The 72089-nt window shown below is 41.4% G+C and overlaps 1 protein-coding gene across 1 annotated transcript; it reads left to right on the plus strand.

Moving 5' to 3' along the window:
• Positions 1 to 36214: 36214 nt before the first annotated feature.
• Positions 36215 to 38919, plus strand: LOC139074734 (large ribosomal subunit protein eL15-like). The gene has a single exon (XM_070566479.1). The coding sequence runs from the start codon at positions 38254 to 38256 to the stop codon at positions 38866 to 38868; it is 615 nt and encodes a 204-aa protein (XP_070422580.1). The 5' UTR covers positions 36215 to 38253; the 3' UTR covers positions 38869 to 38919.
• Positions 38920 to 72089: the final 33170 nt, after the last annotated feature.

Raw genomic sequence — 72089 nt, forward strand, 5'->3', positions numbered from 1 at the left:
TCACCAGGGAAGCTGTCTGGTCCTGGATTTTTTTGGGGGGGGGCAGGTTTTTGATTACTGTTTCAATCACCTTACTGGTGATTGGTCTATTCAAATTCTCTACTTCTTCTTGACTCAGTTTTGGAAGGTTGTGTGATTCTAAGGATTTATCTATTTCTTCTAGATTATCCAATTTTTTGGCATATAGCTTTTTGTAGTATTCTCTTATTATCTTTTGTATTTCTAATGTGTCAGTTATAATTTCTCCTCTTTTGTTTCTTATTTGAATTTTGAATTTTGTATTTATTTGAGCCTTCTCTCTTTTTTTCTTGGTGATTCTAGCTAACGATTTGTCAATTTTGTTTATCTTTTCAAAGAACCAACTCTTACTCTCATTGATTTTTTTCTGTTGTTTTTTGTCTCTATTTCATTTATTTCTGCTCTGATTTTTTATTATTTCCCTCCTTCTACTGATTTTGGGCTTTATTTATCTTTTTCTAGTTCCATTAGGTATACTGTTAGATTGTTTATTTGAGATTTTTCTTGTTTGTTGAGATAGGCCTGTATTGCTATAAACTTCCCTCTTAGAACTGCTTTTGCTATATCCCATAAATTTTGGCATATTTTCATTTTTATTTGTCTCCAGGTATTTTTTTTTTACTTCTCCTTTGATTTCTAGGTTGACTCAATAGTTGCTCAGTAGCATTTTGTTTAATCTCCACATTTTTGTGGCTTTTCCAATTTCCTTCCTGTAGTTGATTGCTAGTTTCATACCATTGTGGTCAGAAAAGAGGCTTGGTATTACTTCAGTCTTCTTAAATTTATTGAGACTTGTTTTGTGGCCTGAGAGGCGATCTATCCTGGAGAATGTTCCATGTGCATTGGAAAAGAATGTATATTCAGTTTTTGGACAGACTGTTCTGTACATATCTACTAAGTTCACCTGGTCTAATGTGTCATTTGAGGCCAATGTTTTCTTATTGATCTTCTGCTTGGATGGTCTATCCATTGATAGATTTCCTACTATTATATTACTGTCAATTTATCCTTTTATGTCTGCTAATAATTGCTTTATATATTTAGGTGTTCCTATGTTGGGTGCATAGATATTTACAAGTGTTATGTCCTCTTGTTGAATTGTCCCTTTTATCATTATGCAATGCTCTTCTTTGTCTCTTGTTACAGTTTTTGCTTTAAAGTCTATTTTGCCTGATATAAATGTTGCTACCCCAGCTTTCTTTTCATTTCCATTTGCATGGAGGATCTTTTTCCATCACTTCACTTTCAGTTTGTGAGTGTTGTTAAGTCTGAAATGTGTCTCTTGTATGCAGCATATATATGGGTCTTGTTTTTTTATCCAGTTGGCCACCCTATGCCTTTTGATTTGACCGTTTAGTCCACTGACATTTAAAGTAGGTATTATAAGTATGTACGTATTATCATTTGCTTACTTTTTTTCTGGTGTTTTAGTAGGTCTCCTCTGTTCCTTTCTTCTTCTCTTGCTCTCTCCTCTTGTGGTTTAATGGATTTCTTTAGTATTTGAATTCCTTTCTCTTTATTTTTTGTGTATTTATTATAGGTTTCTGGTTTGTGATTACCATGAGGTTCATATACAATAACCGACGTAAATAGCAATCTATATTAAGTTGATGGTCTCTTAAGTTTGACTTCTTGCTAAAAGCTCTACTCTTCTACTCCCCTCCTCCCACATTTTGTGTTTTTGATATCTAACCTCTTTTTGTGTGTGAGTGTGTGTATCCCTTAACTGCTTATCATGGAGAAAGATAATTTTAGTAATTTTGTCTTCTGTCCTTCACATTAGCTTCATAAGTGGTTGATCTGCTACCTTTACTATTTATTTGTCTTTGCCAGTGATTTTATTGTTTTGTTTTTGTTTGGTAATTTTCTTATTCCTAGTTGTGATCTTTTCTTTTCCACTTAAATTGGTCCCTTTAGCACTTCTTGTAAGGCTGGTTTATTGGTGATAAGCTCCTTTGGTTTTTGCTTGTCTGGAAAACTCTTTATCTCTCCTTCCATTCTGAATGATAACCTTGCTGGGTAGGGTATTCTTGGCTGTAGGTTTTTTCCTTTCCGTGCTTTAAATATATTGTGCCACTCTCTTCTAGCCTGTAAGGTTTCTGCTGAGAAGTCTGTTGATAGCTTTATGGGGGTCTCCTTTGTATGGAACTTCTTGCTTTTCTCTTGGGCTTTTAGGATTCTCTCTTTGTCTTTAATTATTGACATTTGAATTATAATGTGTCTTGGTGTGGGCCTCTTTGGGTTTATTTTGTTTGGTGCTCTCAGTGCTTCCTCTACCTGGTTGTCTGTTTCCTTCTTTAGATTAGGAAAGTTTCCAGCTATTATCTTTTTGAATAGATTCTCTGCCCCTTTGTCTTTCTCTTCTCCATCTGGGACACCTGTAATATGAATGTTAGTGTGCTTGATATTGTCCCAGAGGGCCCTTATACTGTCCTCATTCTTTTTAATTCTTTTTTGTCTTTTCTGTTCAGCTTGGGTTATATCTTCTAGTCTTTCATACAGCTCACTGATCCATTCTTCCATATCATCTACTCTGCTATTGATTCCCTCTAGTGAATTTTTCATTGCCATTACTGTATTCCTCAGTTCTGATTGGTTCTTTTTTTATATTTTTCCACTTCTTTGTTGAATTTATTACTGTATTCATCTATTTTTCTCCCAAGGTCAGTGAGCATCCTTATGACTATTAGTTTGTACACTTAATGAGGTTGATTATTTATCTCTGTTTTGTTTAGTTCTTTTTCTGAGGATTTGTCTTGTTCCCTTATTTGGAACATATTCCTTTGTCTCCTCGTTTTGTCTATTTCTCTGTACTTATATCTATGTATTAGGTAGATCAGTTACATCTCCCAATCTTGAAGAAGTGGCCTTACATAAGAGAGGCTTTATCAGGCTCAGCAATGTGCCTCCCTCTTGTCAGCAGTTACAAACGTTCCAGGAGTGTCCCCTGTGTGGGCTATGTGTGTCCTTCTGTTGTGGTGGGCTTGCCCTTGCTGCAGGTGCACAGGGAGGCTAGGCTGTCACCCTGGCCAGCTGATTGTAATGTTCAGCTGCATGCAGCTGCTACCCTTCCTTTAATCACTTTATTGGGTGAGGCGAGCCTCAGCACAGTTGCCTGTTGCAGTTTTTCTGTTAAGTGAGCAGGCCCCCAGTGTGACTGGTTGCTAGGCTCATGGGCTCACAGTTGCTGTAGGCCTCTGGCCTGAAAGGCTGTTTTCAGCTCTCTCAGTAGTGCAGCTGGGTGGAACTGGCCCCAGGTGTGGCAGCACACAATTGTTTCAGGCACTGGAAGGTGAGGCAGATCCCTTATGTGGCTTAAGATTGCTCCTAGCCATGAAGTGCCTCAGTGAGAATGTGGCTTTTTTCTCTCCAGAAAGGTATTTCTGCCTCTTCCACTTCAGTCAGCACTGTCCCTTGTTGTGGGGGTTCTTTTTTATCCACTTTCTGGTTCTCTGTCAGGGGTAATTATTCCAAGGGTAGTTTTAAAATTGTGTCCGTGGGAGGAGGTGAGTTTAGAGTCCTCCTACACCACCATCTTCCCAGCATACCCCACAAAGCTACATTAATCAAAACAATGTGGTACTGGCATAAAGACAGACATATAGACCGATGGAACAGAATAGAGAGCCCAGAAATAAACCCTAATGCATATGGTCAGGTGATTTTTGACAAGAGTGCCAAGACCATTCAATGGGAAAAGGATAGTCTTTTCAACAAATGGTGTTGGGGAAACTGAACATACACATATAAAGAATGAAGTTGGATTCTTACCTTACACTATATTTAGAATAAACTCAAAGTGAATCACAGACCTAAACATAAGAGCTAAAACTATAAAACTGTTAAACTCTTAGAAGAAAGCATAGGTGAAAATCTTCATGACATTGGATTTGACATTGATTTCTTGAATATGACACCAAAGGCACAGGCAACAAAAGTAAAAATAGATTAAATTTGACTGCATCAAAATAAAAAATCTTCTGCACATCAATGTATACAATCAACTGAGGCCTTGAAATTCTTCAAAGAAGATATACAAATGGCCAACAAATGCATAAAAAGATGCTCAACATCACTAGTAATCAGGGAAATGACACTGAAAACTCCACACCCGATAGGATGACCACTATCAAGAAAACAGAAAATATTAAGCGTTGGTGATGATGTGGAGAAATTGGAACCCTGTGCACTGTTGGTGAGAATGTAAAATGGTGCAGCCATTACGGAAAAAGTATGGTGGCTCCTCAAAAAATTAAAAACAGAATTAGAGGGGCTGGCCCCGTGGCCGAGTGGTTAGGTTCGCGCGCTCCGCTGCGGGCGGCCCAGTGTTTCATTGATTCAAATCCTGGGCGCGGACATGGCACTGCTCATCAAACCACGCTGACGCAGCATCCCACATGCCACAACTAGAAGGACCCACAATGAAGAATATACAACTATATACTGGGGGGCTTTGGGGAGAAAAAGGAAAAAATAAAATGAAATCTTTAAAAATAGAATTAGCATATGTCTAGCAATTCCACTTCTGGGTATATACCAAAAGAATTGAAAGCAGGGTCTTGAAAAGATATTTGCACATCCGTGTTAATAGCAGACTATTCACAATAGCTAAAAGATAAAAGCAATCTAAATGCCCATCAATAGAAGAATGGATAAACAAAATGTGACATATACATACAATGGAATATTATTCAGCCTTAAAAAGGACCGAAATTCTGACACATGCTATAACATGGATGAACCTATAGGACATTATACTAAGTGGAATAAGCCAGTCTCAAAAAGACAAATATTGTATGATTCCACTTATATGCGGTACCTAGAGTGGTCAAAATCATACAGACGGAACACAGAATTTTGACTGCCAGGGGCTGGGGGAGGGAAGAATGGGGAATTATTTGATGGGTATAGAATTTCAGTTTTGCAAGATGAAAAGAATTCTGGAGATTAGTTGCACAACAATGTGAATACACAACACTACTAATCTGCACACTTAAAAGCGGTTACGAAGGTAAATTTTATGTTACGTATATGTTACCACAATTTAGGAAAAAAACACTCATGGCATACAACTGCAGCAGTGTCCCAGGTTGCGTTCTCTGGAAGGTGGTGATGAAACTGAGTTTGGGAGCAAGATGTTTATTAGAGATTAGCCCCTGTGGAAGGCAAGACACAAAAGCAGGATTGGGCAGAGGGAGACGTGAACTGTGATGCAAACCCAGTAAAACCTTGGTCATCCCTATGGGGACCTCCGGCATATATGGCCTATCAGAATTATCCTGTGTTGATCTAAGATGGCCTTTATACCTCTGCCTTGAGCAGGCATCAAACACAGACTGCACCGAGAAGAGTGAAGCTTTCTATGCAGCTGAGGAAAACCCTGAAGAAACTCATAGCTGGGCCAGATTGCTGACAATGGGGACAGTAAACCCTTCCTTGAAGAAGGATCTGAGAACAGCATGCCCATGTCCACTGCAGACCACCCATTGTGCTGTTTGGATCCAAATGATACTCATTGTCTCTCTTCTCCTTTCCCATTCTAGATGCTTCATCCTCAGCTACCACCTCTGTGGGGCTCATGATGAAATGATCAGACCATAATCCTCTGGTAACCATGCCCCTCTCAGGTCAGGGTTGCTTCACTTGTCCATTTACTGTCACAATTGAGCCAGAGAGCACCAGAAGGTACCCAGGTGAATTTCCTGGGTGCCCTACATGCTGTTTTTGCCTGCTGGGGACTACCTGGTGGAGCTTGTGGTAATCTACTGTCATTCTTCACAACCCTCTGGTTTCTACAGGGACCATCTTGGTGAATTAAATGGAGATAAAATGAAGTCCACCCCTGCATCCTTACCTGTGTTACGAATTTCTGTCATTCCTGTCAGATGCTATTTTATGGTTTGTTTTGTTTTGTTTACTATTTTGGCTGGGGTAGAGTGGGTATCATCAGAGGCTTCCACCACTTGGTCTTCTTTATGTGGGGATTACACCAAACAGAAAGTATGTCAATCCCAATGACACATTTGAGACTTGGAGAAGACCATCAGGTGGGTCCATGGACCAGTGGACCCACTGTAAGCTGAGGCTTGGCCAGAACACCATTTATTCTCTGACCACCATATATCTCAACTCTAACAAGAAGCCATGATGATGTTTCCGGACTCTGGGTATCAATGTCAACTCAGACCCTCTGTCCAGTCGTCCTTTAAACATTTGAGTAGTTTCCTTAACCCAGAGCACAGTTACCTAAGTAAATGGCCGTAAGTCCCTTTGGGGAAGGACTGGGGAATCATTACCAGGTATACTTGCCATGATGTTACAGGGTCCTTCCTACTAGGGACTTGGGATCCTCCTCAGTCAATGGGTTCCAGCTCTGAAAACTAACTCATCTCTGGAAATTTGGCAAGGGATCATGGTTTTTTGCTAAGGTGACTGCCCTCAGCTTCCTGATCCTCTGTCCTTGCTTTCTTCTCATGGTAGAAGCTGCGGTATACCGTTGCTAGCTCTAGCTGCCCACCTATTTTGCCCCGCAGGGGTGCCATATTCTATTAACCATCTCCAAAACTCTCTGTGGGTCAGGACTCTTTAGCTGCCACTTCAGCCCTGCTGCTTATTCTAATTGTTCTCATCTGGGTTCTGGCAGTTAAGCGTTGCCCCCTGACCGCCATTGTCTCAGAGTCCTATCATCCCCATTACTATCAGTAGGCTTCATTCCATAACGGCCTCCTTTTCTGCCAGCCTTGGCCCCTGCTTTCTAGGAGATCCATCACTGACCTTTACAATGATAATGGTTCCCATCTCACCAGCACATTCCTTATGGCTTGGATTGTGTGGATTCTTGTGGAACACAATCATTTGGTAGATGTTCTGGCTGTACATAGTATATCCACTTGAGCTTCCCATTACCCTGAGTGTCTTAATCCCTCCCTCTACCAATCTGCAGCAGCAATTCTGGCATTTCATTCTAGCTTTGGGGTCACCATTTCCTGGGGTCCTTGCCAGGGTGTTAAATCCTGTCTCTCAGAAGAGTGATCCCAATTCAATAAGCTATCCACTATGCAACCTTATGTCTGGCTTCCCTGGTAAAGTGTCCTTAGTCTCCAGTCCCATGTGTCCATGCCTCCTGCCTGTATCTGCTGGCTATGTCTTGCAGCAGCTTTGAGGTACAGTCTCTTTCCTCCATTATTAGGGCCAACATGTCCTTGACAGGGTTATACTAAAACTAGCTATAGGCCTAGTTGACAAGAGGTGCTTGTGGGGGCAGATCCTGATGGGGGCACATGTTGTCTTGTCTGAGCGGGACTGGTCTTTGCATCATCTCCAAACAAGGAAAGAATGATTTTTCTTAATTAGAAGGGGTGGGCACTTCTGCAGGTTCAGAATGTTTAGCAAAATCTGCTGTTCTAAATATTTGGGCATCTATGTGTCAGGGTCCTATGTTTTCCCTTTGAGGACCCTGACCTTGACATAACAGACCTGGGATGTTAACCACCTCTAGAGCCTTGACACTAAGTCCTGAGCCTGGTCCTCAGCCTTCTGTGCCCTCTTGCTGCAGGACAGGAGAACTTCTTTGTTAGTTACTAAGGAGGTCCCTGTGGCTTTTAGATATAGCTTCTATTTGTCTAGTAATCACTCACAGCTTTTTGGTATTCTTTCTGAGGATATCAGTGGCACTTAGCAACAATTATCTAATATTTTTTCTCTTCCCTTCCACAGATAAGAACTATAAATTCTTGGGCACTGGAGAATGAACTAAAGAATGGAGTCAAACTTGGAAGAGGGCAGAGTGGGTTTCTTGTTTTATGGCTTTTAGCCTGAGGGCAGTTGTAGTTGTTAAAAACTCCAGTAGAAAACCACAGCATTTCTGTTCCTAAGAACCAGAGGACAGAGCTTGGCTCACTGGCTTAGGGAGAATCAAAAGGAAGGGACTTGACAGTGTACAGGAGAGGAGGTGGCCTCAGGAAGTCACCATTTCTGGGGTAGAAAGGTGAAACTAGAGAGAGGAAGGGAGGTATCCCTTGGAGACTTGGTGGTAAAGGAAAAAATGAAGCAAGAGGTGAAATGAAGGATCACAAAATTAGAGCCCAGAAAAATCCTTCCCAGCTCCTGCAAAATAAATAAATAAATAAGAGCACTTATTGATTTTAAAAACTGATTTTACTAAACTAATAAAAATGGGCATTTTTGAACCAAGAAACACAGTAAGCTGTTCCTTCACCTCTGATAGCACACAACTGTTATCGCACTAAGTTACAAATAAAATAGCAGATGACATCTGTACAAATGGCTACAAAAAGTAAACAAAAACAAAAATTAAAACACTTCTACTGACGAAAAATTTTCCCCAAAAAATAGTCTAGAAGAAGAAACACACTGATCTAAATTAAATGGCCTTAAACAATTATTCACAGATATGAAAAACTTATCAAATCAGAAATTTAAAGTCTCTGAGCAGAAAGGTAAAAAAAATCAAGAAGATGTAAAATGAGGGTTGATTCAACACAGGAAAAATTGGAGGAAAAGACGAAATTATCTTAGAAATGAAGACTAAATTACAAAGTACTCAAGAGAGAATAGATTGGGCTGAAAACACAATAAGAGCCCTGACATGAAAATTGCCAAGGAGTGGAAGAACAAAGAGTAAAAAGCATCAGCGGGAAAGTGACTGATACAGAAGACAAAGAATATCCAACAAACGTATAAATAGAGCCCCAGAGGAAAAGAAACAAAACAAGGAACAGAACTAATCTTAGAACTGTGATTCAGGAAGCCTTTCTGGAATAAAATAAGACATACATTTATATTTAGGTCCCACCATGTCCCTGGGAAAACTGACCAGGAATGGTCAACCCTGCAGCAAAGCCTCATAAAATTATTATATTTTTAAAGATGAAGAAAAAAATTCATGGGGTCTCCACAAAAATACCTAACTTGCTTGACAACAGTGGAAAAGCATTTTCAAGAAACTCAGGGCAAGAAAGTGTGAGCCCAGGATTTTAAATCCAACCAAGCTATCCTCCAGATCTCAAGGTTATAGAAAAACAGTTTAAAAGTGCAGGGGCTCAGGTAAACCTGTACTCAGGAGCTTTTCCCGTTTTGTCTTCCTGCAGACTCCTCCAACCAAGAGATGACCAGGATGTTGGCAAAAAGACTAATAGTGAGCATTGAATGTATTTATAGATCTCAGACTGAAACAAAAAAGGGACAAAGGAGAAAGAATAATTTATTTATACTTTATGTTCAGATAAATAATGCAGCTAAGACATGAGAGAAGGAAGACAGGAAGTAAAAAAGCAGAATAAGCTTATTGATTCTTACATAAATAATCGGTGGGAGTCAAAAAGATATAATTTAAGGTCACCAAACCAAATGGTAGAGGTCTAAGCCACCAAAGAGGGGGCTAAGTACATTATAAAAGGTATTAGTATAAATATAACCCTTATAACAAAAATATAAACATTCCTAAGTACCAACCCCCCACCCCAAACCATTAAAAAACAAAATAGAACGTTAAAAAGAGGAACATAAACAGACCATTCAGTAAAGTATAAAGGTCATAGGTTGGGTTCTCCAGAAGCAGATGCTAATTGTAAGTTTGGGGTATAAGATGTTTTCTAGGGATCCTCACCTGTGGGAGGAGAGGGGGAAAGTGAGGTTGGGTAGAGGAAGAAGTCAAACAACAGTGCAGGTGGAAAGCTGCAGCCGCCACAGTGAGGCGCTCTGGAATGAGCAATGGCCGTCAGAGCTGTCCCGTGGCGGGTCAAAAGTGCTGGTCTTTATGCCCCTCCCCCTCACTCAGTCACCAGGTGTGGGCTGCCTTGGGAAGGGTGTGACTTCAGGTGAGGTGACTCAGCATTACAGGAAGACTCTGGAAGGAGCTGGCAGCTGGGCAGCAAGTCCTTCTTGCAGGGGAAACTGGGCACACACTTCCCCACTGATTACAGTACATGTAAGACGAAATGGTATGAGAAAGTTGAGACCAAACGTATCAGCACATGACTAAATGTAAATATGCTTAACTTACCTTTAAAAGAAAATAGTTTCACATTGGCTCAAGAAAAAAAATGCAGGTCTATGTTGTCTATTAGAAGCATGTCTCAAAGAAAGTGATTCAGAGACACCAAATACGAAGGGAAAGGCAAAGACACACCAGACACGTGGAAACACTAGGAAAATAGGAGTGATGTTCCTGATTTCAGAAAAAGCAGAACTTTTTCCAAAAAGCTTTAAATTTGACAAAGAAGGATGCTTAATAATGTTTAAGGCAACAATTCAAAATAAAGACACAATAGTTATGGATATCCATGTACTAAACAACACAGCAACCATCTTTATAAAGCAGAAACTGTATTTGATGCAGGCAGAAATAGAGAAAAAACAGGAGACTCTACATTACTCTCAGTCCAAGATAGCTCAAGGGCACCTGCAGTTTGTGTTTGTTTTAATATTTGAGAATATTTAAATCTACTTCAGATAACAAGAAAAAGTTGGATGATGCAACTACTGTAAGATGTATTAAGTATAGATAGTGAGTGGGAAATAGCTTGCGATAAATATAGATAGGAAGTTATAAACTTTAAAACACGTATTGCTATAAAAAGGATGGGACAAAGATACTATAAGAATTTATAGTTAGAAAGAGATGTAAAGACAAAGTCATAAGCTATGGAAAATTATGCCTGTAGAATGACAGCTATTTGATCTCTAAATTAGGCACTCACTGGTAACCCCATTATGGTCCCATTCTAGCCCTACATGTACTCAGCCCCTGAAATGCAGATTGAAAAATCCCATGTTTAGTAGGTTAATTTGTGAGCTATAGCTGTGCCCAAGCATACATGCCCCTGCGTCTTTCACATGTTAGACTAAGTGTATGTTTTGGCCCAGACACGTTCTGTTTATTGGTCTTCCTTGCTGAACTCTTCACTCTGGTCCATATAACCACACCACCAATTGGGAGGGCTGGTGACGCAGGGAGAGGGACAAGACCCATGAGCATGACATAACTCCGTATTCAGTCATATGGCCTTTCCACCTGGCTTGCAGCCTATCTGACTCCATCGCTTTCCCCTTGCTTCTTGCTGTGTGTTTCAAGCATCTTATTTTCGTCTGTGAGCCTTTCTGCTCCATGGTGTCTGGAATAGCCTTGCAGGTAGTGCACTTGGAGATTACCATTGCATCAAGATAATTTATCACACCACAGGATGAAAATAAATAAGCACATAGAAGACCTAAATAATAAAATTAATAAACTAAATCTTCAAGGCTTATTTTGGACTTTATGTGGTAATAATAGAGAAAATATCTTATTCTCAAGTGCATATGGAGCTGTTGCAAAACTGATCATTTACTAGATCATGAGGAAAATATCAATGTTTTATAAAGTATAAGTAATGTAAACAACACTCTTTGATCACAATGCAATAAATCCAGAAATTAGTAACAAAATAAAAAATAAAAACTCTATCAAACAGTTCTTGGAATAAAATGGAAATCCAAATCCAAATTATGTGATTTCCCCCAAATAATAACAAACAAAAAAATACTATATGTCAGAATTTATGGGTTACATTTAAAGAGTAGTCAAAGAAAATTTGTAGTCTAATGTTTATATCAATCTAAATAAAAGAATGAAAGTAAGTGAATTAAATCCCCAGCTCAAAAGAACACAAAATAAACAAACAAAAAGCAAAAGGAAAGAAATGATAAAGAAAAAAACAGAAATTAATCAGAGAGAAAACAGAAAAACAATAGAACTATTAAATAAACAAAAATTCTAATTATTTTTAAAAATTCACAGTTTATCTAATCAAGAAAGGCAGGAGAGACAAGGATTCTGGGAAGATGGCAGTGTAGGAGGACTCTGAACTCACTTCCTCCCATGGACACAACAAATCTACAACTACCTGTGGAACAATCTCCTCTGAGAGAGAGCTGGAAGCTGGATGAAGAGAACTCCCACAACAAGGGACAACACTGATGGGGGTGGAAGAGGCAGAAATACACCTGTGCTGAGGAAAAAACCACATCCTAGTCACAGCACTTCATGGCTGGGAGCAATCTTAGAGGTAAGAAGCTTTTCTTGGAGAAGTGGGGGAATCTCAGTGGGGGATCTATACCATAATAGGCATCCCAGCCTTTGGATTCAGCAAAACTGAGACAAGATCCCATAATACTTGGCTTGGCTGGCTTTGAAAACCAATAGGGAATATCTCCAGAAAAAACTATCCATCGTCAGAGAAAGAAAAACCTGCACTTAAAGGCCCCACACGCAGATTCACCCATTCCAGAAACCACAAAAACACAAGAAAAGTGCGTAGTCTGTTGGTAAAAGAGATTCACTTACTATGCTCTGACACATCTCAGAGAGGCAGGAGGTGGCTGGGCCCAACCCCCAGGGACCGAGACACGGGTGGGAAGCCATTATTGTGACGTAGTTCAGTCGTGCTGACACAGATGCTGGCAGACACCATTGGATTACTTCCTTCACCTGTTAGGGCAAGGGTTTGCCCTCCCTACTAGAGCATCAATTCAATCTAGAGCAGCCAGGGCAAGCAGGTCAGCCGCGGAGCTAGCCCCGCCCACCAGCAAGCCCACAGTGAAACTGTGGGGCTGCATAAGTGGGGTGTGTAGGACCTCTGAAGTGGGGCAAGTGGGTCTGCTTCAACAGGTCATGTGTGAGGAGTGGGCCTGCATCAGTGGGGTGTGTGGGCATGTGGACAGTGGGGTGTGTTGGCTGCAGCAGATTTGTGCTGCTGACCATTTCAAACAGCCACACAGGGGATCTTCCCTGCCTTCCAACACCTGAAATGATTGTGTGCTGCCACACCTGGGGCCATTCCACCCATCTGTCTTCCTGAGAGAGTTGACAATAGCTGCATGCTGCAGAAAGCTGCATGGGAGGCCTGAGCAATTGTGAGCCCCTGAGCCTAGCAACCACACACACTTGGGGCCTGACTTGCTTAACAGCAAAACAGCAATAGTTGCGTTCTATTAGACCTCCAGCAGCCATGCTGGGGCTTGCCTTGCCCAAGAAAGTGACCATAGCAGCAGCATATGGCTGAGTCTTACAACCAGCTGGCCTGGGGGCCAGCCTAGCCCACCCCTGCACCTGCAGCAAAAGCAACCTCACCACAACAGATGTAGCCAAACAAAGGGACACTCCTGGAACACTTGGGACAGATAACAAGAGGGAAGCACATTGCTGGGCCTCATAAAGCATCTCTTACATAAGGCCACATTTCCAAGATAAGGAGACATAGCTGATCTACCTAATGCATAGATATAAGCACAGAAAAGTAAGCAAAATGAGGCGACAAAGGAATATGTTACAAATAATAGAACAGGACAATCCTCATTAAAAGAACTAAACAAAACAGAGATGAAAAAATCTACCTGATAAAGACTACCAACTAATAGTCATAAGGATGCTCAATGTTCTGGGGAGAAGAATAGATGAACACACTGAGAACTTCAACAAAGAATTTGTAAATATAAAAAAGAACCAATCATAACTAAAGAATACAACAATGGAAATGAAAAATTCACTAGAGGGAGTCAAAAGAGTAGATGACACAGAAGAAAGGATCAGTGATGTAGATGAAAGAGTAGAGGAACATGACCAAAGCTGAACAGAAAAAAAGAAAGAATTAAAAAGAATGAGGACAAAGCCAGCCCTCATGGCCTAGTGTTTAAAGTTCAGAGCACTCTGCTTTGGTGGCCCAGGTTCAGTTCCTGGGTGGGAAACCACACCACTCGTCTGTCAGTAGCCATGCTTTGGTGGCAGCTCACACAGAAGAACTAAAAGGACTTACAACTAGAACATACAACTATGTACTGGGGCTTTGAGGAGTTGAAAAAAAGGAAGATTGGCAACAGATGTTAGCTCAGGGTGAATCTTTCCTAGCATTAAAAAATAAAACATTGAAAAAGACTTAATAATAATAATAAAAGAATGAGGACAGTCTAAGGGACCTCTGAGACAACATTAAGTATTATAACATTCGTATTTTAGGTGTCCCAGAAGGAGAAGAGAGAGACAAAGGGGGCAGAAAACCTATTTGAAGAAATAATAGCTGAAAACTTTCCAAACCAGAGGAAGGAAACAGACATACAGGTACAGGAAGCACAGAGAGCACCAATGAGATGAACCCAAAGAGGTCCACACCAATACATATTATGATGAAATTGTCAAGAATTAAAGAGAGAATCCTAAAAGCTGCAAGAGAGAGGCAGAAAGTTACACACAAAGGAAACCCTATAAAGCTATCAGCTGACTTCTCAGCATAAACCTTACAGGCTAGAAGGGAGTGGCACAATATATTTAAAGTACAGAAAGGAAAAAACCTACAGCCAAGAATACTCTATCCAGCAAGGTTATCATTCAGAATGGAAGGAGAGATAAAGAGTTTTCCAGACAAGCAAAAACTGAAGGAGTTTAGCACAACTAACCCAGTCTTACAAGAAATGTTAAAGGGACTTATTTAAGTGGAAAAGAAAAGACCACAAATATGAATAAGAAAAGTATCAAAGAAAAAAATCACTGGTAAAGGTAAACATACAGTAAAGGTGTTGGATCAACCACCCATAAAGCTAATATGAAGATCAAAAGACAAAAGTTACTAAAAATATCTTTCTCCATGATAAGAGGTTAAGCGATACACACACACACACACACAAAACAGGTTAACTATGATATCAAAAACATAAGATGTGGGGGGGGGGGAGTAAAAGTGTAGGCCTTTTAATAAAAGGTCAAACTTAAGAGACCATCAACTTAATGTAGATTTCTATTTACATAGGTTATTATATATGAACCTCATGTTAATCAAAAGCCAGAAATCTATAATAAACACAAAAAATAGAGAGAAAGGAACCCAAACATAATACTAAAGAAAGTCCTCAAATCATAAGGTAAGACAGCAACAGAAGAAAGCAACAGAGAAGAACTACTAAAACATCCAGAAAAAAAGCAACAAAATGGCAATAAGTACATACTTATCAATAGCTACTTTAAATGGACATTTAGTCAATGGATGAAACCCTCCAATCAAAAGACATAGGGTGGCTGAATGGATTAAAAAAAAAAGATCTCTATATATGCTGCATACGAGAGACACACTTCAGACCTAAAGACACACAAACTGAAAGTGAAGGGATGGAAAAAGATACTCCATGCAAATGGAAATGAAAAGAAAGCTGGGGTAGCAATACTTATATCAAACAAAATAGACTTTAAAACAAAAACTGTAACAAGAGACGAAGAAGGGCATAATGCAGTGATAAAGTGAACAATTCAACAAGAAGACATAACACTTGTAAATATCTATGCACCCAACATAGAAGTACCTAAATATACAAAGCAATTGTTAACAGACATAAAAGGATAAATTGACAGTAACACAATAATAGTAGGGGACTTTAACACTCCATTTACATCAATGAATAGACCATCCAAACAGAAGATCAATAAGAAAACATTGGCCTTAAATGACACATTAGACCAGATGGACTTAGTAGTTATATACAGAACATTCCACCCGAAAACTTCATAATATATATTCTTTTTGAATGCACATGGAACATTCTTCAGGATTGATCACATATTAGGCCACAAAACTAGTCTCAATAACTTTAAGAAGATTGAAATAATACTGAGCCTCTTTTCTGATCACAATGGTATGAAACTAGCAATCAACTACAGGTAGAAAACTGGAAAAGCCACAAAAATGTGTAGATTAAACAAAATGCTACTGAACAACTATTGAGTCAATGAAGAAATCAAAGGGGAAATTAAAAAAATATGTGGAGATGGGGCCAGTCCACTGGTATGGTGGTTAAGTTCACACATTCTGCTTCAGCAGCATGGGGTTTGTGAATTCAGATCCCAGCTGTGTACCTACACACCACTGACCCAGTCATGCTGTGGCAATGTCCCACATACAAAGTGGAGGAATATTGGCACAGTTGTTAGCTGAGGGACAATCTTCCTCAAGCAAAAAGAGGAAGATTGGCAATAGATATTAGTTCAGGGCCTATCTTCCTTACCAACCTTGCCCCCTCCCCCCCCACAAAAAACATAGAGACAAATGAAAATTAAAATACGACATACCAAAATTTATAGGATATAGCAAAAGTGGCACTAAAAGAGAAGCTTATAGTAATACAAGCCTATCTTAAGATATAAGAAAAATCTTAAATAAACAATCTAACAATACACCTCAAGGAACAAGAAAAAGAAGAACAAACAAAGCCCATAATTAGTAGAAGGAAAGACATAATTAAAATCAGAGTAGAAATAGATTAAATAGAGATTTAAAACAACAGAAAAAAATCAATGAAAGTAAGAGTTGGTTCTTTGAACAGGTAAACAAAATTGACAAATCTTTAGCTAGACTCACCAAGAAAATATAGAGAAGGCTCAAATAGATAAATCGGTAATGAAAGAAGATAAATTACAACAGAAACTACAGAAATAAAAGGATTATAAAAGAATGCTATGAGGGCCTGGCCCCAATGCTTAAAATTCCAAGTGCTCTTCTTCAGCGGCCCAGATTCATGGGTTTGGATCCCAGGCATGGACTTACTCCACTTATCAGCCATTCTGTGGAGGCATCACACATACAAAAAAAGAGGAAGATCTATAGTGGATGTTAGCTCAGGGTGAATCTTCCTCACCAAAAAAAAAAAAAAGAATATGAAAAGTTATACACCAACAAATTGGATAATCTAGAAAAAATGGATAATTCTTAGGCTTATATAATCTTCCAAAACTCAATCAAGAATAATTAGAGAATCTGAATAGATTGATCACTAGTAAGGAGACTGAAATGGTAATCAAAAACTTCCCCAAAAAACAAAAGTCTAGGGACAGATGGCTTCCCTGGTGAATTCTACCAAACATTCAAAGAAGACATAATACCTATCCTTCTCAAACTCTTCCAAAAAAATGAAGAGAAGGGGACCCTTCCCAACTCATTCTATGAGGCCAACACCATGCTGATACAAAAACCAGACAAGGGCAACACAAAAAAGGAAAATTACAGGCCACTGTTGCTGATGAGTATAAATACAAATATCTTCAACAAAATACTAGTAAATCGAATACAACAATACATTAAAAAGACCATACACCATGATCAAGTTGGATTTATTCCACGGATGCAGGGATTGTTCAACATTCACAAATCACTCAATGTGATACACCACATTAACAAAATGAAGAATGAAAATCAATGATCATCTTAATAGCTCCAGAGAAAGCATTCAACAAGATACAGCATCCATTTATGATAAAAACTCTGAATAAAATAGATATACAAGGAAAGTACCTCAATATAATAAAGGCCATATATAACAAACTTACCACTAACATCATACTCAATGGTAAGAAACTGAAAGATATCCCTTTAAGAACAGGAACAAAACAAGGATGTCCACTTTCACCACTCTCATTTAACATAGTATTGGAAGTCCTAGCCAGAGCAATCAGGCAAGAAAAAGAAATAAAAGGGATCCAAAATTGAAAGGAAGAAGTAAAACCATTCGCAGATGGTATGATTTTATATATAGAAAAATATAAATAATCCACCAAAAAGCTATTAGAAATAATCAATGAATACAGTGAAGTGGCAGGGTTCAAAATCAACATACAAAAATCAGTTGTGCTTCCATACTCCAGCAACAAAATAGCAGAAAGAGAAATTAAGAATACAATCTCATTTACAATTGCTACAAAAAGAATCAAATACCTAGGAATAAATTTAACCAAAGAGGTAAAAGACCTATACACTGAAAACTATAAAACATTGTTGAAAGAAATTGAAGGGGCCGGCTCCATGGCTGAGTGGTTAAGTTCACATGCTCCACTGCGGCAGCCCAGGGTTCGGATCCTGGGTGCGGACATGGCACCGCTCGTCAGGCCACGTTGAGGTGGCGTTCCACATCCCACAACTAGAAGGACCTGCAACTAAGATATACAACTGTGTACTGGGGGCGGTTTGGGGAGGTAAAGCAGAAAAAAAAAAAAAAAAAAGGAAATTGAAGAAGACACAAATAAATGGAAAGATAGTCCATTCTCATGGATTGGAAGAATTAACATAGCTAAAATGTCTATACTTCCCAAAGCAATCTACAGATTCAACACAATCCCTATCAAATTCCCAATGACATTTTTCATGGAAATAGAACAAAGAATCCTAAAAGTTACATGGAACAACAAAAGATTGAATAGCCAAAGCAATCTTGAGAAAAAAGAACAAAGCTGAAAGTATCACACTCCCTGATTTCAAAATTAAAAAGCTATAGTAATCAAAACAGCATGGTACTGGCAGAAAAACAGACACAGAGATCAATGGAGCAGAATCAAGAGCCCAGAAATAACCCCCCACATCTTTGGACAGCTAATTTTTGACGAGACAGCCAAGAATATACAATGGAGAAAGGAAAGTCTCTTCAATGAAAAGAATGAAAGGAGACCATTATCTAACACCAAGCACAAAAAATTAACTCAAAATGGATTAAAGACTTGAATATGAGATCTGAACCCAGAAAACTCCTAGAAGAAAACATAGGCAGCATGCTCTTTGACACTGATCTTAGCAGTATCTTTTTGAATACCATGTCTGACTGGGAAAGGGAAACAAAAGAAAAAATAAACAAATGGGACAACATCAAACTAAAGAGCTTCTGCAAGGCAAAGGAAACCATCAATAAAACAAAAAGACAACCCAATAATTGGGAGAAGATATTTCCTAATCTCATATCTGATAAGGGGTTAATATCCAAAATATAGAAAGAACTCGTGCATCTCAACAACAAAAACCCAAACAACCCAAATAAAGGAATGGGCATAGAATATGAATGGACATTTTCCCAAGGAAGATACAGATGGCCAACAGGCACAACCATGAGGTATCACCTTATACAGGTCAGAGTGGCTATAATTAACAAAACAAGAAATAACAAGTGTTGGAGTGGATGTGCTGAAAAGGGAACTCTCATACACCTCTGGTGGGAATGTAACCTGGTGCAGCCACTATGGAAAACAGCATGGATATTCCTCAGAAAATTATGATCCAGCTATTCCACTTCTTGGTATTTATGCAAAGAACATGAAAACACTAAGTCAAAAGGATATTTACACCGCTATGTTCATTGCAACATTATTCACAATAGCCAAAACTTGGAAACAACCTAAGTGCCCATCAGTGGATGAATGGATAAAGAAGGTGTGGTATATATACATGGTGGAATACTACTCAGCCATAAAAAAGATGAAATCTTGCTGTTTGCAACAACATGGATGGACCTTGAGGGTATTATGCTAAGTGAAATAAGTCAGGCGGAGAAAGTCTAATACTGTGTGATTTCAATGATAAGTGGAACATAAGAACAAAAGCAACAACAACAAAAAACCACACTGATACAGAGATGAGATTGGTGGTTGCCAGAGGGGAAGGAGGGAGGGAAAAGTGTGAGATAGGTAATAAGGCATATGTGTATGGTGATGGGTGGTAACTAGTGTTTGGGTGGTCAACATGATGTAGTCTACACAGAAATTGAAATATAGTGATGTACACCTGAAGTTTATGTAAAGTTATAAACCAATGTTACTTCAGCAAAAAAAAAAAGAACACAAAGGAGGTGAGTGGAAGTTGTATTAAGCTAAAGACATGATTCCAGATTTTGTCAAATCCATGGGAACAAATGAAGAAAACCCAAAATGAGAAATAAAAAAGTTAATATAACAAAGCTATAAATATATACTTGTTCTCTTTTCTTCTTTCAACTTCCTTAAAATACATAAAATTATATAAAGTAATAAATAAAAAATGGGAAAGCACAAATATATGAAGTGAGAAATGACAAAAAGGGAATAAACAATGAGAGAGAGGAAATTTTTTTAAAATCATGACACTACTTTGTACAATTCTACGAAAATAAATTTGAAAACCTGGATGAAAAAGTTACCTCAGTTAACATATAAAGCTTAAACTGATCCATTTCTGTTAAAGAAATAGAAAATGTTGTCAAGGAATTACACCATAATAAAGCAACTGTGAAAATAAAGAAACTGTGAAAGCCTGATTTCACAGGGGAATTTTAACAAATTTTTGAAGACCAGATAGTTCCATTGCTATGTAAATTATTCTAATGACTAGAAAAAGAAGAAAAATTTCCAAATTCTTTTTATGAACAAGTATGACATTGTTACACAAACAGCTATTAAGGTTATTAATGAACCAAGCGGAGAAATTTGAATATGAACTGTATGTTCCATAATGATATTGTCTCAATGTTGTATTTCTTTAAGATCATAATTGTGTTGTGTAAAAGAATTTCCTTACTATTAGGTGAATCATGCTGAACTTTTAAGGGGTGAATTATCATGGTGTCTGAAGCTTTTTCTCAAATGATAAAGCAAAAACAGTGTCTATATGAGCACACACACAAACACAAAGAAAGAGAGAAAGCCAACGTTGCAAAATCATAATGATTGGCAAATCTAGATAAAGGATATACTGGTGTATAATGTACTATTCTTTCAAATTTATGGAAAGAAATTTCTGTATTAAAATTCTTTCAAAAGAATACAAGCATACAATGGAAAGGATAAACACAGTCAACAATTTGTTCTTTGTCAACACTAATAGGATTGAGAGCCCTCTGTAGAGAGATTAATTGGGAAAGAGGCAGAGAGAAAAAAATATCAATATCAGAAATGAAAAAAGGTACTCCAACGCAGATTATAAGAAGATATATTTACTTTCTGCAAATTTGAAAATTTAGATGAAATGGAAAAATTTGAGACTCACCTTGTCAAATTCCATTAATAAAGAAAACAGCCTATTGAGCTTTAGATTGGAATTTTATTGAATCTATAAATCTATTTAGGGTGAACTGACATCTTTACAATGTTGAGCTTTTTAATTCATGAACAAGGTGTGCATTTATTTAGGTTTTTTATAATGTTTCTCAATAAAAATGTTAAATTAGAGGAGTAACATCAGCAAGATTGTGGGATAGGAATTTCTAGTGCTTGTCCCCTCCCAGAAACATCAATTTGAAGAACCAACTGCACATAAAAACACCTTCAAGAGCTAAGCATTCCTTGAGGTAGCTACACTGAGACAAAATTGACTTTAAGCCAAAAATGATCATAAGAGACAAAGAAGGTCATTATGTATAATGTATAAAGCAAATACTAATAGAAGTAAAAGGAGAAATAAATAGCAATACAATAATAGTTGGGGACTTTAATACCCTGCTCTCAACAATGGATAGATCGTCCAGAGAATCAATAAGTAAACAGTGGATTTGAACAACACTATAGGCCAAATGGACGTAAGAGACATATACAGAACATTCTGTCCAACAAGAGTAGTATACATATTCTTCTCAAGCACACATGGAACACTCTCTGGGATAAACCATATGTTAGGCCACAAAACAAGTATTAGCAAATTTAAGAAGATTAAAATCATACCAAGTATCTTTTCTGACCACAGTGGTATAAAATCAGAAATAAAAAACAGGAGGAAAACTGGAAAATTCATGAATACATGGAACTTAACCAACACACTCCTGAATAATCAGTTGATCAAAGAAGAAATTCAAATGGAAATAAAGTATCTTGAGACAAATGAAAATGGGAAACAACATACCAAACTTACGGGATGCAGCAAAAGCAGTCCTTAGAGGAAAATTTATAGCTGTAAGAAAATAGAAAGGTGTCAAATAAACAACCTAATTTTATACCTAAAGGAGATAGAAAAAGAAGGACAAACCAAGCCCAAAGTTAGCAGAAGGAGGGAAATAATAAGGCTTAGAGCAGAAATAAATGAAATAGAGAACATAAAAGCAATGGACAAGATTAACAAAACTAGGAGTTAGTTCTTTGAAAAGATAAACAAAATTGACAAACCTTTAGCTAGATTAGCAAGACAAAAAGAGAGAGGACCCAAATCAACAAAATTATAAATGACGGAGGAAGCATTACAACTGGGATCACTGAAAAGGATTATAAGAGACTACTATAAACAACTATATGCCAACAAAATGGACAACCTAGAAGAAATGGATAAATCCCTAGAAATTGGTAAATCTCTAGAAACATACAACTTACCAAGACTGAATCAGGAAGAAATAGAAAATCTGAACAGATCAATTACTAGTAAGGAGATTGAATCAGTAATCAAAACCTCCCAATAAGAAAAGCTCAGGACTGGATGACATCACTGGTTGATTTTACCATATGTTTAAAGAATTGATGCCAATTCTTCTAAAACTCTTCCAAAGAATCAAAGAGGAGGGAATACTTCCAAACTTGTTTTATGAGGCCAGCATTACCTTCTCACGAACACCAGACAAAAACACTACAAGGAAAGAAAACTATAGGCCCATATCCCTGATGAATATAGATGCAAAAATCCTCAACAAAATACTAGCAAACCAAACTCAGCACCACATTAAAAGGATCATACACCATGATCAAGTGGTGAATTCCGGAGATGCAAGGGTGGTTTTAATACATACAAATCAATGTGTGATACATCACATTACGAGAATGAAAAGTAAAAAGCATATGATCATCTCAATAGATGCAGAAAAAACATTTGACAAAATTCAACACCCATTCATGATAAAAACTCGCAACAAATTAGGTATAGAAGAAATGTACCCCAACATAATAAAGCCCATATGACAAGCCCATAGCTCATATCATACTCAATGGTGAGAGGTTGAAAGCTTTCCTCCAAGATCGGGAACAGGACAAGGGTGCCCACTCTCACCACTCCTATTCAATTTGTGCTGGAAATCCTAGCCACGGCAGTCAGGAACTAAAAAGAAATAAACGGCATCAGAATCGGAAAGGAAGAACAAAATTGTCTCTACTTGCAGATGACATGATTTTATATATAGAAAATCCTAAAGACTCCAGCAAAAACTGGAGGTCTATTCAACAAATTCAGTAAGGTTGCAAGAGACAAAATCAACATGACAAAAATAAGTAGCATTTCTATACACTAATGACAAACTATCTGTAAAAGAAATAAAGAAAACAGGGGCCGGCCCAGTGGCGCAGCAGTTAAGTTCGCTGGTTCCGCTTGGGGGGCTCTGGGTTCACCAGTTAAGATGCCAGGTGCAGACCTATGTACCACTTATCAAGCCATGCTGTGGCAGGCGTCCCACATATAAAGTAGAGGAAGATGGGAACGGATGTTAGCTCAGGGCCAATCTTCCCCAGCAAAAAGAGCAGGATTGGTGGCAAATGTTAGCTCAGGGCTAATCTTCCTCAAAAAATAAAAAAAAAAAAAAGAAAGAAAGAAAACAATCCCATTTACATTACCATCAAAAACAATAAAATACTTAGGAATAAATTTAACCAAGGAGATGAAAGATCTTTACACTGAAAACTATAAGACATTTATGAAAGAAATGGAAGAAGACACAAATAAATAGAAAGATATCCCATGTTCACGGATCAGAAGAATTAATATTGTTAAAATGTCTATACTACCCAAAACCCTCTATAGATTTAATGCAATTCCTTTCAAGAGTTCGAAGGCATTTTTCACAGAAATAGAAAAAACAATCCTAAAATTTCCATAATTTAAAAAAGACCCCAAATAGCCAAATCGATCTTGAGAAAGAATAACAAAGCCTGAGGCATCACACTTCCTGGTTTCAGACTGTATTACAAAGCTATAGTACTCAAAATAGTACGGTACTGGCATAAAACAGACACATAGGCCGGTGGAACAGAATGCGGAGCAAAGAAATAAACCCAGGCATATATAGTCAACTAATGTTTGACAAGGAAGCCAAGAATTCTCAGTGGAAAAAAGACAGTTTCTTCAACAAATGGTGTTGGGTAAATTGGATATTCACATGCGAAAGAATGAAACATGATCCCTATCTTACATCAGTCACAAAAGTTAACTCAAAATGGATTAAAGATTTAAATGTAAGACCTGAAACCAGAAAATTCTTACATAGAGGAAAAAGTTCCTTGACATTGGTCTTAAGATAACCCCAGCAGCACAAGCAAGAAAAGGAAAATTGGACAAGTGGGACTACATCAGACTAAAAGGCTTCTGCACCGTAAGAGAAACCACCAACAAAATGAAAATTCAACCTATGGAATGGGAGAAAATATTTGCAGAACATAAATCTGATAAGGGTTAATATCCCAAATTTATAAGGAACTCATACTATGCAATACCAAACCCCCCACCGAGTAATCTGATTTTAAAATGAGCAAAGAAACTGAATAGATATTTTCCCAAAGAAGACATACAAACAGCCAACACATACAGGAAAAGATGCTCAACATCACTAATCATCAGGGAAATGTAAATCAAAACCACAATGAGATACCACCTCACACCTATTAGAATGGCTATCATCAAAAAGACAAGAGATAACAAGTGTTGGCGAGGACGTGGAGAAAGGGGAGCATGCGCATTGTTGGTTGGAAAGTAAATTGGTACAGTCACTATGGAACAGAGCATGGAGTTTCCTCAAAAAAATTAGAAATAGAACTACTATATGACCTAGCAATCCTCCTTCTGGGCATAGATCCTCAGGAAATGCAGCCATGGTCTGGAAGAGGGATTGGCACTCCCATTTTCAGTGCAGCATTATTCACAATAGCCAAAGTACGGAAGGAATCTAAGTGTCCATCAACAGATGAATGGATAAAGAAAATATGATATATGTACACTATCCTTCTATCTACACACACACACACACACACAATGGAATATTATTCAGCCACGAGAAAGAAGGAAATCCTGCCATTTGTGATAACATGGATGGACCTTGAGGGCACTATGCTAAGTGAGGTAAGTCAGACAAAGAAAGACAAATACTGCATTATCTCGCTTATATGTGGAGTCTAAAAAAGTTGCACTCGTACAAATAGAGAGTAGAATGGTGGTTTTCAGCAGCTAGGGGGTAGGGGAAATGTGGAAATGCAAATCAAAGGGTACAAATTTCCAGTTACAAGATGAACGAGTTCTGGGGATCTAATGTACAGCCTGGTGACTGTAGTTAACAACACTGTATTATATACTTGAAAGTTGCTAGAAGAGTAGATCTTAAATATTCTCACTACAAAAAGAAGTAGTAATTTTATGAGGGGATGGAGATGTTAACTAACCTTATTGTAGCAATAATTTCACAATATATACGTGTATCAAAGCATCATGTTGTATATGTTAAACTTACACAATGTTATGTGCCAATCATATCTCAATAAAGCTGGAAAAAAACAGAATTGTTCCACTAGAGGTCTTCACATATTTGTTAGATGTATTTCTGAGGACCAGAGTGAGTTTAGCAAGGTCACAGGACACAAGGTCAATATACAAGAATCAATTATAGTTCTATATACTAGCAATAAACAGTTAGAAACTGAAATTTTTTAAAAAGCACTATTTGCAATAGCACCTACAATTTTTAAAAGCGCAAAATCTGTATGCTGAAAATTATAAAACACTGAGGAAAGAAATCACAGAAGACCTAAATGGCGTGCTAACTTGTGCTAATGGATTTAAAGATTCAGTATTATTAAGATGTTGATTCTCCCCAAGCAGACCTATACCCTGAATTTAATTCCCAGAAATCAAAGAAACTAATTCCACAATTTATAGGGAAGGCAAAGAATCTAGAATAGCCAAAACAATTTAAAAAGAAAAAACAAATTAGGAAGATTCGTGACACCTGATTTCAAGGCTTACTATAAAGTTATAGAAATTAAGAAAGTATGGTATTCATGAAAGGATCGATACACAGACCAATGGAACAGAACAGAGTCCAGAAATAGACCCATGTCCGGATGGTTAATGGATTTTTGACAAGGATGTGAAGGCAATTCAATGGAGAAAGGAGTCTTTCCAACAAAATGTGCTGGAACAACTGGACATCTAAAAAAAAGAACTGCAATCCCTATCTCACGTCTTCCACAAAAATAAAACAAAAATGGATGATGGGCCTACATATAAAACCTAAAGAGAAAAAATTTGTAGAAGAAACCGTAGAAGGAAATCTTTGTAACTTTGGGTTAGGCAACGATTTCTTAGATTCAACAACAAAAGTATGATCTAATAACAAATTGATAAGTTGGACTTTATCAAAATAAATATTTCTTCCCTTTGAAAGACACTCTTAAGAGTATAAAAAGACAAACTATACACCAGGACAAAATATTTGCAAACTGTGTATCTGAGAAAGGGTGTATCCAGAACTCTCAAAACTCAATAATAATAATAATAATAATAATAATAATGATAATGATAATGATAATAAACCCAATTAAAAAGTGGGCAAAGATTTAAACAAACATTTCACCAAATAAGATATACATGTGGCAAAGAAGGGCATTAGTCATTAGGGAAATGCAAATTAAAATTACAATTATAAAACACTATACATACCAAGTGTTGGTGAGGACACGGAGTAACTGGATCTCTCATACACTGCTGGTGGGAAGGCCAAATGGTGCAGCCACTCTGGAAAACAGTTTGGCAGTTTCTCATAAAGTTAAGCAGACATTCACCATATGATCCACTGTATGACTCACTCCTCAGTATGGGATGGAGATAAATGAAAACTAAAGGTCACACAAAAGCCTTTAAACAAGTGTTTATAGCAGTTTTATTCATAATTGCCAAGAAACTGGAAAACAACCCAAATGCTCTTCAACAGGTGAATAGATAAACTAGGTACATTGAAAGAATGGAATACTATTCAGCAATAAAAAAGGAATGACTATCGATACACATAACATTGATGAATCTCAAATGCATTATGCTCAGTGAAGAAAGCCAGACTCTAAAGGCTACAAACTCTCTGTACCCATTTATACAGCATCTGGGAAAAGGCAAAAGTGTAAGGGAAGAAAAACAGATCAGTGGCTGCCAGGGGCTGGCAGTGGGAGAGTGGTTGACTGTCAAGGGGCATGTGGAGGGAATGTGGGAGGGTAGAACTAATCTGTATTTTGACTATGGGATGGTTGCATGACTACAGGCATTTGTCCAAATTCACAGAATTGTTCACTAGAAAGGGTGAAATTTACCAGAAAAATTAAAAAGCAAGTTCTGCTCATTAAAAGGCACCAGAAAATAATGACAAAAGCTACAGAGTGGGAGAAGATATTTGCCAACATATAACCAATAAAGGACAAATATCTAGAACATATTAAAAGTTTAAAAGCAACGACTGAATAGTAAAAGGGGCAAAAACTTACAAACACTCTTCAAAGAGGAAACACAAGGATCCATTAAATATGAAACAGTGCAAGCCTCATTGATCAGGAGGAAATGCAAATTCAGGCTTTGATGGGGTCCGACCTACGCACGCACCCAACTGACAAACTCAAAACATCTGATGGTATCGACTGTGGGTGGGGATGGGAACCACTGCTGGGGATGCCAATAGTTATGACCACTCTGGAAATCCGTTTGGCCTTATCTGGGATGAAGATCTGTACACCGGATCAGCCAGCAATTTCACCCCTGGGTTCAGACCCTGGGCAGTGGCATGCAGGTCACCTGACCACGAATGTTCACAGCAGCATTTTCAGTCACAGCCCATACTGGAAACAATCCATGCATCCGTCAGCAGTAGAATTTGGGGTGATTTCCAAGAGTGATGGAATATTATACAGCAGCCAAAATGAACTAACGTTACTATGTGAAAAAACATGGATTCATCTTAGAAAAATAATGTGTATTGGAAGAAACCAGGCATAAAATGTTCAAATAGTATGATTCCATTTATAGAGAATTCAAAAGTAGGCCACACAAAACCATACTTTTTTTAGGAGTGAGTGCATAGGTGGAAAATGACAAAGGGAAGCGAGTGCTGTAAAAAGCATGGATGTGCGGACTTCTAGGGGGTGAGGAGTTTATGATTAGGAAGATGGCATGTGGGGGGGCTGCTGGAGGCCAACCATGGTCTATTTATTGACTTTGGAGGTGGTTGCACAGTGTCTTCTTGATAGTTACTGATTATGTTCTATATGTGTTTTATGCACATGATAAAATAAAGTCAGGTCACGTCATTCTTTTGCTCAAAACCTTCCAGAATTCCCATCTCAGTCAGAATGAAAAGCCATTAAGGCTTGGTGATCTGTACTCCCCCCACCCCACCACTTTTCGCACTCACACCCATCCAGACACATGGGCCTCCAGTCATGCTCCTGCCTCAGGGCCTTTGCACCTGCTGTTCTCTCTGCCTGGACCACTCTCCCTCAGATATTTTCGTGGCTCTCTCTGTCTTCCTCCTTCAGATCTTTACTAAGAATGTGTCTTCCTTAGTGGGGACTTCCTTAGTCTGCTTCCCACCCCCAATATATCCCCACTCCTTCCCCTTCCGTGCTCGAGCCCTTCCCTTAGCACTCGTTACCACTTAGTACACGACATCATTTGTCTGACCGCATCTTGTTCATTGTCTGACTTCCCCCTCTGAACGTAACCTACACAAGGATAGAGGTTCCCCCCCCCACCCCGACCATTGCTTGGTCCTCAACACCTACAACAGTGCCTGGTACATAGAAAAATCTGTCAAATTAATAATCTTCAGATAGATTGCGAAACTCCTGAAAATTCTGAACAGACAGTGAAACCCGTTCTTTTACTCTTTTTTAAACAAGAATTTTTTTAATGAGATGAAATTCACATAACACAGATTAACCATTTTAAAGTGTACAATTCAGTGGAACTTAGTACATTCACAACGTTATGAAGCCACCACCTCTACATATTTACAAAACGTTTTCATTTCCCCAAAAGCAGATCCTGTGCCACGTCACTCCAATTCCCCCTCTCCCCCCAGCCCCCAGCTCTACTCAGTTGCTTTCTGTCTCTGTGGATTTGCCTGTTCTGGATATTTCCTAGAAATGCTTCACACAATGTGTAGTCCTTTTGTGTCTGGCTTACTTCATTAGCACAACGTTTTTGAGGATCATCCACACTGTAGCATGTTTCAATACTCCACTCCTTTTTATGACGGAATACTATTCCATTGTACAGGTATCTATAAAGCACGTTTTGTCTATCCGTTCCTTAGTTGATGGACATTTGGGTTGTCTCTACCTTTTGGCTATTGTGTGTAACATTGCTATGAACATTCGTGCACAAGTATTTCTTTGAATACCTGTTTTTAACTCTTGTGGGAAACTCCTTGTTAATACTGATGGTATGAACCCACTCTGGCTGTTTAACAAATGTTTTATGAGGAGTTAGCATCTTGTGGTTGAGGAACCTGAGAGGAAGCCAGGATGGGGCTCAGATTCCAGCTCTGCCACTTAGAACCCGCCCTCTGAGCTTTTGCCTCCTCATGTGTGCAATGGAAATGTGAAAACTGTAAGGATTAAGGCTTCTGTATATAAAGTGTCTGTATCACTTACCTTAACTGGGTTTCTCATTCGGGGATTATGATTTGAAGGATGATGATCTGGTAAAAATATCCCCTGACCTGGTGGTTAACTAGCGATGTGCCCCTGGAAAAAACGCCCTACCTAGACTCAGACAGGAAACCTCAGCCCTACACTCTCATCTCACGGTAATGGGGAGCTGAGCAAGCTCTGAGGAAGGCAGCGGGCCTGTTCGCAAGGGTCAGCGTGGCTGAGGCATCACCAGGGTGGAGGTGATGGGGGTTCCGCCCATCAGCCGAGCTCGTTTCCAGAGGAACCGCCCAGGCATTCTGTTATTGCACGGTCTGGACACCAGAGGGCGCCAGAAGAACACAGATTTTAGCAGAGCCCCCCCTGCGCGTACTCCAGCCAAAGCCGGTTTGGATGGGAACTGGGTTTCCGGAAACTGGGAAAACCGCTGCCTCTGTTCCGGGTGCACCCCTCTGGAAATGGCGTAGCTCCGGAGGTGACGATGCTTCTGGGGCTAACTTGCAAGAAATCAGGCTGACTTGATATAAATTCCCCATTCACTCAAGCCCTCCCAGTGGTCCTCCCTCCCTCCCCCGGCTTCCGCTCTTCTTTTCTTACTTTTTCCCTTCCTTCTTTCCTCCCTTAACTCGAAGAGGTGCCGTTCTAATTTATTTGTTTTCTACAAGTTTGAATGGTCAGCACACACATTTTTCCTAAAGTAGCGTCGTTCTGAAATTGCCTTAAAACATGGCGGGTTAATTTTCTGTTAACATCCACATAAAAACCAAGTTGCTGCATCAGTTTGTGCTCAGATGACGTATTTCAGGCGGTTGAGATGTTCCTAGCGGGAGGCAGGGGAGCTTCGGGGGGTCTCTCATTAAAGTGATCCGGGATTGGGGTGCTCACTTGCTCAATTGTCCAGAAACGCATGCGCTGCAGCCCTGTCTGTTCAAGCTGGCAGGTGTGGGCGCTGATCATCCGGTTTTTCCTCCTGCGTGTTGCCCTGATCAAGGGTTGGCCCCTGGTCTCAGTGTCTATACCTGAGCCCAGCTCTAACAGCCTGAAACTCGAGATGGTGCCACCCAACCACAAACCATCCAGTTTATCCTGTCTGACCCAGCCTGGCACTGAGAATCCCTGGCCATGTACTTCTTCAGCTCTTACTGATTCTCTGGCCATTCCCCATGGCAGCTATTCCCGGCAGCAGAATTCCCAAATTTTACACTCCCTCCACTGTCTACTTGGCAGAGAAGGTCAAGGCCACAAAGCCTTTATCTTTTTTTCCCTCCACTTCTGAGTCCTGCTCTCTGGACTTTGGGAAGTGGGGCGAACTGTGGGCAGAAATTCTTTGCCCAGGTTATGTGGAAGATGAATTTTAGGAAACACACCCAAGGGATTCAGGCTAGGCCTCAGAATCAGAAGTGTATTTCAATTTAACTGTGGGTGGAGCCAGAGAAGAATCTAGGTCCTTTTCAGAAATATTTGTGCAGGAGCCACCTGGAGCCAAAAGTTGCGTTAGAACTTGTTGTTGGACGGGGCCAAGGATTTTATTTGGTGGGGATTATTTTGTTCTGTAGGGATTAATTCTAGAATATTATGGCTAGTGGGTTATTAGGTTCAAATCCCTGTATTTTCTAGATGAGAAACGGAAGCTCAGAGGGGGAGGGACTGGCTTTGTCACATCATTAAGAGGTGGTGGACTGGGGGATGGGACTCCTGCATCCAGCAACAGAGTCCTCAGTGCCACTGCTCCCGGCCTTCCCCTACCCTCGATCTGTGCTGATGGTGAGGCGCGAATGGAGACAAAGCTGGGCTGGACCTGGGCCCCTGGAGGCCATCGTTTATGGGTAGGGACGGCTGGACTTTCAGGGGACTGCCCCAGAAGCAAGTGGTCATTCTGATGCTTTTGCAAGAGACAGCTTGGCAAAGAAATGTACAAGGAAAGGTGCATAACATTAAATGGACATTAAATGGCACTTTCTGTCTCAGCTTTGGCTGATGGCATAAGACAACAGCTGGCAAGTACCACCATGTTCTAGAGTGAAGTGCTGCCCTCTTTCATGGGCTGAATTGTATCCCCCACCAAATGCATATGTTGGAGTCCTAACCCCCAGGACCTCAGAAGGTGACTGTATTTGGAGATTTGGTCTTTAGAGAGGTAATTAAATGAAAATGAGGTCATTAGGGTGGGTCCTAACCCAATACGACAGGTGTCCTTATAAGAGGAGGAAATTAGGACACAGAGGGATGACCCTGTGAGCACACAAGAGAAGACAGCTGTCTGCAAACCAAGGAGAGAGGTCTCAGAGGAACCAACCTGCTGGCCCCTTGATCTCGGACTTCTAGCTCCCAGGACTGTGAGAAAATGAATTCTGTTGTTTATGCCACCCCGTCTGTGCTCCTTCGTTACAGCAGCCCCAGCTGACTAGTACATCCTGCTGAGGGAGACTGGCACAGGGGGTGATCAGGAGGGATTGACAGCCCTCCAGTGGCACCCACCTGCAGCCTGTAGAATAGGCTGACGGAGCAGCTGGAAGTAGGGGGCGGCTGCCATTTGAGCAAGTCCTTGGGGTGTATGAGACGCCCTTGGGCCCCTGTGGGGAGATGGAGGCATGTGCCTTCTTCCCTCAAGCCTACTGGGGAGGGGACACCTCAAGACCATGTGAAGATGCGTCCCTGGAACAGGGGATCCAGTGTACTGTTGTCTGACTATTGTTTTCACTATTTGATTCAATGTTATTATTTTTCTAATTATTTAATTGTAAGTACTAGAGCAACATTGTTTTATTTTTTCAATTGTGATGGAATTCACATACTATAACATTTGAAAGTGTGCAATTCAGTGGTTTTTAGTATATTCACAAAGATATGCAACCATCCCCATTACCGAATTTCAGCACAGTCCCGTCGTCTCAGGAAGGTGGAGCTCCCTTCTCCCCTCAGCCTCTGCTAAGCACTCATCTACTGTTGTCTCTAGGAACTTGCCTATTTTGGATATTTCATATAAATGTAATCATATAATATTTGCCCTTTTGTCTCTGGCTTATTTTACTCCGTGTGTTTTGAGGTTCGTCTGTGTCATAGCATATATTAATGCTTCATTCCTTTTGATGGCTGAATAATATTCTTTTGAGTGCATTTGCCACGTTTTGTTGATCCATTCATCCATTGGTGGACCTTTGGCTCTGGTGAATATGCTGCTATGAATATTTGGGTACAAGTATTTGTCTGAGTCTCCATTTTCCACTCTTTTGGGTCCCTACCTGAGAGTGCAATCCTGGGTCATATGGTAATGCTAGGTTTAACTTTTTGAGGAACTACTAAACCCAGCAATTTGTTTTAATGGGCCCCCCACGGTCTATCAACTCTGAATGATTCCCATTTTACAAATGAGGCACAGCTGAGGTTCAGAAACTTGCCTGAGGCCAAATAGCTCACAAAAGACCAGCCAGGACACGGACGGGGTCTGCCTTAGGCCAAAGCCTGTGCCTATAGTGCGACCCCCTGGCCCCACCGTTGCCATTGGGAACCTCTTTCTCTAGGGCTGGACTGGGCCTCCCCTGGTGCTGTGAACTCTGGGCTCCAGGGATCGCTCTGTGCACAGCCTGGACCTCTCTCTCCACATGACCCCTCCCTAAAGGACAGGGCAGGGTCCTTAGCTCTGGTCTCCCCCTCCCCATGGCAGAGCTTGGAGAAGCCCAGGGATTGTCCCATGGGAGCCCGTGTCCTGGCTGACTTGGGGTCCAGGAAGGGTGCTCGTGGTGTCTCACCGACAGCTGCTCTGCCCTGAGGCCACTGTCAGGCCCACTGCCCAGGAAAAAGCCTTGGCCCGTTCCCAGCCTGTCCGGAGTGCCCCACACACAGCTGCAGCCTTCCTACCTCCCAGCTCCCTTTGTGAGGGCACCAGCCACCCACCTGGCCCTTCAAGATCCATGGCCACAGGGCCCAAAGCCTGGAGCTGTTGAAAGCCCTGTGGAAATGAGATGAAAGGAAACTGCACTGCCCTGCAATGTCCAATAAAGGTAGTATTAATAAAAGTACCACTTCATTAACTGCTCAGTGTTCTCTTTGTAAACAGCTCATTCCTGTCGGACAACAATATTTAGATTTAATTTCTCTTGCTTTGCAAAAATTCGTGAACATGCATGGTGGTATTGAGAAGAAATCCTGACTTTCAAATATGTCCAGTAAGAATGATCTTTGGTGTTGGACATGGGTGCCTTTGAATGTGTTCAGTACATGGGGTGATGGGACCACCAGGAGTCTGAGTGCCCAGGGCCCTGGAAGGTCTAGACACATTCTGCCCGAGTCGGGGACACACCAGGGCCTGAGCGGCCCCATGACAGAGCTGCAGGGGACTCCGTTTCTCCGAGAGGGGGGAACAGGAGGCCTGGAAACCAGGGCGCCCATCAGCTCCAGACCGTCTCCAGAGCCTTGGCTGTTGGCAGAGGGCGGTTTTGGGGGGCCCTGACTCTGTCTGTTAGCATCTCTGCTTGCCTGCCCAAAGACTGAGGCTCAGGCCACGTACTTTTCAAATTTCGAGGTCAGGTCCACAAAGTTTCACAGAGTACCTGCTGGGTGCCTGGTTTTATGGTAGGCACTAGGGAATCGGAGCTCAAAGAGGGGGCACTTCAGGCATGATTTAGAGAGAGGGCCAAATGCAGCAGCAGAAGGTGCATGTCCACTGGCTGATTTCCATGGGGTGGGCAGAAGCCAGACTGCCTGGTGTGAGCAAGGGAACGACGGTGCATGGCTGCCGAGTCTGTGCTATTACAGAGAGAATACTGTGGCTGGAAGAACACAAGAGGTCACCAAGGGAAAGAAGAGATTCTCTGAAAGCATCCTGGAGGGAATTAGAAAGAACCTGGAGAGGAGAGCTCATCTCCTGCCACCAGGGGGCGATCTGCACCAGCCCATCCGAAAAATTTCAAAGGAGGTAGGTGGAGAAGCTTGATCAATGAAGGGAAGTTTTTCTATGTAGCTTTCCTTAAGCAGCAGAAGCCTATGTACAATGAATAAATCTGTGGGGTGGAGTCACCGGCTCAAATGTATAATACAGAGGGTTTATTATAGAAAAACTCTGCTCAGCTCTTGTCTCTTTTCAGAGATCCAGTGATCTCAAGATTAGGACCCTTAAAGTAGGTTTGTGGTGAAGCTGGGAAAAGGAAAGAAATTTAGGCTAACCCAGGAAGAGACCCTTAGGGCAGCAGACACGCAGACAGAACACCGCTTGCCTTCTCTGGTGAAATGTAAGGATCGAGATGCATTTTTTTGATTCCTAACAAAGTGGTGAACTGACATAGGCAGCTGCCTTCCTCCAACCCTTAGAGAAGTTGCAGAAGGAAGAAGGAAGTTTATAGATCCCAGAATCTAACATAAAAACAACAAGAGACACTCCGGGAGTCAAAGGGCGGTAGGGTCCTATGCGGGGGACAGCAGCCACTGAAACTAGATTGAGGCAGAGCTTTTTGCTTGTGTCCTTTCTCTCTCCCATGTTGCTGGGGCCTGTCACTCACCTCCCAGTAGCCACTGCAGGGCAGAAAAACAGCAGGACCAGCCATCCCATTATGACAACTGGAATGGCAACTCCTAAGATGGAGCGGGCAGGGCCACCATCAGTCTGTGGCCCTGAATGAACTTTTGGAGCAGAAACTCTCAAACTTATCTTCCATTGCTGACTTAGAACTCCTGAACAGTTTCGTGAGAGAGAAAGAAAATTCTATTGTGTTGTCTTCTATTACATGTTGGAGTCTATTTGTCACACAGCCAAGCCAACCCTGATAATATGACTCCAAGTCATTAATCACAATGAAGAATTCCTGTTTAACGAAGGGCTCATAGAGTTAACAGATGGGTGACAGATTGGAAAAAGATGTTTGTAGCATCCAAAACTGATGAGAGATTAACAGCTATTCTAGATAAGAATTTTGTATAAAGTGACCACCACTACCACCTCCCTTCAACTAGAAAGCCATTTGAGAAGTGGGAAGGATAAGAATTCACTGAGGTAGAAACCCAACTGGCTAATATGAAGATGAAGAGATGCTCAACATCGCTGGGTAATCAGAGAAATTCAAATTATAACGTGGATACAAGACACCCCTTATCCCAATCAGATTTGGCAAATTCAGAAGTGAAGATGAGGCAAGCGTTGTGAGGATGGATGAAGCGGACCTGCTGTGCATCCGTTGCTGGTGGCAGTCCGTCCTGGCGAAGCCCTTCGGGGAGCAACTGGCAGGATTTCATGGAATCAAGAAAGTGTAGACTCGTTGACCAGCAATACTGTTGTAACTGGACATGGGACTCTGACAAAGGAGACATATCGGCATTGTGAGCGGCGGCAGGGAGCTGGAGAGGACCGCCTGCCCCCGCCGGGGGATTCGGCCTGCGGTACGGAAGCTCTGCACTGAACTGAAAGCAGCATCGAGCTAAACATGACAAGAAACAGTGAGACACAACACCATGCCACTTACAGGAACTGAATACAACGACACGCGCGCGTGCATGGACACACATGGGCACACACACATGCACACACACATACCCAAGGATATATTAAACCCATCGGAATGGGCGTTTCTGGTGTGGGGCTGGAGGATGGGGGGAATAGGTGGGATAGGGTGGGAGGGCCCTGCGTGCGCATCACAGTGATTGAATACCATGAGTTAAGATTGGCTCAACTTTCTGCACCCAACAACCAACGGGGAAAAAAACCTGTTTTAGGGGAGTACTATCTGCAAGTCCTGACCCCCGTCACCTGGTCCTTTACTCCACGCTGACGAGTGAGCAGAGAGATCATTTCATCCTTCCAAGTTAGTGATTCAGTAGCGATTTCAACAATCAAGGCTTAATTAACTCCTATTTGGTTGAAGCCATCTTGGCGGTCGTGGCGTCTGCACACAGGACAATTCTGCTTGGCCTCCGGTGCTTCATTACAATTGTCAGTTTCCGACTCAACTGTTAACAGCCCCGAGTCAGAGTAGTCAGAGAAATCTTCAGGCCGCAGGGGGTTTATGGCTGGAATCAGTGTCCCTTGACCTCCAGAAAGACAGACACTTGGGGAGCAAGGATGTTTAAAGATGGCACAGAGAAGGGGATCCCACAGAGCAGGCAGTATTTGGAGGCAGTGAATAGCACTCATTTTAGGGGTGAATGTGACAAGCGTAGTCATCAGGTAGCCTCACAGCCAACTGTCTGCCTTTCCTGAGCAGATAATTGTCACTTGATGGGAAGTGGTTCTTTTCTCTTCTTGTCTTCCAAAGCTAAGCTAGGCCACTTGGCAAACTTTGCTTTCAGCCCGATACTGATTTCAAAAGGAGAATAACCCCAGTTGAAGAATTAGCCCAGGGGAAGGCAAGGAAGTGTTTACAGTTCAGGACAAGCTCAAGGACAGCAGGTCATCTGATATGAGTACAACACAGGGAGGTACTTGGAGACGAGCTTGTCAAATAGACTGGGGCCAGACTAGGCAGGATCTTGGGTTTTTTACTAGAGGTGGAGAGCCAAGCTATGGCCTCTCTTTGAGAGAACATCAACTTTAGCCAATAGATGTTTTGGCTTAACATCTGGAAGGACAACTGACCGCTCCAATCCTGGCTTCACTCTGCTCTCAGAGATTGCAAACAAGAATTCCAAGAAGGAAGCATGGCAGCTGTGTTTTCCCAAAATGGCTGCCACAGCATTTTCATCCCATACACTTTTCTTACAGCGTGACTTTGACATCTCTCCTATCAAAGCTTGAGGTCTATGTTTCCTCCTCTTGAATCCAGGTACTCTTGTGACTATGGCATAAGCGACACAATATAACTTCTGAGGAGAGGTCATAAAAGGTGGTACAATTTCTGCCTGGAACACTTGGGATGCTTGGTCCTAGCACCCAGCTGCCATGCTGTGAGGAAGCCCAAGCAAAGACAGGGAGAGGACACACATAGTTGTTTTGCCTGATAGCCCAACTGAGGTCCCAGCTGACAGCCAGCATCAAATGCTAGACCTGAGAGTGAACACTCTCTCGGGTGATCCCAGGCTTTCACCACCGGGTCACCCCCAGTCTTTGAGTCTTCCAGCTGAGACTCTACATCATGGAGCAGAGACAAGCCAGTCCTACTGTGCCCTGTCCGAGTTACCGACCCACAAAGTCTGGGAGCCTAATAAAATGGTTCTTATTTAATGTGAATAAATATGGAATTGATTGTTATGCAGGAAAAGATAACCAGAAGAGGAGGCTATGGGAATAGCATAGGAGAGACATAAAGAAGACAGAGATGCTCAAAGATTGTAAGGGCAGATCTGACTAATTGGAGATGGGGCTTGAAGATGAATGAATGACTGGCAAGATGATGTGCCATTGATTGAAATAAGAAACTTAGACTGAAGAGCAGAAGAGGTGATCCTTTTGGCTTTGAATATGTTGATTGGGAAGTGGTGGTGAGATAGTTCCATGGGCAGACTGGCAGGTTTGGGAAATGACATAGTCTGGAGCGTCTTCAGCCTATAGGTATCTTTAGAGCCCTGGGAGGGAGTAACTCACATGGGAGAGGGACATGAATGTTTGGAAGAAGAAAAGGGAATTCAGAACAGGTTTTTGGGGGGAGCACTAAAACCAAGGGAGCAGGGAGAAGAGACGGGGGATGGAAACCAAGAGAGGAGTCAACAGCGTCTGGGGTGCAGAGACAGGTGCGAGGGCGGGAGCAACAGGGAGAAGCAGGCCTTGGACCTGACAACAGGGAGCATCAATGTGGTTTCAAGTGATTTACCATCACCTCGAATTTAAATCATAAAAATGAATTTCTTGGGGAGAAAGGCTCTTTCCTTTCCGTCTGGCGGCAGCCATCAGGTAAGCCAAGATGGGCGCTTACAAGTACAACCAGGAGCTATGGAGGAAGAAGCAGTCGGATGTGATGCGATTTCTTCTCAGGGTGCGCTGCTGGCAGTACCGCCAGCTCTCGGCGCTGCACAGGGCGCCCCGCCCCACCCGGCCCGATAAGGCGCGCAGACTGGGATACAAGGCCAAGCAAGGTTATGTCATATATCGCATTCGTGTGCGCCGTGGTGACCGCAAACGCCCCGTTCCTGAGGGCGCGACCTACGGCAAGCCTGTGCATCATGGTGTTAACCAGCTCAAGTTTGCTCGAAGCCTTCAGTCTGTTGCCGAGGAACGAGCTGGACGCCACTGTGGGGCTCTGAGAGTTCTGAATTCTTACTGGGTTGGCAAAGATTCCACATACAAATTCTTTGAGGTGATCCTCATTGATCCATTCCATAAAGCTATTAGAAGAAATCCTGATACCCAGTGGATCACCAAACCAGTCCACAAGCACAGGGAAATGAGAGGACTGACATCTGCAGACCGCAAGAGCCATGGCCTTGGAAAGGGCCACAAGTTCCACCACACTATTGGTGGTTCCCGCAGTGCAGCTTGGAGAAGGCGCAATACTCTCCAGCTTCACCGTTACCGCTAATATAAGTAATGTTTGTAAAATTCTTACCTAATAAACAATTTAGGACAGTCATGTCTGCTTAAAAGTGTTCTTTAATTTGTCTGTTAAAACTAGTTGTCTGCAGTTTGTTTCATGAATGCATTGTCAAATTATGAAAGTTAAAGTGCAATAATGTTTGAAAACGATAAGTGACAGTGCATCTTGTTTCTAATAAGATAAATGCTTTCATCTTTGCTTTATCTTATTAGGGAGTTTATACGTCAGTGTTTAAAATGCTGTTTGGTATAATAAGTGTAAAATAAATTCTGTAACAGGGGTGCAGAAACTAGCCATGTAAATTTGTTGGTGCATGTGATGAAACCTACAGCTTTATTGGGGTGATGCAATGCTCTCCTGGATTACTCTCAACTGGCTGTTTTTGGAGTTTGGCAAAGACACATTTTTTTAAATGGATTTTGCTTGGAAATGTGAAGGATATCCTAATTATCATATGCAGAAAAATAAACTTGTCAAGGGTCCACAAAAAAAAAAAAAAAGAAAAAAAATGAATTTCTTGTGTTTACCATTGTTTACTACCAGCTAAATGCCAGAGACTGGACTAGATGTACTACGTGTGTTATTTTGCACTTTTGATTTTTCTAACATATTTTATTTTATTCTCATAACAGTCTTATGAAGCTGCGTGTTCTCACTGGTGAGGAATCAAAGGCCCTGAGTGACGCACATGTCAGTGGTGGAGCCAGGATTTGAATCCAGCTCTCCCTGCCACCAAAGCTCTCCTATTTCTCCCTTCTACTTGTGTCTCTCCTCTCCTTTCCCACACTTGCAGTCTCTGGCACACACGTATCACCCAGAATGCTGGGTACAAATGAGAATAAATGGATTTTGCCGTGTCATACAGTCCAAGAAAAGAGAAGCTCCTGCTTCACAACGTCCATGAGAGCAGTGATGGACTTTGGTTTTGGACGGTGGGTCTTGAGGTCCAGCCTATTGGCTTGTGGTCTTGCTTATGCTTAATGACTGGAGGGGAGGGAGCAGTAATCTGAGTGGTCCAGCTCATGGTTGTGCCAGGAAGGAGATGCAGATGGTGTGTCCCAGACTGTAACGTACAAAACCCTGAGGAGCAAGAACCCAGGAGCGGCTCACAGTCTGCCCTTCCCGCAGGGGCAGCAGAGAGGAGGCTGAGTAGCCAGCAGCCGAGCGAGAATCCTTTTTATTGTCTCTGCCGAGACTGGATGGGGCATGGCGTCTCGGGCAGTGATACCTATGCAGACTAGAATCAGGAACATGGACTAAAGAATGATCACATGTTCTGTACTTTACATGTATTAACATTTCTTTTAACAAAACAGTTTTAGTGTGACATAATTCACACGTCCAGTTAGAGTATACAGTTCAATGGTTTTCAGTACATGCACAGAGCTGTGCAGCCATCACCACTATCGAGTTCCAGAACATTTTCATCACTCCTAAAAGGATCTCATTACCCACTGGTAGTCATTTTCTTTCCCCCAAGCCTCTAGCAATGACTAGTCTACTTCTGTCCATATAGATTTGCATGTCTGGACATTTCATATAAATAGGATCATTCAGCATGTAGTACTTTGTGAATGGCTTCTTTCACTCAGCATCATGTTTTTGAGGTCCATCCACGTTGTAGCGTGCATCTGTACTCTAGTCTTTTTTATGTCTGAATAATAGTTGATGGATATGGCACATTTTGTTTATCCATTCATCCATTGATAGGCATTTGGGCTATTTCCACTTTTTGGCTATTACCCAAATAATGCTGCTATGAACATTTGTTTACAAGTTTTTGTGTGAACACTTGTTTTCGATTTTCTCAGGTATCTGCCTAGGAGTGAGATTTCTGGGTGATGTTATAACTCTATGGTTAACCGTGTGAGGAGCTGCTGGACTATTTTCCAGAGCAACTGACCGTTTAACATCCCCTCTAACGACGCGTGAGGGTTCTAGTTTCCCCATGTCTTCGCCAACACTTGCTATCGTTTGTCTTTTTATTAGAACCATCCTAGTGGATGTGAAGTGGTATCTCGTGGTTTTGATTTGCATTTCTCTAACGACTAATGAGGTTCAGCATCTTTTCATGTCATTATTGTCCATTTGCATATCTTCTTTCGAGAAACGTCTATTCAGAACTTTTGTCCATTTTTAAATTAGGTTAATTGTCTTTGTTATTGTTGAGTTGTAAAGGTTTTTTAAATCTATACTGGATGCGAGTCCCTTATCCGATATCTGACTTGCAATTATTTCCTCCCATCCTGAGGGTTGTCTTTACACTTTACACTAGACGGTATTTTAAAAAATTTCTAAAGAACAAATAATTTTAATTTTCCTGAAGTCTAATTTCTCTATTTTTTCTCTTGTCACTGTGCTTTTGGTGTTACATCTCAGAAGGCTTTGCCTAATGCAAGGTAATGAAGATGTCTTCCACAGGCTTCTAAGAGTTTTATAGTTTTCACTCTGAAGTCAGCTCTTGCTTGTGGAGATCTAGTTGTCTCAGTTGCATTAACGCTTTTAATCCTCACATCCCCGTATGATAGAGGGTATTATTATCCCTACTGTACAGAAGGGGTAAACTGAGCTGCAGAGTGGTTAAATAACTTGCTCGAGGACAGCTAGTCGGTGGCAGAGACTGGATTTGAGTCAGAGGGTTTGGATCGGAAGCCCATGTTATACGTCTTTGCAACACGCCTCTTTAAGTGTGGGGACCAGTGGGCAGGAGTGGAAGATCCTCTGCATCACCTGAGGACTGTAGAAGTGATGGCTGCAGCTCCATCACTTGAGGCTCGGAGTTCCAGGACAGCCAGGCTCCCTGCAGCAACGGGAGCGAGAACTGGCTGCAGCCTGACCACTGGGCCCTAGGTGTGGGCACGGGTGTCCGTCAGGAAGGTCTTTGGCCAGTTCTGTCCATGGCTGAGGGGATGAGGGGATGAAGTGGCTGTAGCAGGGTTTGGGTTGGTGAGAAGGCCCAGGGCTCCAAGGAACACCCCTAAATGTGGGGTCTTCAGAAAGAGTACTCTCCCCTGTGACAGGGTGCTGGCATTAAGGGGAACAGATGAGGAGCAAAGTCCATTTAGAGTGATGGGAGAAGTCAAATAAATGCACCTGTGAGTCAGGGGACAAAGACCTGGACTGTGGCCTGGGCAGGGAAGGGCTGGGCCCAGGCAGAGGTTCTTGGCTCACCCTCTCTGGCTTTGCTGTCCCCATCAGGCTGCTTCAGAACCATTGCCAGGAGGCAGGAGAAGGATGAATTGTCCAGGTCAACCTCAGGTATACCTGCAATGGCCGTGTCAGGCTCCCTCCCTTTGTGATCAATAACCTTCCAAGAAGCCACTGCCTGCCTGTGGGCTAGAAGCTGACAGAAGGCCCCTCCCCCAGTGAGGTGGCTCCTGGCTGTGGCTTCGTGCCCCAGGGCAGCCAGGCCAGTGTGGGAGCATGCTCACCTGTGAGGGCAGTTGGCTTTCATCCTTGATACTCCCTTAGAGACCAGCCAGACTCTTCCATTCACGAAGGTGATGGCAGCGGGTGCTGGAAGCCTCACCCCTCCTGGAGAGGGTCAAATGCTGAGACTTCCCTAGAATGTTCTGCCCTGGGCACCTGCTCTACCACGTACCAGCTTTGTGACCCTCTTTATGCCTCAGTTCAATTTCCTCATCTGCAAAATGGGGAAAATAATAGCATATACCGGATAGAGTTGCTGTTTGGATTAAGTTATGAATGCACGTGAGGTGCTGGATGCAGTGCTCGACATGGGGTATGTGTTCAATACGTGATAGCTGTTATTATTTCTGTTGTAATTTATCCTAATAGACTTCCTATTCCAGGCATGAAGGGGCCTGAAGACGGCCAGTTCAGCTTTCCTGCCATTAGCCTCAGAGCTCACCGCCCGCCCGTGTCCCTGGAGTGCCAGGCAATCTATCCTTCCACAGCCAAATGGTTTTGCTGTTTCCAAATTCGTCCGTAGGGTTTCTTCACAGATGAGTTCCTGGACCCATCTCGCTTCATTCATGAAACACCAGACTGGAGCTGCCCAGGAAGTTCCACAGGCTCGAGGCCTGAGCAGGATGGCTGTGGAAGTTGGTGACGTGAACTTTCAGGTGTCACAGCCCAGCCTAGTGAACGGATCACTCTCGCTGTCCCATATCTGTGGCTCTGACAAGACAGGAGAATTTTATATGAAGATGAGTCGTCCAGTCCTCAAGACGTGCACAAAACAGCCTGTTGGCTCCCTGGAGATCTCCAAACACCCCTGTCCCACCCAGCCAGGCCCATCGAGGCTCCCTCACAGACCAGCGCTGGGCCCGCTCCCTGCAGGCCTTCTCAGAGGTGTTCCAATGAGACCGTGCACTTTAAAATTTTCACCCGTGTGCAGTTGGTTTTACTAAACACATGTTATTCATTTCTAGTTTTCTTGCATTGTCATCAGGGAAAAGAGCCTGCACCATTGTTTTTGAAATTGTATTGACATTATCGTTGAGAAACCACCATGTCACCTGGGTCATCCCCCACAAATTCTTCCCAACTGTGATGGCTGCCTGTCACCCTTCTCTCTCTCAGTCCCTCTAGGAGGTCATGTAGCAAGTGAGAAGTGGGGTAGGCACGAAGATGGCTGAGGGGGAGGCAGGACCCAGCTTTCTAGTTGGAAACTCTGGGTGCAAATCCTGGGTCTGCCATGGCTGGCTGTGTGATGCTGGGCACTTTTCTCCACTCTCTGACCCGACTTCTCTCCATCTGTCTAATGAGGATGATTAGACAACCTGGACTTCAGCAGTCTCTTAGTGCTTCATGCAAGAATAGGACACAGGGCTGGCATGGCCTCTGGCACATAGCTGCCAGGTAACTGGATGCTGCTGTTAGTTTTTAAAAAGAAATAAGAAAAAACAACATCGAGGAAAACCTGTGGTTCCTCAATAAGTTAAACAGACTTGCCATATGACCCAGCAACTGCTCTCCTGCATACAGACCCAAAGAATTGAAAACAGATGTTCAAACAAAATCTTATGTGGAATATTATTTGGCCATAAAAAGCAGGGAAGTAATGACACATGCTACAAAGTGGATATACCTTGAAAATATTTTGCTAAGTAAAAGAAACCAGACACAAAAGACCACTTGTAGTATGATTGCATTTATATGAAATGTCCAGAATAAGCAAATCTACAGAGACAGAAAGTAGATTAGTGGTCGTGAGGGCAGGGGAGGGAGAATACAGTGATGGTTAAATGGGTATGGGGTTTTCTTTTGGAGTGAGGGAAATGTTCTGGAGCTAGATAATGGTGATGGCTGCACAGCATTGTGAATATACTGTTACTATAGGCAAATTTTATCTTATGTTTATTTTACCACAATTAGAAAAACAACTGAAGAACAGGAGGCGGCTGACCACTGCTGTCCTACTTCTCAGAGCTGTCTGCTCTCTGCTACCTCTGGGCCCGCCTCAGGCTGCGGGGAAGGGCAGGGGTTGAAGCTTGCGGAAAAGCAGATGTAGGGGCTCAGAACGGTTCCCTTCAGAGCACTGTTCTCTCAGGGATCCGCCCCTGCCCCTCCATTCTGGCCTCATGCCCCCCAGCCTCCTCCTCTCAGTGCCTCAGGGAGTGACGGAGACACCTCCTTGGGGACAGTCTCTGCAGCAGCCCCTGGTTTCAGGCATAAGAGCACTTCCTCTTTGTTTTGGTGGCCTGGACTCTGAACGCCACGGTTCTGACAGAGAGGGGGCAGGCAGCTGGGCCTGCGCAGAAAGCTGCTGAGGCTGTTTGGGAGCAGGCTGGGAAGGCAGAGGTAGAACGTGGAGGCAGCAGGAGGTGGCCTCTGGGGGGTTTGCTGATTCCCGGACGAGGCACAAATCTGCTTTTTGACCCAACAGGAGGACAAATGGAGTTCTGGGCCCTCAATCCAAGTCTTTTTTTACCTGTCAGATTTGGTGAGTAACTCAGTGGACCATGACCCCTGCCTCCCCACTCCAAACATGCATCTCAGGTGCGTGTGGAGCCTTTGAGGGAAAAGGGCTGAAAGGGGAGAAGCTTGGGAGAAGCGTCCTGGTCCGTAGGAACAGCCCTGACTCCGGGAGACACACTGTCACGTCCATGTGGCTCCAGGCTGCGCCAGAGCACTGTCATCTTTGAAGCCGCTGCTGCAGGTTGTTGTTTCTCTTCTTTGAAGTCCCGCTAGGACCACACCCGTGTAAAGGAACTCCTAGCACGAGTAACACCACTGACTTCACAAGCTTTCTGAGAACTTTCTATCCTAACACTGGCTAGAATGACTACTACCGAGCGGAGAGATGGCGTGGGCACTACTGCCCCCCGGTCCAGCCCAGGCAGACTGCTGAGGCCCAGGGCACCCCCCGTAGCCCTCCTGCTTCCCTTCCTTCCTCCATTGAGAGCTGGCTCCTCTCACATCAGCCACCTGAGACCTCCCTTGGCGTACACCCCTGGCCCTCTCTGTCCTCTGCTCTTCTTTGCTCTCGTATTTCTAAACTGTACTTCAAAGCTTCCTGCTTCACGAGATAAATATCATTTTAATGGTGTTCTCCTCTAGACTTCCTCTTGTTTGTTATCTTCGTCTTGCTCCTCTGCATTCAGAAGACGACCCACCGTTAGGACAGTCACAACCAGAGTGACCCAAAGGGGCCATGTCCTTGGTTTGAGGAGATCTTTCTTCATCCATTCATTCATTCATCAAGTCCCCGTCATGTGCGGGCACCCCGCCAGGCTCTGGGCTTCAAGGACCAAGACAAATTAGCTGCCACTGTCAGGGCTCAGGCTCTAGTAAATAAAATTCTTAGTGAAATAATAATGATAAAATTGATCAATGTCATCTATGTGCCTGGCATTGTGCCAAGCGCTTTATGGTCATTCACTTAATCCTCCAACAACCCTCAGCCATTTGCACTCCTTTTAGTCCCCATTTTATAGAGGAGGAAACTGAGGTTCAGAGCCCTGCAGTAACGTTCCTGAGCTCACACAGGTGGTAAGCAGTGGAGTCAGAGCTCGAACACCGGCAGTCTGCTCGTGATCTGAACCAGTGTGTGAGACCACGCCCCACACGGACATTTCTAGTCCTCTCCAGTGGACACTGGCCAAACAGAACCTCAGGGTCTCAACCTCGCAGCCCTCCCCTTTCAGACAGTATTTGGGGACATCTGCCGACATTCCTTCAAGAACGCCTCAACTGTTGTTCCCTCTAGCGTTCACCAGGTCTTCCCAAGAGGCTTTCTGATATGCCCATGGGGTGAAGACACATAGAGGGGTCTCTGAGAAAAAGCGAAATTACTCCTTCACACTCAACACCTTGCAGCAACCTCAGTTTTGTTTTCATGTAATCTTGTAATCTTGGAAGATGTGCATTGATTTGATAAAGTTGGAAAAGCACTCTGAAACAATTTGATGCAAACCCAAACAACCTGGGGCTTCCAACCATTGGGGAAGCTGCCGTACCTTCTATGTTATGACTGTCTCCTGGATGTCTACACTCAGATCCTGTAATGAGGATGGTGACCTACACTCTTGGGAATTTAGCCACAAAATGTGTTTTATCCGACCAGGAGTCCAACAGCTCTAGGCTTTCGGCTTGGTTGGACACTGCCAGCTGGTGTCCCGTAGACAATCTCCCCAGTGATCTGAAACACTTGGGAATCCTTAGCTATAAGACCACACGTGCTAACTCCTGCTGCCTCTGAGTCCCAGGGATTTTACACGTGGAAGTGCCTTGCAAAGTAGGCTGTTGGTGGCTCAGAGGGATTTTGGAAATCATTATTCACATCACACAGCTGCATTTGCTTTTCATTAACCATCGTTTTCACCTTTCAAAGCCCAAAACTAGCCTTGAGATGTGAGAACACCGGTAGAAAGTGAGGGGAGACAAACTAAAGCATAAAGGTATTTCAGGCAGGGTTAGGGTTGTTTTGGGCAACATTCCTTGCTGTGTCATCCAAAGCACTCAGAATGCCTGGGTCAAACTTTTTTTTTGACTCTAAAATGGGAGATTTAGACTATATCTAAACTTATTATTTTCTTTTTTGGTGAAATAGCACCCCATGGTTCTTTTATGATTACACAGGTTTGGGAGATTCTGGATATATTTGAGGCTTATACTGAGCGGTCATAAAATCTGGTGTCTTAGACCACCCCTGAAGAGCTGTGGTGGGATCCCGTGATGCGGTCATCCCATGCTGTGGTCATTAATAGAAACTGCATTTGAGGAGCTTTCCAGTGAAGTTGCTCCAGGTTAGTGCTTCTCAAACTTTAAGGTGCATATGAATCTCTTGGAGATGTTGTTAAAAATGCAGATTCTGAGTGTATAGCTCTGGGGCGGGGTCTGGGATTCTGCATTTCTAACAAACTTCCAGGTGTTGCTGATGCTGCTGCTTCTCAGATCACACTTTGAGTAGCAAGACTATAGAGGAATTGCTTGTGCTAGAAAATGAAAAGCATCGTTCTGTATTGTGAAAATTATACTGTGTGTGTGCTGAGGTTGGGATTGGCCAAAATGTTAAAGAGACCAATTACTCTGATTGAATTACATTCAAGATTACACACTTGGGGAGGAGATGCAGTGCCAGTAGGAAACCCAGGTGGAGAACAAAGAAGGCTTCTCAGCTGATGTCTGTCTGTCCAGGTCTGTGCACACCTGAACCAACCTGACCCTTCCTAGGAACTGGCATACTGGTGGAAATAGCAGGACTTCACAGGGCGCCAGCCTCATGAGGAAGGGCAGACAACCTGGGGAATGGCATGTCCCCACTGTCACACTCAGCTGTATTCCCGTTATGACTTTGGGTAATTCTGTCACTCCCACCCCATCCCTAACTGAGACTGTGCTTTGCTGTTTTGCCTTCAACATCAACTTACGGAATCATTGATCCTGCACTCGATGTCCTCTCTCTCAAACTATCCATCACTTAGGCATTTGTCAGGGACAGAAATGAGGCTGGCTGGATGCCGGACACACTGACGTTACTGGAAAACTACGCTTGTTGATTTTTTAAAAAAATTCTGTTTGTATTTTTAGTTGCATCTAACCTAAACGTTGCTGAGATGGACTCTCTGGCATCTTTTAATAAATAAGTAAGCATTGATAAATTAACTAATTCCAAAGGTATTTATTGAATACCTTACTATGTGCTAGGCACTTTGCCATGTGCTAGAAACAGAACAAAGCAGACATGGCCCTTGAAGTTTGTCATCTGATGCAAGAGGCAGACAAGAAAGGAGCACTCACACATGTGAACACAGGATTATAATTCTGCTAGGTGCTGTGGAGGAAAAGGACAGGGAGTCTCACCATGTCGGGGAGGGAGGCCTGGTTAATGAAGGCCCCAGGTTAAAGGGATATAAACTGGGTCCATGGGGCAGGGTGAGGATTGGCCAGGGAGCTTGAGCCCTGCCGTTATTGCTTCAGCCACTGTTATGGACTGAACTGAGTACCCCCAAAATTCATAGATTGAAGCCATAACTTTCAATGTGACTGTATTTTGAAATAGGGCCTTTAAAGAGGTAATTGAGGTTAAATGAAGTCATAGGAGGGGCCCTGATCCAAAGGGACTGGTGTCCTTGCAAGAAGAGGAAGAGACACTGGGGGTTACATGCACAGAGGAAAGGCTGTGTGAGGACAGCAAGAAGGCAGCTGCCTGCAAGTGAAGGAGAGAGGCCTCAGGAAAAACCAACCCTGCCGACACGTTCATCTTGGACTTCCAGCCTCCAGAACTGTGAGCAAATCAATGTCTGCTTTTTAAAACCTCTGTCTGTGGTCCTTTTTTATGGCAGCCTGAGCAGACCAATAGAGCCACTCACAACTTTGGGGAATTAGAGCCATGGAAGTTTCTCAGGGCAAAACGGGTTTGGTCAGAAGTGGCTTCTCAGCTGGCAGCTTCACTGTAAACCCCCAAACTTGTGCATCCGCTGCATTCACATGGATGGTCCACATTAGGAAACAGTTTAGAAAGAGGTTTGTTTTGTTTTGTTTTGTCTTAAGAAAAGACTTCATGGAATGGGGGAGAGGGTTCTAGAAATCCTGAGAATCCCAGGTTCCTCAGAAGCAAAACTCTTGGCCAGGTGACCCTGAACAAGTCTCTTAAACTCTGGGTGCTCCTTTCATTTCCTAGACGTGAATTTAAAGCCAGTTCGACATTATGGTTCAAGTGATTAACTTCCTTATCAAACCAAGGTTTCTTCTTCTCTTTATGCAAATAATGCAGTGGGCATCTGATGTCCATGTCTATCCAGCATCATGTCCCCTCTTCTGGTAAGAGCCCCTGCTTTTCTTCGGGGACTCACCCGCAGACTCTTCTTTGGGTGGTCCTGACCGCATCCTTCAGGGCCAGATGGGCGTCTTACATTGATGCTCAGCTTGATGAGCCTCACTAATGCATTGTGATATAATAAGAAATATATATTTTGGTGTTCATCCCCAGCTCCTGGCCAGAGCTCCTAAAACCCTTGTACTTTCCTAAGTGATAAGAGCCATAGGAGCATCTTTTGTTATATTTGGTTTTTGTCCTTGCTCCTGGAGATAAAGGTGAAAGGAGAGTCTTTTGTTATTCATAGGAAGCCCCTTTCAACCACACCAGAGTTTATCTCAATGAGGTGACTTTTGAAAAGTCCTTAAGGATGGGGGGCTGATTGCCAGAGGAACCAACCATGTGATTAGAGGGTTAGAACCTTCAGCCAGACCCCCAACCTCTGGGTAAGGGAGGGGGCTGGGGATTGACTTCGTCACCAATGATCTAATCAATCATGCCTACCTAGTAAAGCCTCCATAAAACCCTAACTGAAGGGGTTTGGAGAGCTTCTGGATTGAGGAACAAGAACTCAGGGTGGCACGCCCCAACGCCACAGGGACAGAAACTGCTGCACTGGGGAGCCGTCTGGACCTCACCCTCTGTATCTCTTCATCTGACTGCTCATTTGTGTCCTTTTAAATATCCTTTTTAATAAATTGATAATAGCAAATAAACTGTTTGCCTGGGCTATGTGAGCAACTCTAGCAAATTATCAAAGCTGAGGAAGGAGTCCTGGAATCTCCAACTTATTGCCGGTTGGTCAAAAGTACAAATGGCTGGGACTTGCGATTGGTGTCTGAAGTAGGGGCAGTCTTGTGGGACTGAGCCCTTAACCTGTGGGGTTCTGTGCTAACACTGGGCAGTTTGTGTCAGAATTGCATTAAATTGTAGGACACCCTGTTGGCGTCCACCAAGAACTGGAGAATTGCTTGGTGTAGAAAAATCCACATCTCTAGTGTCAGAAGTGTGAGTAGAGTAGAGGACAATAGTTGTCCTTTAGGGTGTTGAGAGCTGATGTGGCCTTGCACTATGGCAACAGCTCCACTAGAGATCACTAGATACCTGTTTAGACATGTGGTTCTAAACACTGCTACTAAGTAGCTGTAGAACTTAGAAAAGTCACTTCAATGGCTTAGAAACGGAGCACTAAAGAAGTGGAACATATGAGCATGGAGGTATGGCTAAAAAAATAAATAAAGGAAGATACTTTGCACCTGGAAGCTGTGGTTTTCATGCTTTAGTTGGTCAGAATCACCTGGACGGCTTGTTAAAACACAGATGGCTAGGCCTCACCCCCAGAGTTGCTGACTCAGTAGATCTGGGTTGGGACCCGAAAATTGGCATTTCTATCAAGTTCTCAGGTGATGCTGAGGCTGCTGGTCCTGGGGCCACACTTTGAGAACCACTGTGCTGGCCTTGGTCCACAGGCATCCTTGATCTCCACTGAGACGGCCACGGGCCCAGGATGGAGAGGGAACTGTGGAGAGCTCTTCCTGCCCACGGTGATGTGAAGGGGGAAGTCCCGTGCCATTGAGAAGAGCAACCTCACTATCCGGGGCAAGATCAGAGAAGCTGACGGGGCTAGTGAACATCCCTGGCCCTCCCTTTTCTGCAGAGGTTGGGGGATTCATCTCAGGATGCTTTATAAGATTGGCAAAACCTGAATCTACCCCACTCCACTCCGCTGTGGTGTTTTGTTTGAAAGTGTTTGCTGCTGGGGCAGAGAGAAAGGGGCTGAAGAGAGAGAGGGAGGAGCTGAGGAGAGAGAGTTGCAGGTGGGCAGCTACCTTCATGGCCACCACTCACAGGGCAGGAGTCTGTGTTGGAGAGAAGGGACATCGCAGAAGGTTTTGTTGGTAATCACCCTCCCCAGCATACGACTGCCACCAGAGTGCCACTGCTGGGAGAGGGGGACATGGGAGTGAGGCTGTGAGGCGGCTCCTGGGTGACAGGCAGAGGCAGAGAGAGACAGGGAGAGGGAGAAAAAGAAAGAGGAGGGAAGGAAAGGGAAGAGAGGGAGGAGGGCAGAGAAGTGAGGGAGGGAAGGAGAGAGAGAGAGTGCGCACGAGTAGACACAGTTGCTGGAGCCTGTGCTGGGAATGTGGAGAGATGGGGAGAGCAGATCTTTGAGGCTTTTTAATAGAGTATAAAATTGTAGTCTTAAAGTGAACAAGACCGAGTCTTTAAAAGCCAAAATGAAGCTCTTCCAATAACTCAAATACCTTATAGAATCATACTGTCATTACAGGAATCTAGCAGATAGGGAGAATCTCCAGAGTGCGGTTCTTGTGAAAATGAAACCTTTTCATGTTCATCCCCTGAAGAGTTGAGACTTCTTAATAAACTACTCACACTCCTATTGGCCATATTACCTGGGGTCTTGTTTTTGTTGAAGGATCCCAGGAGGCTCCTCTGCTGGCTCCCTGCTGCACAGATGTGTGGTTCTGGTCAAAAGATCCCCTTGTCCAGCAGGATGCACTGTTAATCCTTTAATATGCTTCCTGGCCTGGACTCTAAGTTGGTACCTTTGATTGTCCTATGCTGTCCTGGCCATGACATTGCTTTCTTCTAGAATCCTGCCCAGTTTTTGCCCCAAATTCCATAGCATTAAAATCAATTATGCAATAAACATAATATTAAAATGCAAGAAATTGTATTTTCCTAAGAAAGCGAAATTTACAGTATCCATGGGAGTAGTTATCATCAAATACTTAATGGCTCTGCAAGAAGCCAATGTAACCAAATACTTGTATAGAAGAAGGTGCAGTATTACATTTGCTAACAAGAGGGCTCTGGCTTCGAGCACATCCCAGAAGACTTTCATTAAGCAGCAACGCTAACTAGGTGTCTTTATGAATCAGAAGTTTTATTTCAGTCCTTGAAGTTTTGGAGAAAGGAAAAAATATGAAAGCAAGTTCTAATAAAAATTTATTCCAGGAAACAATTTCCAGGAGCTATTTTGGAGTGCAACCCAATCTCTTTCTTGTTTTTCTTCTGTAAATAAAAATTAGTGAGGGACGTTACTGTGGGATGGTGGGAAGACCAGTCCACCCAAGGATCTGAGTCCTTGTTTTCACTGTGCTTTGATACATGATTGTGGCCAAAGTCTACCCAAACTGCCCCCTTCCCACTTCCATTTCCCCATTGATAACATGAGGGCATGGACTACATGGTCTTAAGGCATCTTTCAATAAGACATTCTGCAGTTTCAAGATGCCAGGTGCTAAGCTAAAAATGATAACTCCTTGGAGAATTGGCTGAGTCTATGGGGCATGAAATAACAAGATGAGCCTGAAGCATCTTATTCTATCAGAAAGTAAAGAAGTGGTAAAAACAAATAAACAAACATCAATGCCATAATAACAGAGTAAATCCAAGGGACACAGGGGCCAACTGAAAGAGCTTTCAAAGGCCAAAGCTGGAATAATTTGAGCAAAAAAATAGATAAAGTAGTATTGGATTAAAACCCAAGTACAAAATAAACATCTATGAGCCCATACTGATATAAATAATTGAATAAAAAATAAATGGGAAAGAAGAGTAAAATCTCCCATGTAGAATACTTCTAAATAATTTATGTAGATGCCCCATCTTTAGGGAGGTGGAGCATAACTCCCCATTCCTTAGATGTGGGCTGGGCAGTGACCTCCTCCCAAAGAGTGGGGGCAGAGACTAACTTTACACTAGAGAAACCTGACAAAGGTGTCCTCAGCCCAGGTGATCAAGGTTAACATCAACAGTGATAATTCATGTTGATAGTATGTACCCTTGATATGATGTGATAAGAATCATACTTTATCTCTGTGGTGTTTCAAAAAATCCATCACACCAGTCCAGTCGTGAGAAAAATATCAGACAAATCCCACCTGAGGTACATTTGGAAAAATACTGACCAATATTCTTCAAAATCATCAAGGTCATCAAAAACAAGGGAAGTCTTGGGGCTGGCCTGGTGGTGCAGCAGTTAAGTTCACACGTTCCGCTTCTTGGCAGCCTGGGGTTCACTGGTTTGGATCCCGGGTGCGGACATGGCACTGCTTGGCAAAAGCCGTGTTGTGGTAGGTGTCCCACATATAAAGCAGAGGAAGATGGGCATGGATGTTAGCTCAGGGCCAGTCTTCCTCAGCAAAATGAGGAGAAATGGCAGTAGTTAGCTCAGGGCTAATCTTCCTCAAAACAAACAAACAAACAAGGGAAATCTGAGAAACTGTTACAGCCAAGGGGAGCCTAAGGAGATGCAATGACTAAATGTAATGTGGTATCCCGGATGTGATCCTGGGACAGAAAAAGGGTGTTAAGTAAAAATTAAGGCACTCTGAATGAAGTATGAACTTTAGTTAATAATATATTAACAGTGGTTCCTTAATTGTAACAGATGTACCATACTAAAGTAAGATGTTAATAATAGTGGAAACTGGGTGAGAGTGTTTGGGAACTTTCTACCATCTGGCAATTTTTTGTTAAATCTAAACTGTTCCAAAATAAAAAGTTTGTTTTTTTTAAAAAAAATTATAGCCCTGAGGGCTGGCAAGGCTTGCAGAAATGATTCAGTATGGCCAACTGACTGGTCTGTACGGAGAGACAGAATTGACAGAAGATTTCCAATAATGAAGAAAAAAAACAGGGTTTAATGAATCAGAAATCTTCCTTTCCCCTGAGCTTTCTGGTAGGTGGAGCTGTCATGGCACATATGCAGAAAAAGGCTAACTCAGCAGGCCTAGGTTGTCCAAACCCTACACATTCCAGGTCTTCAGAACTGGCCCTTGACCAGCTCCTGGGAGAGAACCGCTAAGCCGTTGGAATATGATAAGCGTGTCTTTGCATGCCTGGGGCCTGGGGCCACACCTGACACTTTACACTAACAATGTGATTTATGGTGAATGCTTGTTTTTGTTTGCCTGGGGCCCTGGGCCATACTGTATCAGTTTGACTTCTAGTGGGAGGGAGGTTAGAGACTGAATAGCCAGGGTCAGTCATGTGGGTGCTTCACGCCTACATGACCCTCAATAAAAACCCTGGACACCAAGTCTTAATCGAGTTTCCACGGTTGGCAATCCCTCACATGCACTGTCACACATTGTTGCTGAGGAAATTAAGCACTATCCATGTGACTCCACTGGGAGAGGACAAGTGGAAGTTCATGCCTGGACTCTGCCCTGTGTCTCACTGTCCTTTGCTGATTTTAATCTGTCTCCTTTTGCTGTAATAAACTGTAACCAAGAGTATAACGGCTTTTCTGAGTTCTGTAAGTCATTCTAGGAAATCATCAAACCTAAGGGTGGTCTTGGGGACCCCTGACACAGCATGGCATACAAGGGTCTCCAGTCTTCTATATCTTGACAGATCTAACAAGGGAGTAGGTCATATCCAGCTGGTGACTGTATGAGAATATAAATTACCTGATCAATTAGCCAATTATCCATTTCCCTCCATTAGTGCCCAATCAATACCTCAGAACTTAGAAAAGCACATATTCAATTTCCTCTCCCCTCCAGCTCCTGAAAGCTATCATAATTTGGAGGTGATTTTGCCCAGTTTTAAAAGACACGCACAAAAGAATTCAATCATTTTTCTGCCTGATAAGTCTCTACTCTCCCTGAAGACACGAATGCCACTTGCTCTCATTCCCACACTCCCAGTGCGCAGCTCTTCCCCGAAGCCAAGACAGTGCTTGGCTCAGTGGGATGCTCAGGGCTTGTGAGGTCTGGCTCGGTCTGGGGAGGTGGGGGGATGGAGAGAGGGTTGGAACTCTGGGAAGAACAGAAAAAAGCTGCAGAGAGTGAGAGAAAGGGACAGAGTTGGGGCCTCTGCTGCTGTTGAGGCATTTATTGGTGGTCAGTGTTTTGGTCTGCACCTCCCACACTTCTGTAACTGGGAGGCTGCTGTGGAGTTGGCCTGAGCTGAAGAAGCCTCTAAGTGGTTGGGAAGTCTGGGGTGCTGCAAGGAAGCCAAGTTTGGGTGCTGGGAGGAGCTGTATCCTCTTCCTCTGGCCAGGGCAGCTTCTCCACTGCAGGCCTGGCCTGGGCCCTTTTCAGTCTGCAGGAGGACTTATCAGGCATAGATGTTGGCTTGGTGTCACCCAGGCTGCCAACCTGAGGAGGAGGGAGCAGCCCCCAGCTCCCAACAGCCAACTGGAGTCTCCAGTTGAAAGGACCTGAGCCCAAAGGTCTGGCCATATCTTGGAGAGAAAAACATGGTGCCAAAACCCATAGTGGCAACTGGTCCATGGGGATGCAGAGGGTGGTTTTGTAGCCATGAGCCCACTAGAGCCAGTTCGAAAAGACCACATTTCTTATCAACAGAGTGATTAAGAATTGTTTTTCAGAAAATTTGCAAAGTCAACTAGCCAAAACATGCACAGAAGAAGAAATCTTGACATGAAATGACCTCAGAACCGAAGATTCTCCTCTTGATACAATCAAAGGACCAGGATGTGACTGGAACTCGCAAGTCAGAGCCTCATCAGAAGCAAGAGGTCTGTCATCCAGAAAGATGGGAGTTAAAATCCCTTCCTCACCTCACCATAAATGTTTAGAACCTTACCAAAATGCTTAAAGCCCATCAATCAAAACCTGTCCTGCCAGCGTTTCCATGCACCAGCCTGTTCTCCCTAACCTCTTAATTTCGCCCCAAATCCTGAACTGGGGAGACAGATCTGAGGGTACATCTCCCCTGTCTTCTTGCATATTGATCTAGCAATAAAGCTGTTTTATTTTTCCAAAAGCTGATGCTATAATTAATCGGCTTTTTTATGCACCTTGGGTAGGAGAACCTCGTTTTTGTGTGGTAATAGTGTCTCTGAGACCTGACCCCTATAAACTCTAGTGTCACAAGTTGACCTTCTCTTTGGTTTGGTCCGTTGGTCCAGAGGTGATTGAGCAGGTGTTTAGGGTTTTTAGGCGGCTGCAGGGAAGAACTCCAGGCCCAGGAAGGAAGATCTTTAGGGCATAGCCATCAGGTGGCCTTAATGGCACCTGACTCTGCTGAGACATACCATGGCCACTGCTGGCTCCGCCCTGCCCCCAAGCCCATGGAGGAGGCCTGGGCTAGCTGGGCATTTCCAATTCCAGCTTCTGCCTTGGGAATGAAGAAGAATGTTTCCAGCTGGGTTTAAACACATTAATTCCCAAATTGAGTTTGGCTCTCTTGCTATTTAAAAACCTTATTTGGTAAGCACTTCACAGAGCAATAGCTCTGAAAGAGAAAGATTACTTTCCCATTAGCCTGGCTTAGTAGAATGCACTGTTATTCAAACAACCGTCAAAGGGAATTTAAGTGGAATGCGGGTTTCAAAGTCTAGGTGAGAACCAGTCTGCTGGAAGTCTGGGCTCCCCCACCACTAGGGAAATGAGTACTCTGTGGGTACTGGCTCCCTTTAACAGTGCAGCAGGAGCAAGCAGGGAATTGACGATACAAAGAAGCCATGTGCACAGGCTGCCTGTTTCTGTCTTGGGTCCAGAACAAGGTGGAAAGACAAACAGGAGAGCAGCCGCCATCTGTCCGCTGACCAAAGTGGGTTGGAACCAGGAGAGGCTGATCCACCTGAGGGTCCTAGCTGTGCTCAGGCCACAGGCCTTGGAGCCCTCTGGGGGTGATCTGCCCTTAACCCATGGGGCCAGCTTGTCCCCCTGCCTCACTTCTAGGACCGTTTAAGAATTTTCTGGATGACTTAGTTTTGAAACTGCCCCATTGCTGCAACTTCTGGCGAAGCACCCCTGACTGCCTCCTCCTTGCTACTAGCACAAATTTGCTGCAGTTCCGCTTAGACAGGACCTGGGCCTCAGCGAAGAATGGGAGGGTTTTTTTTGTTTTGTTTTTGGTGGGGGAATGGTAGATGGTGGCAGGAAAAGAGTAGTTAGACACGTTAGTGAGAAGTTTTAACATTCCATCTTTTGAAAAAATTGAGATTTTAAAAAAATACTGACATAGAGCAAATAGAACCGTGACATTTCATAATTTATGTGGAGGATATATCATGGGCTTTGGACAGTTCCAGCATATTTACAATGATTACAGGTTTTTCTGTCTGGGAAGAAGGCCCTTCTCTCAGCCCGCTCAGTGAGTTGGTTTCTGACCATCAGCCCCACCCATGTTTGCCAAGTCCCAGGTGGTTCAAGGTTGTCCATTCACCTGGTCTTATCCTTTCCCTGTCCCCCTTTTCTCCCAGTAGACTGCTCAGTGCTGTGTGTCCTGGTCTCTTTCTGGGAAAGGTGACCTTGACTGGCAGAGGGCCCCTTTGCTCCCTTCCTTCTCCTTTCACCTCACCTTTACTGAGCCTTGGGTCCTACCCAAATTGAGTTTGGCTCTCTTGCTATTTAAAAACCTTATTTGGTAAGCACTTCACAGAGCAATAGCTCTGAAAGAGAAAGATTACTTTCCCATTAGCCTGGCTTAGTAGAATGCATTGTTATTCAAACAACCGTCAGATGGGGTCAGATGGGATTTCTGTCCTCACAGCCTAGTGGGCTGACGTGATACAAACCCAACATATGGAAACACTTGGGAAATGAACCAAACCCAGCCTTGGGAGAGGACAGGTCAAGGAAGGCTTTCTTGAGGACGTGGCCTCTAACATGTGTCCTGAAGCACGAGAATTGAGGTATGTGAAAGGAATGTGTAAGGGGTGGGGTGACAGAAAGGAAGAGAAAGAAAGGGTGGGTATGGTGGACACTGGCCATTTCAAGACCACCCAGCATCTGAACCCCCTTTCTACGTCTGGGGAGATCCCCATCTTGCAAGTCTTGGTAAGAGGCAAGACCACCATTGTGGGAGCCAAAAATGTCAGATACTCATTCTCAGCCTCTCTCTCAGGGAGAGGGGTGTGTGACTCAAATAGGTGTGTGACTCAGGCTCCACCAATCTGCGCACTTGCACCCTCTTTGACTTGGGAGCTGGTGATGCAGTCTGTGCGAGGTCTCTTCTGCAGGGATGGATGCTTCACTGTCCTGGGGCAGTAGTGTTAGTTTTATCAGCAGTGTCCAGGGTTTGGCCTCAGTGGTTTCAGGACCTCTAGGCCCAGCAGTGGCAATAGTGGTACCTTCTCAATGGTCGTTCTGTACTTTAACTTTAGACCTCATCCTGGCCTTGGAACCTTCAGGTGTGGTTCTCTAATACCAGACAGCAAGTGAGCTTTCCATTATCTTTTATTTTTAATTAAACTGTTTATCTTGGGATAATGATAGATTCACATGCAGTTGTAAAAAAATAATAGAGTAGCACAGAGGATTTTTAGGGCAGTGAAAATATGATACCAGTATGATATCATAATGATAGATATATGTCATTATACATTTATCCAAATCCATCGAATGTACAACACCGAGTGAACTCTAATATAAACTGTGGACTTTGAGTGATGATGATGTGTCAATGTAGGTTCATCAGTTGTAACAAATATACCACTCTGGTGGGTGATGTTGATTATGAGGGAGGCTGTGAATGTGTAGGGACAAAGGGTATATAGGAAATCTCTGTACTTTCCTCTCAATTTTGCTGGGAACCTGAAACTGCTCTAAAAAATAAAGTCTTAAAAAAATATTATTCCCCCTGAAAAACAAAAACAAGTGGACAATCAGTCTGTATTGAAGAGCCTATTTAAAATATATACAAAATACAGAGAGATCATGTATACCCTTTATTCAGTTTCTGCCAAGGGTAATCTTGCAAAACTATACTACAATATTATGACCAAGATACTGACACTGAAACGGTCAAACACAGAACATTTCCATCACCACAAGCTTCCCTCATGTTGCCCTTTTAAGCCACACCCACTTTTATCCTGCCCCCACCCCATTCTTAACCCTTGACAACCACTAACCTGCTCTCCATTTCTATAAATTGTGTCATTTCAAGAATCTTATATAAATGGAGTCATGTGGTTTGTAGCCTTTTGGGGTTGGCTTTTTTTCACTCAGCATAATTCTCTGGAGATTTGTCCAGGTTGTTGCACATATCACTAGTTTGTTCCTTGTTATTGTTGAGTAGAATTCTATGATATGAATGTACCAATTTGTGTAACCACTCACCCATTGAAAGACAGCTGAGTTGTTTCTATTTTGGGGTATTATGAATGAAGCTGCTATAAACATTCGTATATGGGTTTTTGTGTGGACATAAGTCCCATACCTCTGGGGTAAATGCCCAGAAGTGGAAGTGCTGGGTCATATGTTAGTTGCATGTTTAGTTTTTAAGGAAGTGCAAACTGTTTTTCAGAGTGGCTGTATCATTTTGAATACATGCATTCCCATCAGCAGATTGTGTCATCCATTTTCCTCTCATTCTCACCAAACTTTGTCACTATTTTCTGTTTTAGCCATTTTGATACGTGTGTAGGGATACCAAAATTTGCATTTTCCTAGTTGCTAAAGATGTTGAACATCTTTTCATGTGAATGTTTGCCATCTGTAAATCCTCTTTGATGACATGGCTGTTTATGTCTTTCCCCGTTTTCTAATGGGATTGATTTTGTTTATTTTTTTACTGCTGAAGGTTGAGAGTTCTTTATGCGTTCTTGATACTAGGCCTTTGTCAGATATGTGGTTTGGAAATATTTGCTCCCAGACTGTATCTTGTCTTTTTGTCTTCTTTATATGGTCTTTCACAGAGCAAAAGTTTTTAATTTTAAGGTCCGATTTGTTAAATTTTGCTGTTAAGGATTGTGTCTTTGGTATCAAGTCTAAGAATTTTCTGCCTAGCCCTAGATTCTGAAGACTTTCTCTTTGTTTTTTTCTAAAAGCTTTATAATTTTAAGTTTCACATTTAAGTTTGTGATCCATTTTGAGTTAATTTTTGCACAAGGTATGGGACTTGAGGTTTACTCTTTAACTGCGCATGTCCAATGGCTCTAGCACCACTTGTTGAAAAGCTTATCTTTCCTCCACTGAATTGGTTTTGCATCTTTGTCAAGAATCAGTTACGCATATCCGTGTGGGCCTATTTCGACGTTCTCTCTTCTGTTCTGTTGATCTGTATGTGTGCCCTCTCCCACTTCCACAGTCGTGATTACTCTGCCTGTATAAGTCTGGAGATCAGACAGGCTGGTCTCTCCCACTTTATTCTTCTTTTTCAAAACTATTTGAGCTGATCTTGTTCCCTTGGCCTTCTATATAAATTTTGTTTTATTTTTAAAATTGTTTTGTATTTATTCTTGTATCACAGAAGTTCATTATATAATGGTGCCAATTGATGTCAGCTGAGTATTGATTTAACATTCGGCCATTTGGCATCCAGCTGGAATGATGTGTGTCCTGTATACTTCTAGCTTTTATTTGGGGGAAAAAAAAACAGAAGAAGTTTTAATGTAGTTTTACTAAGGTTTTGCAAGTTGGTGAAATGATATGCATGTGCTTTATCTGCCATCTTTTCCTGGTGATCTACACTTGCATGATGTTTTTTTCCTACCACTCCATCCGTTTTAATTTCCAACTTTCATTTCTTCTTTTTTCCCCAGTTTTATTGAGCTATAACTGACATATAACATTATGTAAGTATAAAGCATTCAATGTGATGATTTGATATGTGAATGAATTACAAAATGATTACTACAGTAAGGTTAGTTAAAACCTCCATCCCCTCACATAATTGCAATTTTTTTGTGTGCGATGATTATGTTCAAGATCCACTCTCTTAACAACTTTCAAGTATATAATGCAGTATTGTCAGTTAGAATCACCAGTCCGTGCACTGGATCCCCTGACCTTACTTATCTTATAGCTGGGAGATTGTACACTTTGACCAACATCTCCTCATTTCTCCAAACCCCCTAACCCCTAGCAACCACCATTCTACTCTATTTCTATGAATTCAACTTTTTTAGATTCTACGTGTAAGTAAAATTGTCTCCATTTGCAGATGATATGATCTTATAGAAATGAGGAGTATTTGTCTGTCTTATTTTACTTAGCATAATGCTCTCAAAGTCCATCTATGATGTCACAAATGGCAGGATTTTCTTCCTTTTTATGGCTGAATAATATTCCATTATACACTGATAATCTGTCTATATCTCTCTCTATATATCTATCTATCTTTCTATCTATCATCTATCTGTCTAATCTATTATCTATCATCTGTCTATAGTTATAATCACATTTTTCTGCATCCATTCATCCACTGATGGACATGTAGGTTGCTTCCACATCTTGGTTACTGTGAATAATTCTGCAATGAATAGGGAAGTACAGATATCTCTTCAAGACAGTGATTTCATTTCCTTCACACATATATCCAGAGGTGGAGTTGCTAGATCATATGGTAATTTTGTTTTTAATTTTTTGAGGAAACTCCATGCTATTTTCCATAGTGGTTACACCAATTTACATTCCCACCAACAGCACACAAGGGTTCCCTTTTCTCTGCATCCTCACCAACCCTTATCTCTCTCTCTTTTTTTTTAATGATAGCCATTCTAACAGGTGTGGGGTGATAGCAAATTGTGGTTTTGATTTGCATTTCCCCAATGATTAGTGATGTTGACCATCTTTTCATGTACCTGTTGGCCATTTTTGTATCTTCTTGGGAAAAACGTCTATTCAGATCATCTGCCCATTTTTTAATTGAATTATTAATGTTTTTGCTATTGATTTATATGAGTTCCCTATATATTTTGGATATTAGACCCCTTATCAATTGTATGGTTTGCAAATATTTTCTGCCATTCCATAGGTTGACTTTTCAATTTATTGATTGTTTCTTTAGCTGTGCAGAAACTTTTTAGTTTGATGTAGTCACACGTTGATTTTTGCTTTTGTTGCTTGTGCTCTTGGTGTCATATCAAGAAATTGCTGCCAAGACCAATGTCAAGAAGATTTGCCCTATATTTTCTTCTGGGAGTTTTATGGTTTCAAGTCTTATATTTCCATCTTTAAGCCATCTTGAGTTAATTTTTCTGAGTGGTGTAAGACAGGAGTCCAATTTCATTCTTTTGCACGTGAATATCTAGATTTCCCAGGGCCATTTATTGAAGAGACTATCTTTTCCCCATTGAGTATTCTTGGCTCCCTTGTCAAATATTAGTTAATTGTATATGCAGTGGTTTACTTCCTAGGTTCCCAGTTCTATTCCATTGGCCTGTGTGTCTGTTTTTATGCCAGTGCCATACTGCTTTGATTACCATAGCTTTGTATTATAGTTTGAAATCAGGAAGTGTGATGCCGCAGGCTTTGTAATTCTTTCTCAGGATTGTTTTGACTATTTAGGGCCTTTTGTAGTTCCATAAGAATTTCAGGATTGTCTTTTCTATTTCTGGGGAAAGTGCCATTTGAGTTTGATGGGGATCGCATTGACTCTATAGATAGATTTTAACAATATTAATTCTTCTGATCTGTGGACATAGGATATCATTGCATTGATTTGTCTTCTTCAATTTCTTTCATCAATATCTTATCATTTTCAGTGTACAGATCTTCCACCACTTGGCTAAATTTGTTCCTAAGTAGTTTATTGTTTTTGATGCTATTGTAAATGGGATTTTAAAAAATTTCTTTTAAAAATAATTTGTCATTAGTATATAGAGATTCAACCAATTTTTAAATAAATGATAATAATGATTTTTATATCTGGCAACTTTGCTGAATTTGTTTATTAGTTCTAACAGTTTTTTGTGGCGTTTTTAGGGTTTTCTGTATGTAAGATCATGTCATCTGAAAATAGACAGTTTCCCTTCTTCCTTTTTTGTTTGGATGTCTTTTATTTCTTTTTCTTACGTAATGCTCTGACTAGGGCATCCAGTGCTATGTTGAACAGAACCAGTGAGATTGGGAACACTGTCTTGTTCCTGATCTTAGAGAGAAAGCTTTTAACGTTTTACTGTTGAGTATGATGCGCCTGTAATATATGGCCTTTATTATGGTGAGGTATGGTCCTTCTATACCCAATTTGTTGAGAGTTTTTTTTTTTTTATCATGAAAGGATATTGAGTTTCATTGAATGCTTTTTTGGCATCTATTGAGGTGATCATATGATTTTTATCTTTCGTTGTATCACAGTGGTGTATCACATTTATTGCTTTGTGTAGGTTGAAACATCCTTGCATCCCAGGGATAAATCCCACTTGATGATGGTATATGATCTTTGTAATGTGCTGTTGAAGTCACTTTGCTAGTATTTGGTTGAGAATTTGCATCTGTATTCATTACGGATATCAGCCTATAGTTCTCATTTCTTATAGTGTCTTTAAATGGCTTTGGTATCAGTGTAATGCTGGTTTCATAAAATGAGTTGGAAGAGTTCTCTTCTCTTCAATTTTTAGAAGAGTTTGGGAAGGATTATCCTTAATTCTTCTTTAAATATGTGATAGGATTCACCATTGAAATCATTTGGTCCTGGGATTTTCTTTGTTGAGAGGCTTCTGATTACAGATTCAATCTCCTTACTTGTTGGTCTGTTCATATTTTCTATTTCTTCATGATTTAGTCTTGGTAGGTTGTATATTTCTAGGAATATATCCATTACTTCTAGGCTATCAACTTTGTGGGCCTGTAATTGTTCATAGTAGTCTCTTATAATCCTTTGTATTTCTGTGGTCTCGGTTGTAATGTCTCCTCTTTCATTTTCGATTTTAGTTATTTGAGTCCTCTGTCTTTTTTCCTGAGTTAGTCTAGCTAATGTTTTATCAATTTTGTTTATCTTCAAAAGACCACTTCTTAGTTCATTATCTTTTCTATTTTTTATTTTGGTCTCTATTTCTTCATTTCTGCTCTGATTTTTGTTATTTCCATTCTTCTTCTAACTTTGGGCTTAGTTTGTTCTCTTTCTAGTTAGGTGTAAAGTTAGCTTGTTTATTTGACATCCTTCTTTTTATTTTAGCATAGGCATTTATCACTATAAACTTCTTTCTCAGAACTGCTTTGGGTTCATCTCATAAGTTTTGGTATGCAGTATTTCCCTTTTCACTTGTTTCAATAGTTTTTATAATTTCCCTTTTCATTTCTTCTTTGACCCATTCATCGTTCAGGAGTGTATTGTTTAATTTCCACAAATCTCTGAATTTTCCAAATTTTTTCCTGTTTTTGATTTCTAATTTCATATCATTGTGGTCATAAAAGATATGATTTTAATCTTGTAAAACTTGATGAAATATATTTTGTTGCCTGACATGTGATCTATCCTTGAGAATGTTTTGTGTACACTTGAGAATAGTGTGTATTCTGCTGCTATTGGATGGAATGTTCTGTATACGTCTGTTAGGTCCATTAGTGTAAAGTATAGTTCAAGTCCAATGTTCTCTTGTTGATTTTCTGTCTTGATGATCTATCTATCCACTTTTGAAAGTGGAGTATTCAAGTCCCTTGTTCTGATTGTATTGTTGTCTATTTATCCCTTCAGAATTATTAGTATTTGCTTAATACTTTTAGGTTCTCCTGTTGCTTTTAAAATTCTTTTTCTTTTATTTTAGGCAGTTTTATTATAATGTTTCTTAGAGAGGATCTTTCTGAGTTGAAATTTTTTGGGTACCTATAAGCTTCATGATCTTGGATGTGCAAATCTCTCCCCAGATTTGGAAAGTTTTCAGCCATTATCTTTTCAGAAATGATTTTTGCCCCTTTCTACCTCTCTTCCCTTCTAGGACCTCAATAATGCATGGATTTGTTTCTCTTAGTGGTAATTCATAGTTCATGTAGGCTTTGTTGACTCTTTTTTGTTCTTTTCTTCTTTGCTTTCTTTTAACTGGATTATTTCAAAGGATGTCTTTTACTTCACAGATTCTTTCATCTGCTTGATCAAGTGTGCTATTGATGCACTCTGTTGTATTTCTACATTTCATTCATTGTATTCTTCAGCTCTAGAACTTCTCTTTGTTTCTTTTTTATGATTTCTATCTCTCTGTTAAACCTCTTGTTTTGTTCATTTATTGTTTTCATGATTTTGTTGAATTGTCTTTCTGTGTTATTTGTAGCTCACTCAGCTTTCTCTAAACAACTATTTTGAATTTTTTGTTGGGCAAAACACAGATCTACATTTCTTTGGGATAAGTTACTAGAAAATATTGTGTTCCAATGGTGGTTTCATGTTTCCTTGATTTTTCATGTTCTTTGAGGTCTTGTGTTGCTGTCTTTACATTTGAGGAAGCAATCACCTCCTCTAGTCTTTACTCACAGTCTTCAGGAGAGAAATACCTTCCTTCAGCCCTGTTAGGGTTTCTGAGGCTTTCTCAAACCTTTTCTATGGATATGTTTGCTCCACACTTCCTGTTCATTTTTGGGAGGGAATTCTTAAGATTGTGTGCCTTCTTTTGATCCTGCAAAGCCAGGCTGGGTGCTCAAAGCCTCCTGTTTGCTTTCCCTAGGTCAGTGCTGAATGATCAAGTTTGTGTGCTTTTGCTCAATCCCAGATTCAGGCTGGCTTTCTGCATGTGCTCACTAGTCTTCTGCAAGGGCTTACTCTCGCTGGCCTTTGTGGCATGCACAGGGAGCAGCCATGGAGTGATGGTGTGCACAGATGAGGCGCATGGAGTGTTGGTGGTGCACATTTGCCAGTTTTGGGGATCCACAGGTGAAGTCCATGATACAGTTAATAGACTTTGCGTCCTTTTGATACCCTCCAAGAGCCACAGATGCTGTTCTCTGAGCCCCATTCAGCCCCCCAGTCGTGGAGCACACCTCATTATTCTGGATGGAGCAAGAAAGAAGTTGGTCTCTTTGGCAGCATCCCACATGCTGGAGAAACTGGACACTCACATGCCCTCACTTTCTCCTGTGCGAGGTATCATGGGCTGGGAAGGTCTCTCTTGGCACTGACCTGTGCTGCATTGTGGGAGAGATGATGTAGGTAAAATAAAACTGTTCCTTATACCCTTTTCAATGTGTCCAATCACAGGTTATTTTTCTTTTTTTTTTTTCTCCAGAGGTGTGCTGGAACTTTTCTACTGGCCTTCCACAAAGGCACTCTTGTCCATGGGTGAGTGCCCAAATTGGTGTTCTTTGAGGGGACAATGGTAGAGAACTCCTATTTCAACATTTTTATGATGTCACTTTCTCATAATTTTAGAATAATCTTGTTTTTATCTACAAAAAATCTTGCTGGAACTTTTGTGTGCATGTGCATGTGTACAATTCTTGGTATTTTCCTACATAGACAACTGTGCCATCTTTAAATAGGGACTTTATTTCTCTTTCCTTCCTTCCTTACCTGTATGCCTTTAATTTCCTTTTCTTGCCTATTGCACTGGCTGGAATGTCCTGCATCGCATTGAATAAAAATGGTGAGAGTAGACATCCTTGCCTTGTTCTTGATCTTAAGAGGAAAGCATTCAGTCTTTCACCATTAAGCATAATGTAAGCTGTAAGTTTTTTGTGGATGCTTATTATGGACTGAATTTTATCTACCCCAAATTCGTATGTTGAAGTTCTAATCACCAATGTGACTGTTTTTGAAGATAAGGCCTCTAGAGAGATAATTAAGTTTAAATGAGGTCATAAGGGTGGGCCTAATCCAATCTGATTTATGTCCTTATAGGAAGAGGAAGAGAGATACCAGGAATGCATAAGCTCAGATAAAAGACCATGTGAGGATAAAGCAGGAAGGTGGCCATCCGAAAGCCAAGGAGAGAGGCCTCAGGAGAAACTAAACCTGCTGACACCTTGATCTTAGACTTCTAGCCTCCAGAACCGTGAGAAATAAATTTTTGTTGTTTAAGCCACCTAGTCTGTGGAACTTTGTTATGGCAGCCCTAGCACACTAAGATAATTCTCTTTATCCAAGTTGAAGGAGTCCTCTTCTATTCCTATTTTTCTGAGAGTTTTTATCATGAATGGTTGCTAGATTTTGTCAAATGTTTTTTCCACATTGATTGATATGACCATGTGATTTTTCTTTTTAAATCTGTTAATATGGTCGATTTCATTGATTGATTTTCAAATATTGAACTCACCTTAGAATAAACCCCACTTAGTCATCATTTACAATTCTTTTTGTATATTATTGAATGCTATTTGCTAATATTATGTTAAGGATTTTTGATATTTATCATGGATATGGGAATGTAGTACTCATTTTTGTTTGTGCTTTCTTTGTCTGGTTTTACTATGAGGGCAGTGATAACTTTATGAATTAGGACATTTTCTCTTCATTTCTATTTTCTGGAAGTGATTATGTAGAATTATTATGTTAATTCTTCTTTGGTTGAATTCTCTAATAAAGCCATATGGGCCTACAAATCTATTTTTTGTAGGTTATAAAACTATGAATTCAATTTCCTTAATTTTTATATGGCTATTCAAATGATCTATTTCATATTGTGTGAGTTCTGGTAATTTTTGTTTTGGGGGGGTGTGTCTATTTCATCTGTCTAATTTACATGTACAGACTTGTTTGTAGCATTTCCCTATTATTCTTTCGATGTCTGCAGGATTGTTAGTGATACCTCCTATTTTATTTCTGATATTGCTGATTCGTGCCTTTACTCTTTTTTCCCTTGTCAGTCTTATTAGAACTTTTTCAATTTTATCGAGTTTTTCCAAAGAACCAGCTCTTTGTTTCATTGATTTTCTGTTTTCAATTTCATTGATGCTGCTATATCTTGATTATTTCCTTCCTTTTGTTTGCATTGAGTTTATTTTTAAATTCTTGTTCTAGGTTCTTGAGGGGGGAGCTTAGATTATTGATTTCAGACTTTTCCTCTTTTCTAATATACACATTTAGTGCTTTGAACCTTCATCTTAGTACTGTTTTAGCTGTGTCTCGCAAATTTGGATATGTTGTATTTTCATTTTCATTAAGTTCAATGTATTTTAAAAATTTCCGTTGAGACTTCCTCTTTGGCCTATGGATTATTTAGAAGTGTGTTGCATAGTTTTCAGATATTTGGAGATTTTCTTCTTATCTTTCTCTTATTTATTTCTAGTTTAATTCCACTATGGTCAGAGAACATACTCTGTATGATTTCAATTCTTTTAAATTTGTTGAGGTTTATTTTATGGCCAAAGGTGTGTTCTATCTTGGTTTGTGTTCCATGGGCACTTGAAAAGAATATATATTCTGTAGTTTGGTGAAGTGTTTATAAGTATCAATCATGTTGATTTATTTCATTGTTGAGTTCCACATCATTTTGATGATTTTCGGTCTAGTTATTCTATTTATTCTTGAGAGAGGAGTGTCAAAGTCTCCAATTATAATTGTTATTTGTTTATTGCTCCTTTCAATTTTTGCTTCATATTATTTTGAAGATCTGTTATTTAATGCATACGCATTTAGGATTGCTACATCTTCTTTGTGAATCTACCCTTTTATCATGATATAATAGCCTTCTCTCTGCTTTGAAACCAGGAAAAAGCAATTTTCTTTGCTTTGAAGTATACTTTATCTGATATTCAAATAGCCACTCTTGCTTTCCTTTTATTGATGTTTATATGATACAGCTTTTTTTTATCCTTTTACTTTCATTGTGTCTATATCATTATGTTTGAAATGAATTTCTTGTAGGCAATATTTAGCTGTGTCATCCTTTCTAATCACTCTGTCAACCTCTGTCTTTTAATTGGTGCAATTAGGCCATTTACATTTATTGTAATTATTGATATGTTAGGGTTTAGGTCTGCCATTTTCTTTGTTTTCTATTTTTCATTTCTTTCTTTGCTTTTTCTTGCTGTTCTGTAGGTTACTAGAACAATTTTTGGAATTTTATTTTTTTAGTTTTTTTAGTGTATTTGAGTGTATCTCCTTCTATAGCTTTTTTATCATTGCTCTAGGTATTGCATTAAAGATACAGGACTTATCACAGCCTACTGGTGTCATCACTTTATCAGTTTGGTAAATATAGATGTATAGGAACCCTATATTCCTTTGTGTCCCTTTATCTTCTCCCGTTTATAACACAATTATCTTAAGTATTTCCTCTATGTACATTTTGAACCACATCAGACATTATTGTAATTTTTGCTTTAACTGTCAAACATAATTTAGAAAATTCAAGAGGAGAAAAAAAGTCTATTGTATTTACCAGTGTTCCAAGATACTTTCTTTTATTGATTCTTTTCTGTTTAGAGAAATTCCTTTGGCCATTCTTTTAGAATAGAACTGCTAGTGGCAAATTCTCTTACTTTTCCTTCATCTGAGAATGTCTTTACTTCTCCTTCATTCATGAAGAACATTTTCACTGGATATAAGAATGATTCTGGGCTTACAGTCCTTTTCCCTCAATACTTTAAAAATATTGGGGCATTTCCTTTGGGATCCATGGTTTCTGATAAGAAATCCACTGTCATTTGAATTGTTCTTTCCACTATAAATAAGGTGTCATTTTTCTCTGGTTGTTTTCAAGATTTTTTTTCTCTGCCTTTAGGTCTCAGAAGTTTATTTTGATGTGTATTGGCATGGTTTTCTTTGCATTTATCTTGTTTTCGGTTTGCTCAGCTTCTTGAACCTGTAGGTCTATGTTACTTGCCAAATTTGGGGAGTTTCCAGCCATTATTTCTTTGAGCACTTTTTCAGACCTACCCTCTTTCCCCTCTCCTTTCAGGACTCTGGTGACATGAATGTTAGATATTTTATTGTAGCCCAACTGTTCACTGAGCCTCTATTAGTTATTTTTATGTCTACTGTTCAGAGTGGGTAATTTCTGTTGTTTCTATCTTCCAATTTATTGATTCATTCCTCTGTCCCCCCTCACCCCCATTCTACTATTAAGCCCATTCACTGAGCTTTTTATTTTAGCTATTGTAGTTTTCAGTTCTCAAGTTTCCATTATATATTCTGTTTCTTTGCTGAGACTTTCAAATTTTCATTTGGTTCAAGCATGTTCATAATTGCTTGATGAAGCATAGTGTTATGACTCTTTTAAAATCTTTGTCAGGTAATTCTAACATCTCTGTCATCTTGGTGTTAGCATCTATTGATTGCTTCTTTCCATTCAGTTTGAGATCTCCCTGGTTCCTAGGTCTTTTGTATTATTTTGTCTCCTTGGGCATTTTTTTTGTATTATGTAATGAGATTCTGGATCTTACTTGAAGCTTTTTTTTAGCTGGATTTTTCTGACACTCCTAAGACAGGGGAAGAGAGGTGCTGCTTTGTTACTGCCAGGTAGAGATAGAAGTCCAGGTTTCCCACCTCACCTGTGTTATCACTCAAGTGGGGTGGAGCTTTCTGTTACTACTGGATGCAGATGAGAGTTTTAGCTTCCCACTTGGTCTCCACTGCCACTGCAGTAGGAGTGACCTCATACCACTGGGCAATGGTGAAAGTCTTGACTCTCCACTGTACCTACACTGACACCACACAGTTTGGAAATGGAGGAACACCTTGTTACTGCTGGGTTGGGGAGCAGAATCCAGGCTCCCCACATGGTCTTCATTGACACTGTAGAGTGAGGAAACTTGTTACTGGCCAGTGGGGATGTAAGTTCCGGTTCTCTACTTGGCCTTCTCTGACACCACCCTCGTGTGAGCGTTGGGGCATCTCATTACAGCCTCATGAGGGCAGAAGTCTAGGCTTCTGAATTAGCATGAGTAGGAGTGGGCACATAGTCTTATTCTGTGGTGTTTGACTGCAGAATAGTGGTTATTGTCTAAAAGTTTCCTGTCTTGCTAGGGTGCCTCTTCCCTGGTCCTTTGATTGGAGAGAACAGGCTTTTGTTGGGTTTTTTTTTGGGTCTGCATTTGTTGGCATTTCTGGGTTGCTAGCTTCTTCAGCTTCAAATCTGAATATAGGAGGCAAACAGAAAACCCAGTAACTCATTTGTATGTTGTTCCTCAGGTCCCAAGGTCTCTAGCTGTTCTGCTTTCTTCTCTCTATCTTCCAGTCTTATGCTTTTTTTTCCTGCATATACTGACTAGAGTTTTTAGTTGCACTTAGATGGAAGAATAGGAAAAAGCTTTCTTACCAACCTTCCTGGAAGTAAAAGTCCCCTCCCCCATTATCTTTCTTTTTGTGGTAAAGAACACATAACATAAATTTACCCTCTTGACCATTTTTAAGTGTATGGTACATTATTGTTAATTATATTTACATTCTTGTAACTAGATCTCTAGAACTTATTCACTTGGCAAAACTGAAACTATACTCATTGAACAACAACTCCACATTTCTCCCCATCCCCCACCACGGCCCCTAAAAACCATCATTCTCATCTTTGTTTCTATGAGTTTGATTACTTTAGATACCTCATATAAATGGCATCATTTAGTATTTGTCTCTTTGTGATTGGCTTATTTCCTTAGCATAATGTCCTTAAGGTTCAACCATGTTGTAGCATATGACAGGATTTCCTTCTTTTTTTAAGGTGGAATAATATTCCATTGTGTGTATATACAGTTGTCCCCCCTTATCAGAGGGGAATATGTTCCAGGATCCCCAGTGGATGCTTGAAACCGCAGATGATACCAAACCCTATATACAGTGTTTTTTCCCATATGTACATATATATGATAACATTTAATTTATAATTTAGCCACAGTAAGAGATTAACAACAACAATAATAAAACAGAACCATTATAACAACACACTGTAATAAAAGTTACCATAGATCTCAGCAACCTCAGCATGCAATTTTTTTTCTTTCCTTATTAAGATGAGAACTTTTACCTTTTCACTTAAAGGATGCACTTTATGGCTTCTCTTTGGCATGTCTGAATTGCCAGCATCACTAGCCCTGCTCTTTGGGGCTATTACTACGTAAAATAAAGTTTACTTGAGCACAAATACTGCCATATCATGAGATTCTATCTGATAACCAAGATGGCTACTAAGTGACTGATGGGCGGGTAGTGTATACAGAGTGGATACCAGCTGGACAAAGGGATGACTCACATTCTGGGAAGGGTGGAATAGGACAGTGCAAGATTTCATCACACAACTCAGAATGATGTACAATTTTAAACTTATGGATTGTTAAATCTGGAATTTTCAATTCAATATTTTCAGACTGTGGTTGACTGTGGGTAAGTAAAACCATGGAAAGCAAATGGATGAGGGGCAACTACTGTATCATATTTTCTTTATCCA

The sequence above is a fragment of the Equus przewalskii genome, chromosome 12, assembly GCF_037783145.1.
Source record: "Equus przewalskii isolate Varuska chromosome 12, EquPr2, whole genome shotgun sequence".
NCBI lineage: Eukaryota > Metazoa > Chordata > Mammalia > Perissodactyla > Equidae > Equus > Equus przewalskii.

Excerpts from the sequence above, each read along its gene's own strand:
- LOC139074734 (XM_070566479.1), top strand. The coding sequence starts at position 38,254 with ATGGGCGCTTACAAGTACAACCAGGAGCTATGGAGGAAGAAGCAGTCG.